This window comes from Stegodyphus dumicola, chromosome 5, assembly GCF_044657685.1.
Source record: "Stegodyphus dumicola isolate Sdum_Otavi_A_Nest chromosome 5, ASM4465768v1".
Taxonomy (NCBI): Eukaryota; Metazoa; Arthropoda; class Arachnida; order Araneae; family Eresidae; genus Stegodyphus; species Stegodyphus dumicola.
The window spans coordinates 165,550,542-165,611,613 of NC_140772.1; the positions used below are offsets into that span (position 1 = coordinate 165,550,542).

Below are 61,072 nucleotides of genomic sequence, written 5' to 3' on the forward strand. Positions count from 1 at the left end.
AAATTAAATATCAATAAAAAGTGATTTAACGATATGGAATGTTTTTAAATAGTCTATGTTTATCACAAGCAAAATTATAAGGCGCTATATTTTTTCAGCTTCTCTTTGCCCTTACTATATAGTTTCTCTTATATCCTTTGCTTTCCGTATCCTATAACAAAAAAGATGGAAGAAATTTTTCTTCGAATCTCAGGCAGATAATACGTTAATTCTCTAGTATAAGATCCGGCTGTGAATCCAGTGGAATTTATCTTCCTAAGGCATTTATACAGTTCATAAAAATGGTAGAGATGAAACTGATCTTTTGATTTGAACAGACAAAAAAGACAATCAAAAGTGGTAAATCTAAATTCTCATTGAAGCATACCATGTCATGAAGTAAATATTGAGAGGCATCCTTCTTCAATAGTGTTTAAAGTTTGACGGACGTTTGGCACTTTTTCTTCATTTTGCTTTTGCTGAGTAGTAATAAAATGAAAAAATTTTCTGGTGTGTAAAATCATGAAATTTTAAAAACCGTGTAAAGAAATTATTCACATTAGAAGCAGCATCATTAGTGCCAGAACTAATATATAGTTTATATGCTACATCAGTGCTAAGAGTTTTAAACTATGATGACAGTTTTCAGTGTTAACTTATTATACATTGAGATTTCAGCTATTTTCTCAACTATGAAAATAATCCATTCTGGAGATTGCCTCCAAAAATGCTCCGAGATTACTACTTGAAAGACGAGGAAATATTCTGACTTTTTTGGGGGGGAACTCGGTCTTTTGATAATGAATCTCATTTCCAAAATTTAAAACGAAGTTAAAAGGTCGTCTCTAATTCATGGCTGAAGGAAACTCACACCTGATAGATCAAAGTAGAAATATTTTGTCAATAGTAACAGCATCGATTCTCTTAAAAATTATTTCCATGGAGTTCAAAGGTTTAAAAATATAAGTAAAGCACTAAAGTTAACATTGAACTCAGGAAGGAAAAACGCGGTGAAGGGTACAGAATTTTATTTAACAAAAGTATTGATAGAATGATTCAAGTAAAGGCCAACAGGAGAACACGAAAAAGAAAAGGAAGGGGAAAAGTGAAACAGACAGAGCTTCTTAGTGTAAGTGAAGTATGTAGACAAGCCGTTGAAGTACGAAATTAAAAAGTAGTACCTTGCGGATAAACTGAGTTCATGTTTAATGACATCATAGCTTTGCACAATATTTTCCATATTGCTTAAAAGAATGTTTGTTTACATAGCTTCCATAGAAAGGAGTGGAACAGAATTTCTAAAAAGGTTTATCAGCCCAAAGAGGAATTTGCGCAGAAGGGCTATTAATTTGCGCAAAACAGCTATTAATTTGGCATTTTGCGTTGATTCACTATAAACGGCGAATCACGTTTTAAATTGCTGCCACCAAAAATAAGAGCTCTGTATTATGTTTAAAGAAATTAAATAATGAAAAATCTGCCTAAATATATGTATATTTTTCCCATTTTGATAAAACAACGGTACCATCAAATTTTGAATAATGTATGTCTCCACCCGAATATGGGCATCTGGAAGCCGAAATTTGGAGTTTGCTTTATAATCTATTTCATATTTTGTAAATCATTTATAAGTTTTTGATTAAGAAACTCAACGATTTCAAAGCGAGCAAGTTCAACACTGTACGGAAAAATAAATCATTTTTATTTCCAGCGCAAGAGACTGTGTATCGGAAATTCTAAAAATATGCTCTTTTAAATATTTTTCGATATTGCTGTTGAATTGAGTTTCATGGATTAAGTGCGAAGAACATGATATCTAATAAATAAAGGTAGCACAAAACGTTACACAAACGTTGACACAAAACGTTAAAAAAACGCCCCTTTGGGAGTAATATGAAATCTAAAAGCTTTCAGATTTTTTTTATAATTTGTGCATATCTTTATTATCTTAATTAAACTGGCTTTAAATAGTACATCGGATATAGTTCATTATAAATCTCTTCAGCTTTTCGGAAATTCATTTCAATAGCCGTGCATTCATGAGAATTTTAATGAGAATTTAGTCGAATTCATTATTTGAATTATTTTAGTTTTTTTGTTACTCATGCGTACATACATTGATTAATACGACTAGTCCGAAATTCAATGAAGATGCAGAACTGTTATTACTTATTTTGCTTCGTTCTTTCTCATTTCGTTTAATTATTACAAATTTTATTCGACCATCAAAGGAATTAGTTTTTTAAAAAATCTTGGATTAATGTTTCACTGACGCAGTTCTCTTTTGTATTTCGATGTTAGGTTTTCTTGAAAAATTCGTTTACCTTGTTATGGTTTAGAAAGTTAGCAGCTAGAACGTAAGTTTAGATTTTATAGTGGTTTAGGGGGTAAATTAATTTCTTACACTGATTGCTATACTGTTAAATTTCACATTTTTATTACTAGCATAACTAAGACTTACTAGCATAACTAAATATTTTGTCGTTGCATTTCTTTAAAATGCGTAAAAAGTAAAAATTAAAAGATGGTTATCAAAACGATTTCATTGTGCTTAGCATCAGTTAGAGAAAAAAAAAAACCTTGTAGGGATTTTGCCTGGAACTCCGTGTAACTTGTGGCAAATCCTCCAATAGACGTGACTTATCGCTATGTCTAGGTAAGAGACAGAAACGTACTAAAGGTGTAAAAGACACTTTTATTGAGAACTCAAATAAGTTGAACAAAAGGCACTCCTGGTGCTTACAAATTCAGTCATCATTTATGGCTATAAATCAAGAGAAAGGAATTCAAATTTAATCGAAATCTAAGTCTTATTTTGCCAAAGTATTTAACGCGTAGGTTAGCTCTTAACTTGCAATGACGTGACAGTAATTCTGCAAGAATGAACCAACACCGTAGACAAGAACGCTATCATAAAATTATCACTAGTAATGTGGCCTTCAGCAGGCACAAAACGCTCTGAGTAAACATTCTCAAACCCTCATTTAAATAAACGCGACTAAATTTTGTATTCTGGCAGGAAAACAGAAAGGAAAAAGTGACAGTAAAGATTCGTAACATAAACTGGCTTGTTAATTTACATAAAATACCTTACAACCTTTTAAATATAATATTAGTAAGAAAAAAGGAAATACTTTGTAGAGACATTAGGTATATTTTTGTAGGCCGGAGAGATGAAAATTTAGCAACGCCTTCTCCGGGAATCGAACTACGAACCTCTGAAATACCGGCTCAGTGGTTGACCAAGAAGGCATGCTAGTAAAGCGGGAGATATACCTTATATACTCCCCTTTTTAAAGGGCGACTGGGGCTTTTAAGGGACCCAATCACCAAATCCTGAGTGTGAAGAATCTTCATCCAACACCTTTTTAGTTCGGGCGCCACTGTAGAGACATTAGGCGGTTTTTTGGCAAAGCCGGAGAGATGAAAAATTAGCAACGCCTTCGCCGGGAATCTGAAATACCGGCTCAGTGTGCAAAGGCATGCTAGGAAAGCGGGAGGTATACCTTATATACTCTCCTTTTTAAAGGGCGACTGGGGTTTTTAGGAGACCCAATCCAAAAAAACCTGGGTGGGGAGAATCCTCATCCAACACCCTTTTAGTTCGAGGGCCACTGTAGAGACATTAGATTTTTTTTTTTTTTTTTTTTTTTTTTTCAAAACCGGAGAGATGAAAAATTAGCAACGCCTTCGCCGGGAATCGAACCACGGATCTCTGAAATACCGGCTCAGTGTGCTGACCACTACACCACGAAGGCACGCCAGGAAAGCGCGAGATATACCTTATAAAGATTAGAGTTTTATGTAGTACTATATCAAAGATATTAATAGAAAATATTTTTCACTAATTTTTCATGATTTGCTTATTTAACGAGTTTCACACATACCTCTGTTCACAAACGCTTGCTAATCCTTGGAAACACACTTTGCGTGTTCCTGCGACTTCACGTGGCTTCCTTTCAAAAACATAAAAATGGCTAAGGCATAAAAATGGCAGAGAACCTGCTAGCGAATTGCAAATCTTTGTATCTAAAATTTAACTGACCTAAAAATATTTATTGTTATAAAAATGTTACGAAGCTAAAAAGTCAAACTGCTAAGAAAGTGTACTTATGCTTGTGAAACCTGCAGCACCATCAAAGAATCCTTTATTATAAAATGAAATTTAAGTTATTTTTCTATAACGGTAATACAAGTAAAGAAGTAATGTTTTTAGGCCAGTATAACAATACTGTTGCATACAACCAGCATTTTGTGAAGACGTCACTAAAATAGAGATAAGGGTACTTCTGTACATCCTGATATCAAACAAAAATGCTTTGTATGTTCTCCTGGAGTGCTAGTACTACGTCCCAGCAGGTTCGATTCGAGTCCTGATTGTTGGAACAGGATAGGAATGTCACGAGTCAATACGTCCTATATTAAGGTCAGTCGGCGATGATTCTGTCAAACAGATAGAGGCTAGAGTAGAAGCGATAAAGATATGGGTCCAGCTCGACTCTGAGAACAAATCTAGCTCTGTGGTCATGCACAAGCTTCCCTCAACAACATTACAACAACAGTTTCCAACGCCCGGCCCATCGCTATCAGTTTTGTGACACCACTCTATATCTAACAATATTATATCATTCGTTAAAACTTGAGCTTAAATTCACCAAAAACCCAAGTCTCAAGCCCCGAGTTTCTAAAACAATTATTGAAATAAACAAAATAAAATTATAATAATATACATCCTCCCTCTAATCACACTTCACTCAATAGCTTTTTAAGGTTACTGGAAAGGATAACAAAACGGGAAAGAAGAAATCATAAAATAAATAACATGAGAAAGAGTATCTTACAGAAAGAGTAAGACAAATCATAAAATAAATAACAATCTACAAATAAGGGGGAAATGCACAGAATAAAAAAAATTAGCGAAAATAAAAATCAGCTTATAATTCAAAACTGCAATCATTTATGATTATCTTCATAATATCCCTTGCAGAGACTCTTCGATTATAAGCTCTCCCTACTTTAATAATTTTAACACATTTCTAGTTACAACTGTCTTTACACATTATTCGACAAAATTAATAATTAGTCTCAGTTTTCTGCGAGTACAGCGGTCTTCGTTTCTTTGTATCTTGAATCTATGAGAAAGCGACCACACCATTTTCAATTTGATTTGGTTCAATATCCCTCACGGTTTTCATATTTTTATCGAAATTAGGTAATCTTTCCTTTTATCAGAGGCGTTCTATCTGCTTTTCTAGTGCCTTATAACCTTTTGCCACATTTTTGGCTAGATTTTCGTCTACATCCTGGGGCATCTAGGAATTCTGTATCTTTATCCGCTGCGACTTCTTTGACAAATCCGTTCGTTTTGCTCATTTCCAATACGGCTTACATGTGTCTTAACATAAATAAGTATTAGATTTCTATGCTATTTTAGGAAGAAATACAGATTCCTTATTTCGTGTATTGTTGACTTAGTTTGATCCGGTAACGTGAGAGATTGTAAGTCAGACAGGATGCCTGGATAAATATAGTTTTTGTCCATATTATACACTTTATTTAGTCCATATTAAGGCTTTATAAATGGCTGGAAGCTCAGCTTGATAAACGGAATTAAATATCTCTAGATTGCATTTTTAGAACGAATTTCCGTGTCATAATAATAGATAATAAAACAAGTCTAATCCTCTTCCACTGCCGGGAATCATCACTAGGTACACTGTTCGACATTGAAAACGCAACACCAAGAAGAAGTGGTCAGAAAGTGATGAAATTTAGAAAAAAGACAGAGACAGCAAGCGTCAATAAGTGATCTTTATTTCAAAATGATAGTCAGAATACAGAGCGAAAACGGCGTCGGCTCAGTAGGATTTAGGATTTAGGAACGGGGAAGACGGGCACCACGCCTTTACCATTTGGTTAATTGGTTTAGCGCCGTCTCCCCACTACGTGATCCCAGTCGTTTATTGATATTAGCAAACAGATACATAATTTGAAATGAATACAAAATTTGCAATGACACATAATTGTAATGAATACATAATTTGAAATGATACACAGTTTGGAAGGTTAAAAAAAATGCATATGAACAGTAGGAGAGTACGGAACAAACAAACAAGTCATCTGTAAAAATACTAGGCTCAAATATGCAATAGTTAAACAAAAACATATACAAAGACAGAAAGTTGCATACAAAATAAAGAAGAATTTGCGGAAAAAGCTATACTTGCTGACTGAAACTATCCATATTGTCAACAATAACTATAGTACCGACAGAACTATATTACTGACTGAATGCGATATTTGCAGATCGACTAGAATTATTTACTGATAATGCTATACTTGCTGACTTAAGAATGAAACTAGCTAACATGAGACAAGAAACAATGATATTGAAATTGTGTACTAAATAAAAAGTAGATAGATTCTTACAACATGAGACAGATTTCAATGTAATTAGATTAACATGATGCCATCAAATAAACATTTACAATTTCTGTTATAGTACAAAGGCTCACTATACATTACAATACAACATACCAACATAATTTACTAATAATACTATACTGAATGAAGATACTTGTAAGCATGATACAATGATTGACTTATAGACAATCAACTTAATAAGAAAAGCATACTATCGATAGAAGAGTACAGTACAATCAAACCAACGTGAGAAATATGTAAAGGCATAGCTTAAATATATATATATATAAATAGATAAATAAAAATAAAAATAAAAATTTCTAACAAACCTGAAAAGGTGATAGATGGAGTTCGATACACACAAACTAACGTGATGCAGTCAAACTTATATTTCATTTGTTATTAACAGTCTAGCTACAAAAAGCAGATAGTACATGGTTAATATATTTCCTGAAAACCATTTAGATTAAACTTGACATAGGTCAAGCCCAATGCTGGAGACTTTCTCCATTACGCAATTTAGTTTGCGGATCAGGTGTCTTTGCTTAACTAAGAGTTTGCAAAATGCCTGACGATTTTGCGTAGGAAATCGTATGTGTAGGCCTTCTGTCAGGGGACAATTGGCTAAATAGTGCTCCGGAGAGCCGAGTTCACCACAACTGCAGACGTTGGTATCACTTATGCCAAAGCGTGCGAAGAATTCAGGAAAAGGTCCATGCCCCGAAATGTAACGGGAAAGATGGGTATTGCCACAGCAGCGATCTGTCGACACATATGAAAGATGGTAGAAAGTACGTCGACCGGTGAAGCTATTGTCCCATTCCTCTTGCCACTTACTAATTGCTCGAAGACGTAAAGTTCGCTTGAGAAAAGAATGTGGCCAAGGAATGGATATATTCTCATCAGCATCACCAGAAGCCGCCTCCTTGGCATAGGCATCTGCAAGTTCGTTACCATATTCTCCCACATACGCTTTAACCCAAGCAATATGAATAGTGAAAGACGGAGAAGCACGTAAGTCCTGTTGAATGTCTCGTATAATTGGAGAGGAATGCTCAGGATTGCCAATGGCGTGGATGACAGAAAGGCTATCAGAATGGATTGTCGCTTGTGTTATATTCTGAGTCAGCAAGTAGCGGATAGCGCGTGCTATCGCCACTGCTTCCCCTTGAAAAACACTATTCTGCAAAGATAAATGTCCCTTCCAGTGGGCTAGAGGAAGATTATCACGAAAAGCAACAAAAGCGCTTCCTACGTTATCATCTATCTTTGATCCATCAGTATATATCACGTGGCTTGAAGAATTACGAAACACTGATGGTGGAATATGGAGCCTAACTCCAACCCCATAGTCTGCTGGATGAATACTAAAAGGTTTCAGTTTTGCTTCATAGTCATCAGGCAAATAATGTTCTCCATCAAATGTGATAGGCCTGCGTAGTTTCACAAGTAACTGACGAACAGCCTCTTCCTCAGTTCTAATATGAAGAGGGAGTAGACCGGCTATAACATTTAGTGAGTCCGAAGAAGTTGTAATATATGCCCGAGTTATACTCAGGGCAAAAGGGCGTTGGATGGTTGAAAGATGTTTGACTTTTCTCCCCTGCATGGGGAGTGCCCAAACAGCAGCGGCGTAAGTAACAATCTTTTCTGTGACAGTAGTATATATAATTTTTTGGATATGGTGGTTTAATCCCCATCGATATCCCTGAAGATAACGAAGCTGTTTGGCAATCATCTGTGTTCGTTTTTTAATGGACAGAATATGTGGGATCCAGGTTAACTTATCATCAATGATAACTCCCAAATATTTGATTTCTCTAAGGATTTGCAACCTGTGGCTATTGAGGACAATTCTTGGTCGCCTGACCAAGGAACCTCCTTTCTTAGGTACAAGAAGTACCTTGGATTTGTTTTCAGCAATAATCAATTTCAGATCATCACAATGCTGTTGAAAGAGTTGAAGAGACTCATTGCAATTTTGCTGTAAAACTTCGCGAGAATGTCCCCGGATAACAAGAGCCACATCATCGGCATACGCATATATATGCGTATGATCAGGCCAGGGAGCTTGAAAGATCTTATTAAAAGTGAGGTTCCAGAGTTGAGGACCTGCGCAAGAACCTTGCGGGCATCCTCTTGTCTGTACTTTTTCGATAATTCCCGCTGGATGTACTGCAATAAGACGTCTGTCTTGCAAATAGTGTTCTAAAACTTTATAAATATTACTCGGACAATTGGAGTTTACCATAGCTTGCTTAATAGCTACCCACCACAAACTGTCGAATGCGCTTTTAAGATCTAAGCTGACTAATGCGGTGTGGTAGCCAGAGAATTTATTATTCAGGATGTCTTGTGTGATATCATGCAGTGCATGTAATGTAGATGAACCGGGCCGAAAGCCATATTGCCGAGAACTAATAATTTGGTGCTGATGTAGATGAAAACGCAGACGAGTCATCAGTATCTTCTCAAAAATTTTCCCAAGCGCTGGAAGTAGGCAAATGGGTCGAAATGAAGTAGCCTCAGTCGGGTTTCTATCCTTCTTTAAAAACAAGACAACTTGGCCTATTTTAAAAGACCTAGGAAAAGTACCAGTTGCTAATAACTTGTTGAAAAATATAACAAAAAATACTGGTGAGGCCAAGATAGCAGTTTTGACGATGGCATAGTCAATGCCATCCGGGCCTGGAGCTTTCCGTTTCGGCAAATGGGCAACAATGAATTTTAATTCTTTTAAAGTAATTTCTTTGTCCGGAGACGCAGTGGATGAGAGCTCTTCTTCAGATATCAATGAGTGATAGGAAGTACCCTCATAGAGATCAGACGGTCCAAAAACAGTATCCAAGATATGAGTCAGAGTATCTTTGGTAAAATCTTGTGAGGCTGTTGAGCCAAGAGGAAGAAATAATTGAGCAGGTTTGAATAATTTGCCTGTCATTATCTTATGATGAATCCCATATGTATCATGCGATTCGGTACAGAAGGCATGCCAGGAATTCAATTTCGCTTGTAAAATTGAACGTTTATATTTTGCTCTCTCCTGTTGATATAGAGGGAGCGAAGTTGGTGGTAGATGCATTCGTCGCTCATATTTGATTCGCCGTCGTAAAGCGCGGCATTTCTTCTGCTGGGAACGAAGTTCACTGTTCCACCATTGTATATTATTAAGCTTTTTGGCATGGCGTTGTGGTAAAAGATCATTACAGATTTGTTGAAGACCCTTCTGTAGAACAACCGTGAAATTCTCCAAATCAGCGCGAGTATTGGCTGAAGAAAGTTGACCATCGAGATCATTTACTAATGCTTTCACACGATCAGTAAAGGCACGTATCCGTTTCCCTGGCAGATTGTAGCGTCGAATAATTTGAATGGTTGTAGGCTGAGCTATTGTAAATGCAATATAGCGATGGTCGCTAAGACTTATTTCATCTTCAACTGTCCAGTTCTGGAGGAGAGAAGCCGCAGAAGTGGAACTAATAGTCAGATCCGGCCATCCACGTGAATGTATTCTGTCGAAGGTTGGAGGGGCATCAATTGAGTTATGCAGAATTAAATGATGTGCTGATAGAAAATCCTCCAAAGAATGGCCTTTTTCATCCGTTGAAGCATAACCCCAAGTTGTATTAAGGGCGTTATAATCACCCACAATAAACTGAAGAGGGATTTTAATGCGCTGTAGAGTAGTTGATAGAAAAGTCAATGAAGGAAGAATGGACTCGGATGGAGATGAATATTGTGAAATAAAAAGCATGGAGGTTTCCTGTACATCAAGAAGAATGGCTACATTATCCCTATTAGCTGCGACGACTGTCGGTTTCCAATCCTTGTTGCAATTGATAATGATGGCCCTGGGTGGTTTCTCCAAATCGCCTGCTTGAAAGATAGACCACTGAAGCGGGAAACCCACAGCAAGTCCGTCCTTAATATAAGGCTCCTGAACAAAGATGAGATCAGCCTCACGTTCTACTGCGTAATGCGTAAGTTGAGCAACAGCAGCCTTAGCGTGTTGAAGATTGATCTGTATACATTTAATTGAAAGTCCACTGCGGATAAAATCCATGTTTATAGTATCAGCCGATGCATTTCCAATAGAAGGCAAGGACTGATTATTAGTACTCATAGTTTGTCTTATCTCGGATGGATTGCACACGACGTTGGTACTGGATACAGGCTGAGTCGTAGGCAGGATGGTCGTAGTCGAAACCAGTTCCGAATCGAGCATTGGCATCACTGCAGTTGATACACAGTGGATTTTGCGCTGTACAGTCCCGAATGCCGTGCTCCTCAGCACAGTAGGAACAAAATTGTTTTCGACTCTTGCAGTTGGCTTGTAGATGACCGAACTGCTGGCATCGGAAGCATCTGCTAATTCCAATGTGTTCCGAGACTCTATGTGCCTGCCAGCCGAGGAAGATCTTGCGTTGTTGCATGAGTGCACAGAAGCCTCGGGGCTCGCACTCAAAGATCCACTTAACGTGCCCTTTACGGCGCTCTCTAAGTCGATGGAGAGGCTTGAAGATGTTACTGGGCATGCCAGTGGCACCACTGATTTCGGCAACGACATCCTCTGGCTTGATGGATTCGGGCAGGTCATGAACTGCGCATCGAGGTCTGTGCCGGCGGGGACGGCTAATCTCCGGTGGGATGTCCTGGTTTTGGATTTCTTTTTCAAGGACATTGGCGTCATCATTAGAGTTACACACGACCTCTAAACCACCTCGGCGGGTTTTAATAATTCTCTCAATGCCAACCTTAAGTTTTGAAAGAGGAACTTTAGCATTTAATTCAGCTTTGAGCTCAACTTCTGAGACATGCGCTTTGGGATTAATATATATACGAGGCTTGTTATGTTTTCTAGCAATCTCCGCAAAAGTAGGTATTGGAGGAACAGGCAAAGATGTAGACGCCGGTAAATCACTTAGCAAAGGAACAGAAGGAAGTGATGGCGAGGAATAAGCTAATTCGCAACAAAGTACTGTGGAGGTGTTAACACCAATATCAACCTTGGCGGGCTTTAATACACATTCAGGACCCGCTGAAGCAAGAGTTTGTAAAGCAGTAAGAGAATTTAAGAGTCTAGTGCGTAAATCCGTAGGCAGCGAAAATTTTGAACTTCGTTTAGTAGTTGCAATTCTTCGAATGTCGTCACATAGTGCAGTAATTTTATCAGTATGAGGTAAATCAGATGCCAATACTAATGTAGGATCAAGTCCATTTTCTGGATGTGCTGAATCACCGTCAATCGGGAGAACTGATTGACAGGACATATTTCAAGGAAGAATTCTGTAAATGCTTAAAGTACTCGATGACTGAACAATTGTAAAGGTGGCAGACTGTACTTAATAACCTAACAATGTTGGGTGCACTCCAAAACTTGTAATAAACTTGGTCGTTAAACTTCTCTGTTTTTCATCTGTTTTAAAACTTGCTGTAATCCAAAAGCTGTTATATTCAGGTGTTACACACTGAGCGCACACTATTTCAAATCGCAAGTGAGTCACAAAACACAATTTTCACTAAGTCCAAAAATTAGTGCAAAAATTTGTATCTCCGCTTCTAATTAACGGATCTGTTTCAAATTTGGAAACTTGAACCTTCCGTAATCTTATTGGAAGTATGGCACAGGTTACAAGTTGATACAATAATTAGCGGTCTAATTAGCAGTGTCCTGATTAAAAGCCTACTATGAAGAAATTCGCCGTTGGATTTGGCCTTGACAGCTTCCTCTGCTCACGGGGGGGTGGAATGCGACCGTTACGAAGCTTCAACGGTCAAATCGTCTTCCGAATCGAAATGCTGCTATGTAATTACAGTAATTTGTCCATAATTAATTTTGTAATTATCCAATTGTTTTCACACATATCTTGAATTGAAGAGGGAATTTATCTCTACAAGATAATGTAACTTTTAGGTCGCGACGGATAACAACAGCTCCCTCAGAGGACTTCAAAGGTGGTATATCCGCTGGGAATAACAAAGCTCAATGCTAATTTGTTGTAAAAATGATAATTAAAGAACAAATTGACCAACATATATAAATGGGGTATCAAATTGTTCCTGTTGATCTTAGGAACAGATAGCAACTACTACCAAGTCGATGCGAGTAAAATGTCCGTAGTTATTGAACAAATAGACGGAGCTCAAATAGTGCGACTTACCCTCACGGCGTCTCAAGCCAAACTCATCCGGCTCAGTAGGATAAGCGATAAGCGATAAGCAACGGAGGACGTGGGCACTGTCCCTTTACCAAAAGGTTAATCGGTATAGCACCACGTCCACCTATATCTAGAGCCTAAAGAGGAATCACAAGACGCCACGCACCGGGCTCCCAAACCCAAAGCCAAATTCAACCCGGGGGCAGTCCAACAGACCAAATGCCCACGAAAGACACTCCCAACAACCGCCCAGGCCCCACATTTATTAAATAAAATAACAAAAGCGTGCAGGGCCAAAAAGGGCGAGTTTTGACAATAAGCAAAAATTTTACAAAGGTGTAATACACACAAATATGGAATATACATAAGCTAAAGTACAGTCTGATGTTGAGCAGCCCAATAATATACAATGAGTAAAATATAGACAGTAGAATTAGACTTAATGACAATATAACATAAAAATAGAGAACATAGTGACATAATGAATGTAAATGATTACAGCAGTACACAGAGGATATACCAAAAGAAATAAAAATAAAATAATACAATAGCCATCAGTGTGTGGCTGGAAGTACTGATACATGGGAAATGCGTAAAGCATTCAGAATTCGACTTAATTCAGAAGACTAACAACTGGATCGGGATACATTGCATAGCCAAGTACATATATTTGACAAAGCAACATATTGAAAGTCAGTGTAATAAACTAGATATTCGCTATGACAAAGTCATGTTACAATACCGCAGGTAGTGATGTGATACAGAAGAAGTAGGTAGCGTACAATACAATTTGATCTCGGTACGCATTCAATCCCTATAGTACAACAATAGTTAGGAAAAAGGAATATGTTATACAAAATATATTTAGCATGCAACTGTGTTTAAGATATACAAAGGTCGATACATTGGTTACTACCAATTATGGTACAGGATTCGTACCAAACTTAGTAACTGAATGCAATAGCGGTACAATACAATTGATCTCGTGGTATTGTGGGAAAAACATGCGATAAGGCTAATTATACGATTATGAGGAATAAAAATAACATATTTAGCCTGCATAAAAGTTAACGAATATAAGATACCATACAATACTATACAATATTACAATACAATACAATACAAAAAAAATTAACATATTTAACCTGTACTAAAAGCCAACTGATATAAGATACTATACAATACTATACAATACCACAATACAATACGATACAGTAGATACAATACCACAATACAATACAGTAGATGCTATACAATACTATACAATGAAAATACAAAATACATTCAGTGTTGGTGACACAAAAATACATTTAAAATTGTCATGACACTAGTGATGAAAATACAAAATACATTCAGTGTTGGTGACACAAAAATACATTTAAAATTGTCATGACACCAGTGATCCTAATGCAGCAAATAAATTGATGCAGTTACCTGCATAAAAGATAACTAATATAAGTACTACTACTATACAATACTACAATACTATACAATACTACAATACAATACAATACAAAAGCTAATTAAACGATTATAATGAATAAAAATTAACATATTTAACCTGTATAAAGCCAACTGATATAAGATACTCTACAATACTAAACAATACCACAATACGATACGATACAGTAGATACTATACAATACTATACATAGTGTACCAGTCTCATGGATGTACATTGTTGATAGAAAATTTGTTAGAGGGGTATGAGATAATAATGTATCATAACATCACAACATAGATGTGAAAAAGAGGCCAAGTACAGGAGAAACGGCGTTCGGTGTAGTCAATGTCACCGACAAAAGAAACATAATGGACGGCAAGTTCCTTTAATCATAGCTGTAGGTATGTACAAATGAAATTAAAAAAACAATTTATTACTTTCTTTGGTAACGGATTTCTAGCTTGGCAAGTTTTAATTGTCAATAAATTACTTTCAAAAAATTTAACTCTCCAATTAAAAATTAACTTGCCAAGTTAGAAATCAATATCAAAGGAATTGCAGAACGTTGTACATTGCTATAGCTATGATTAAAGGAACTGCTATGAAACTTGCATCCGTTAGATCTCAACTCTTTTGTCAGTGACACCGACTACACAGAACGTCGTTTCTCCCGAATCTGTTTTAATTTTTCACATTTACGTTATTGTTATGATATAATTACATTTTGAAAAGCTAAATTAAAAGTTGGGTTCTTATTTAGACACTTAAATAAAAAATTCTCTAAGCAAACACGTGACCTTCAATTTTTTTTCTTGCGTTTACGCTGCACTGGTTTCTTTTATTAGCACTTTCTACATTTTCCATAACGACGGAAATGTTGGGTTTACGCCGTACAGGTTTCTTTTTATTAGCAATTTATCCATTCCCATAATGGCGGAAATGTTGAGTTCGCCCTATATATAACAAAATAAAAAAGAAACAGTTTTTCACAGACGATTGAGTATTTCTCATTTAATTAATTCAGTTCTCACTTCGCGAGAAGGCAAAAATACATAAAAACTCAAAATATCTGTATTAAAAATTACGAAGTAAATCTTAAACACTTACTTCCTCGAAAAAATTCCAGAAAGGATTAGGCATTGGTTTCTTTTTATTAGCAATTTCTTAATTATTAAATTATCGACATTCTCCGTGAGTATTATTTGGTTTAACCTTGGTAATATTCTTTTTTCTAAGTTTTAAATTTTTAGCGGTACGTAACAATGTAAACAATAAGTTTAAACAGCTATTTTTAATTATTAAACAATATGAACGTTCAAATCTTATTTTAAAGTATAGATTCACGTTTCCTTTCTTTTATTTCCTATTGTTTTATTTGCATCAAGCATCTGTTTCGTTACTTAAATTTGAGTTACTGAACGGCAACGCTTTTATCGTTTGAAAGCTGTTTATATTTTTTTAGCGATATTGCTGTAGTTAGGTCCGAACCCACTACCAAAATGAAGTGTACACCACATGACTTCCTTGTACAGAATATTAAATTATACGCATTTTTCCTTGCATTTCATTTAAACTTATTGGATTGAATTAAATCTGCTTCGCCGACAGCGCAGCAGATTTAATTAGCCACAATAGAATAAATGCAATAATAATTAATAAATGCAATTAAACCACAATAGAATAAATGCATTCTTTAAAATTCACTCTATTTGTTTACCATAGCGACACTCTGGCGCTAGGCTCACTGAACAGTATTATATTTCGTTCATATTATAACTCAGAATGCACAAAATTTATATCATTTAAAGAATTATCTAATCGCTGCCACATGTTCTATCAAATACTATAATAAAGCTAGAACGATGTATAAAAGAAATTAGCAAACAAAATAAAAAAGAAACAGTTTTTCACAGACAATTGAGTATTTCTCATTTAATTAATTCAGTTCTCACTTCGCGAGAAGGCAAAAATACATAAAAACTCAAAATATCTGTATTAAAAATTACGAAGTAAATCTTAAACACTTACTTCCTCGAAAAAATTCCAGAAAGGATTAGGCATGATTTAATTCGCAATAATAAATGAAGGCGTTATCTTTGTTGTTGCGAAGCTAAGTTTCTCTAGACTGGCAACAAATCCACTATTCTGCTGTTTCAAATGTAAACAAGCATTGGCAGCCATCAAAAAAAAAAAAATATTAGGCTTAGTGGCACTTAAACAACTTTAAAATTGTTGATAATTCTAAAAATATTGCATACAGGTTTAATAAAACCTTAACCGGAAGATAAGAACTACATAATTCAATTATTTTTAAAGCAAAATATGTGCAATTTGCAAACATATAAGAGTAAAAAAACTGAGATCACTGAGCAGGGTAACAGAGTGGATACATATATAAATATATTTATATACATTTGGTGCGGCCGATTGCAACCAAAATACGAGTCGCTCATCTACATGTTATAACAGTCCTATATACAAAATTTCAACGTTATGAGGCTACTCGTTTTTGAGTTATGCGAGATACGTACGTACATACGTTCCTACAGACGCCACGAAAAATTCTCTTCAGAATTCATTTTAAAGGAGTTTTATACTTTTTTTGGAGGAAAATAATCTTTTATTCTGTCCGTACGTAGTACAGATACCACGCAAAAACATCGTTAGATTGCATTCGATAGCGGTCAAAATGTATATTTTCGTTGAAATATACTGCTTGAAACTTTTCGCGATTACAATATGGCGCAGAAACCAGCGATCGGTGCAACGCCATGTATTATTGACGTGATTTATTGGTGCTCGTTATGAGTATTATTTGGTTAACTTCAAAATATTAGTTTTTTTTTTTTTTTTTTTTTTTTTTTTTGTGTGTGTGTGTGTGTGTGTGTGTGTATGCTTAATGATCTATCTTGATGCCAAATTTCAAGTATCTAAGTCATTTAGAAGTGTTCTAGGTTTCTGATGAGTGAGTCAGTCAGTGAGTGATAAAAATGATACTTTTCAGACCTTAATAATTCCTTAACTTTAAGAGATATTTAATGAAATTTGAGATTCTATGTGTTCAGGGGAGTCCTGTTAGATATACAAAACTGCAAGTTTGCACATCTGATAGCTTTTGAATAATGGAGAGTCGAAATTACCTCGAAATATTTCGTGTAAGTTACACATGTCCGGTGTCTCGCTGTTTTCTTTTCCATCTGTTCCGAATCTGCCGTGTATCACAATTCGTCGTAGTGAATAATATCCGCTCCCTTTGTCCTCAAATTTTCAGCAGTAGAACTCATAATGCACTGCGAGAGGCGGAACACCCGCCAAAACCTCTGTGGAGACCGTACGAAGGTTATTATCATGGCAAGCTACCAACATCTCTGTATTCTATTAAATTGTGATCTTGATCTCTGCAGTATTCCAAATCCTCATGCACCAATTCCATGAGTAAGAGTAAGTATTATAATTGATTTAAGAATTTTACCCCTCGGAGTGGTGCATTAAAAGCCAAAACCTCAGTTGAGAATCTCCTGCTTTTTCTTTTATATATATATATATATTTATTTAATATAATTTTATGATACAATATAATAAAATCGCAAATGTCCTAATGTGTATTTCATCGAAATGTTTAACGAAAATAATTTATTGTCTATATATAGACCTAGATATTTTATTTCATCAACTAATTTTATTTTGTATTTTTTGTATTTTAGTCTAGATTTTCAAATCAATTTCTACTTCTGGAAAGAAATGTGTATTTGTCTCCCGAAAGTTGAAATTCCAGGGTTAATCGGTACATCAGTCTTCTAGAACAGCGGTTCTTAATCTTTTTGAAAAATGTATCACACCCACTTTTCTCGTGGGATCCTGGTACGTTTCAATAGTATGTTTTGGTACTTTTCCGTTTTGCCGGCGAAGGCGATAAAGTCGGCAATAATGGTACAACTGATGCCAAACGGAATATCCTCGCTGGTAACCATTTACGCCTTATTTTCAAAACAAGTCGCAGCCATTTCTTATCAGATTGATTGGTTCTTTCAATACTATCATACAATTACATAGAAATTTGCCAGATAATACAATTTTATGCACTAAGTCCATTCGCAGTAATTAAGTCAATTAAAATGCAATCGCATCGCTCACACGAAAGCGAAAATAGAGAAAAGACAAAGGCAAGGGTTAAAGTCATCAATTTTAATGAGAATACACTAGAGAAATAAAGCACTGCGGTTTTTCATAATTTCTGAGTAATCTATTCCTACGAATTGAAAATATTCTTGAATTTAAACTTGTATTCCAAATTAAGATTTAACTTGACATTAATGTAGATAATTACTCAGAAAATTATATTTTTGTAGCGTAGTTTACGTGAGATGAGATTACTTGGGGTCACGTTATATGAACCGGCGAATCAGCTTGTTGAACTATAAAAGCATAATAAATTCTTAAATTAATGTCTTTTTACAAATTTATTGTCTTTATTTATTGGCTTTTTTACAAAATTTTAAATGATATTAAAATATATATCCTTCAAAATAAAAAAATTCTTAGAACTAACAATTGTTAAAATTTTTTATATGTATACTGTATGTTGTCGCCAATAAAGTCTGCTTGGCGAGATTTGCGCCGGCGAAACGGAAAAGTACCTATGTGGTAAAGTAGAGCTCTGTAAATGGATTATTTTGAACAAAAACGAAAATTTTTCAAATAATACTTATTTCCTTCAAAAACTAATTTCAAAATTAACCCAAAAGCGCTTAAAATAACGTACTCAAGCAGGACTTTTAAATTTTAATTTTAATGAGATGAGTGATGCTGCTTTTTGCTATCGCAGATATACTAACCATTAATTTTTATGACCTGAAAGTTGAACTCTCATGTCATCTTCCAAATTTTCGATATGATTTCTTTTGAAATTCCTTCAAACCTAGATTTTTGGCAACTTTTCTATTTATGGGTAAGCAGCTATTGGTTTTAGCTTTCCAGCAGTTAATTAGTCAGTTTGGTTAGTCTAAAGCAAGAGAGATGAAAAATGACCAGTGCCCTTCCCGGGACTCAACCCGCAGATCTCTCGAATATGCGCCGAGTGTGCTGACCACTACACCACCCTAATCGCTAAATCGTGGCGGTAGAGAATCATCATCCACCACCTTTTTATTTCGGGCGCAACTGTGAAGTTTTTATATTATTTTGATGCCAGAGACATGAAAATGAGAAATGCCCTCGCCAGGACTCGAACCTCGGACCTCTCAAATACGCGCTGAATATGCAGACCACTACACCATGAAGGCATGCTAAGAAGGCGGGAGAAATACCTTATAAGTTTTTATAATGATTCATCGCTTTGCCACAATATTTATGCTCCAAATTCAGAATATCCATAGATGGAATATAGGTACATAATCAAAGAGTACCGTAAATTCATTAACTGGGCGCTCTTTAATGCTTTCCCAATAATCTGTTACCTTAAAATAAAGGTCTACCTACCTTGAATTCTAGATCTGTCTGAAAAAAAATACGGCTGCTTCTGTATATAAAAACAAATGATAAAAAAAATTAATTTGTACCCTAAATAATGAAGCGAATATAAAATATATTTTAAAAAATCTGAAAGGGTTCAGATTTTAAATTACGTCCAAAGGGTCGTTTCTTTTTTTGCATGATTTCTTTTAGGAAACAAAGTTCTTAACTACCTTTATAGCATTTGAATTCTTAAGATTTTGCAACGAGAAGTTGCTTAATTTATTTATTAGGATAATCAATATTTGTATTTCAGTGTAAATTTTTATATATATATAATACAATTTTACTGATTTTTTTAATAAAGTTGTTCAACGGAGTAAAATTCTGAGTTTTCAAATTTAATGTTTGGTTTTCCCTTTAGGCATTTTCCCGGTACATTGCATCATCATCAGACGCATTGCATCATCATCAGACGAAGTCAGACGAAGGCTGGCGGCGTAGCGGCTGGTCGATCATAAATCAAATTCCAGATTTCAAATTTGGGCTTCCAGATGACCATATTCACAGGAAAATTACGTTATTCAAAATTGGATGGCTCTAGGTACCGTTGTTTTATTACAATGAGAGAAAGATACATTTATGCAGATTCTTCATTATTTAATTTCTTTAAATATAATACAGGGCGATAATATTTGGTGGCAACAATTTGAAAAGTGAAACAACGCTTTTAGTGAATCAACGCAAAATGCCAAAGCGAAATTAATAGCCCTTCTTCGCAAATTACTTCTTTATGTTAATTATTTGCTCGATACCTTCAGTTACTCAGGGGGGGGGAATTATTAAATATGAAGATTTTCACCGTCAAAGGTTAAATTTCTGATAAATTTTCACAGGATTTCGAAATTCGGAAATACCTTAGCACCGTATTGCATCATCATATATAATTAAATATAAAATAGAATGCATTTAAAAAGTTTACCAGTAAACCTTATAACGCTTTAAAGGTATCCACCTAAATAACTACTTTTGCTAAATACTCACCTATAGGAGTTACTTCGGTGTTGTATCAACGAGTTATCGCCTTTGTTTAATCTGAATGTGGTCATAAGATAACACAAAAAACGTAAAACATAAAACTTTATTTCTTCACCGATGGTGAACTAAATTTAAAATACTAAACTCAAAATTTAAGTCTGCTTGACTACAGCAGCTCACAAGTATTTTTATACTCGTTGAACTGGCTACATCACCAGAGATTCTTCGTGAAGTTACAATACCAACTAAATCTGACGATAAAGCTTAACTAATGTTCAACATTTACCAAATGCATTTAGGTGTTCACGTCTATTCCGATCAGCGGCATTTTTTGTCCACAAGTAAGCAGCAGCGTGAGTGCCATATGCAAATCGCTACTCCAAATCATACCGATTCCAATTCTTCTCAGTTTAAACTACCCTAAAATTTGTATAACTCCCTGGACGGGACTTTCTTTCAAAGCATTCAGAAACATTTTATTAATTGTGTATGTAATGTTAGAATTTCTAAACCGCTTGTTTCCTCTTCTAAAGTAGCCAAAACTCTTCGTTCTTCGCTTTAATTTTCAACCAAATTTTCATTATCTTATTCCTATATATTTTGCATAGATAAACTTCCGTATGACTGAATATTATTAAACACATTTAAAAATTTATTAAAAGTTGAATTGGAATTCATGTCATTTCGTAATGCCTTTAACATCAAACTCATATTCCTTGAATATGCTACCATCAGTAATTCTTGCTTTATTAGATCAGTTTCGTTGATGTTTGACCTATTCTGTTCTCAGTCTACCATTAAGATGAACAGCCTCTAACGCTAGCTTAGATATTTTTTCACATGTTTCTAATTTTGTTAAAACTAATATTTAAGTTGCTTGTGAAAAATAGTTTAAATACTCTGGTGATATATTGGTGGTTCATGTGTTGTAACACAGAACTAGAATTCAATAGCAAGGAAATTATCTTTTCCTTTCCTAAATAATTGAAAATATGGAAAATAGTGCCCTTTTTCCCATGCTAAAATTGTCTTTTGCTTGATATCTAGGTAAGAATCTAGAACAGTTTCTTCATATTTTGATTTTTCTCAACTAACATGTAAGAAATATTGCACTGCAGTTACAGAGTTCTACAAGGGAACAAAAGTTAACCGTATGAGCTGTAATCAGCAAATAGAAATATAATTTATGCAATCATTACCTCAATTCTCATTTATAAATCTTCACCCCTTTTAACTGAAATTCAAAGAAAGTTAAGCCGATATATCATAGGGAGTAATTAGCATTGTTGCTATCTCAGGAAGTTCACTTTAACTGCAAATGCCTGAAATTATAAAAATCTGACTCTTAAACTCTATGAATAATAACATAGTATATTAGAGAAGATACTTTTAATTAAAATTCTAATATATTCTGATATTTTTCTTGACATAAATAACGTCTCTTTTAACATCGGCCCCATTAAAAATTATGATATAAATTTAACTTATTTGCAATCTGAACCTGAGCTAAAAGGGAATTTTCATCCAAGTTTTTTAAAATTTCCAATTTTTGCTGAATAATCCAAGTTTTTCCTTCATTGCTTTTTAATGGCATCTTTTAAACAAATTTTTACTAGGAAAATCGGACATTTTGCAAATTGAAGAAAATGCTTAATAAAAAAGCATGTTTAGTTTTCTTAGAAGCGTGGTCTCGAATTTCTCAGAAATGGATTATACTCACTTGAAAAAGGATGGAAAAGGTGGATTAGTAGTTTTCTATTTTATTCTACAAGTCCTCATTTCCATGTTAAAAGAAATATTAAAAAAATAGACTGAAACTTGGCAGCCTTTCTATCATATTAAATAATACTTTATTCTTCTAGCATGTTTGGAATCATTATGATGACAGCGAGCGATTATGTGGCGAGATAAACAGCACTAGCAGCAATATAAAAAAAAACTTGTTTGGCTCCAAACGTAAAGCTGGATGATTTCAACTTCTAGTTTAAAATAGAGAAATAGCGCATTCAATAAGAATTCCTCTTAATATAAAAAAAAGAAGATAAAGAAAGTCTTTCTCAGTAGAATGAGAAACTTTCCCGTAATATTAGAGAGAAATGTTTTTAAGTCAGAAAAATCTTTCAAAGTATTTATTTTTAATAAATACTTTCAAAGTATTTATTCAAGTGAAACATTTTATGTGTAAAAGTTTAATATTATCGAAACAGGAAATTATTTGAAACTTTGTGGCATGAAATTCTTAAGCGGGAAAACTTTTGAAAATGGGTTTCTCCATGCAGATTTTCAGCTCTTAATTTACACTCATTTTGTTTTGAAGTTAATCTTTTTTTTTGAAATTATTTGTGCGTTACTTGCGTATTGATCCAATTTACAATATTCTAATTGATGTGAATGGTTTCTCTAGGTTATCAAATTCTCGTCCTCAGCGTTCACCCGATTTTCAGTTTACGTTTTGAATAAAAGTTATCAAACTGTATACGCTTTACTTTGTAGAGACATTAGGTTATTTGGAAGCATGAAAGATGAAAAATGAGCAACGCCTTCGCCGGGACTCAAACCGCGGACCTCTGGAGTACGCGCCCAGCGTGCAGACCACCACACCACGAAGGCACGCTAAGAAGGCGAGAGAAATACCTTATATACTCCCACTTTATAAAGGGCTACTGAGGTTTTAGGAGAGCCAATCGCCAAATTCTGGGTGTGGAGAATCATCATCCACCACCCGTTTAGTTCCGGCGCCACTGTAGAGACATTAGGTTACTTGGAAGCACGAAAGATGAAAAATGAGAAACACGTTCGCCGGGAATCGAACCGCGGACCTCTGGAATACGCGCCCAGCGTGCAGACCACTACACCACGAAGGCACGCTAAGAAGGCGGAAGAAATACCTTATAGCTTATATTAGTGATTACTAGTTAAATTACTTATACAAAGTGATTCAAATGTATCTGGCAGAAATGTAAAGGCGGGTACAGTGGGCCGAAGTGCGCAGATTTTGTATTGGAATATGCGTGCAGAAACGGTGTGTTTTGGTGGTAAGTATCAATGACAGCTGCTTGTTCGTGTAGCAATGCATACCGCTCGAAATTCGCACGAATGTCGATTTATGCCAGAAGAATATATATATGCAAACTCTATGAAAAAGGCTCAAAGTGCTATTTTCACGAGCACCATTATAAAAACCTATTTATTTATTTCGGTCGCTGTTTTTGCCGTTACATTCCCTTAAAATTGAATCATCTTGTATATGCTTATATATCAAAGCAAGTATTGCCGCGTTAGAATGGCGTTTTCTGTTCACCTTACTGTTATTTGTAATTCTTAGTCTGATACTTTTATTCAGTTTGGCATATATAACTGTTGTATACAATATTATTGCTTTATTTCTTCACTACACCTCATTTGTACTATATATTTAATCTATAATCAGAATATTGATTTTCACGTGAAATATACATCACATAACATACATACATACATCACATACTGTAGGGCGAACATGCAGTATGAATTACTTTTTATCAAAAATATAATTTTAAGAACTTATAACAAAAGAACGAATATTTTCTTGACTAAAATCTTGCAAAAGTGGAACAAGCACTGACCGAATGCAAGTACTTTGCTAACCATTAACTAACAAATAAAACATTTCTGAATGAACCTTATGCATGAATCAATGCTCATGAAGATTTAAATGTATCTATTTTCGTTGACTATTTAGTATTTTCATTCCGAAGAAAATTCATCCTCCTATGAGTCTCAGAAAACAGATTTGCAACTTCTTCAAAATCTCCAAATAACGCTGCATCATCAAATCTTGTTATAAATTGCGTATTTTTATTTCCCTATAGCTTCCTTGTAGGAAATAAAGGAAGTAATGTAATCGCGAACAATTTCGGATGTCGTATTTCAATGGAAATACCCATTTTGATTGTTCTCGAAAACATTTGAACCATTTTCGGCGTGACGTCTCTTACGGACAGAATAAAGGACTCTTTTTTTCAAAACGGATTGTAAAATAGATTCAAAAAGGACTTCTACCTGACGTCTGTTCGTGCATACGTACGTATGTATGTATCTCGCATAGCTCAAAAACAATTAGCCGTAAAATGTTGAAATTCTTACGGGACTGCTGCAACATTTAGCTATGCATCTTTCTTTTTCAGTTTCAATCGGCAGTTCAATATATATATATATATATACATAACCCACGCCCTTACCCTGCCTTTATTTCAGCAATTGTTGGTCGTTGTCATATACTTCCATTTGCAGAAGTATTTTAAACGACAAAAATATCTATGTTTTGACAATGTCAAATTTTAAAAAAGTAATAATAATTTTGAACAAATAAGAAATCTGACTTTTAATGCGATATCCTGTTTTTCTGCTATTTAAGAAAGCTTTATTTTGCTATGAAAAACTAAATTATAAGAAATTCGACTTCCGTACCACAAAAATTGACAGTATTTCAAAATTTGCAACTTTTGATGTCATTTTCAACTTGCCTTAAGGAATCAGTTAATTAAGTTGGAATAATTCAAGCAAGTAAGTTTAAATGAAGTAAAGTTAAAATATGTATAATTTCATAGGCTTTACAAGCAAGTCACGTGATGCCCACATCAGATATTTTTTTTCACAGTACGTTACCAGCTACTTCTTCATGACTACATATTTGAGACGAGCAGACTCATATAAATCTTTTTCAAAAGTATTGAATGTTCAAGGTTGGAAAACCTCCATTATTAGTGAAAAGAAAGTGTATAATATTCCCGTCATAAAATTTTATTTGGCTTAATTTAGCATTGCGTTTGGCGCAGTTACTTTCCTCACTTCACTATCATACTCATATCCATTGAAGGTTATTTCATACGTATCAGAAAATTATATTGCTTTCTTGATAAACAAAATCTACCATTTATATAAAAAAAACATTATATTTGCAAATAAAATGCAATAAATTGAATATTCTCGTATCCTTTTTTCCTCCTCTTTTTTACAGTATTCTGATTTTAATATCAAATTTAATTTTTCTTCAGACTTACTATTAATAATTTATATAGATTCAGTTATACATTTCCTAAATTTAAGTACGAATTCATGAATTCCATGAATTGCAATGGCTTTTCCGATTCGCTAAATTCCAATAATTAGGATTAATTAAAATATCATGACAAAGGACAAATTTTGGAGATACTAAAGAAACAAGAATGTATTTAAGTTACATAAATTTTCGGGATCAGTTTGGAAGATTTGATTCTTTGTCATTTTCACTCCTGGACCTGTAGAAGAAGTTTCTTTTTCTTCGAAACTAGTCCACTAAATTTATGCAACTTATGCTGATTCTTATTGTTTTAGTTCTCTAACAATTTGAATATTTTCCAAAACTAATTTTCTCTCATGCTTTTGTAGCTCTATATTCACAACGTGGAATAAAAGAAAATTAACGCTACTTTAATGTTAAAGGTTTTAAATCCTGAATAATTAATTAATTGGAAGTTTTTTATTGCTATGAGTATCGACTTGACTCATCATTAATACACGTCATTGGAATTTGAATACATGAAACAATTATAAACATCCTCTTCCTCAATCTCAATGTATTGCATCAATTAGGTTAAACTCACCAGACATTAGTGCAATAAAAATATGATTTAATAGCAATACATATACGATGCGTTTCCTTAGTAATCTAACAACCTTTCTGATTCTGAAATCAGAACATATACAAACAGTATGGATGGTGTACCCACGAACCTATAAAATGCCTAGACGTTTTCTAATAGAAGAGGAATGATGTTGGGAAAAGTGCATTGGATTTACGAGAACGAATTTTTCCTTGTGTGATATTCGGTAGGTTTGCTAAATCCACCAAATTTCGAATCTGGATCGAAATAGTACTGTTTAATGGCCTTGGCGGTATTATCCACTCGGCCTTGGCGGGCATGATATGAATACAGGAAAACTAATACATTGAAAAATAAAAATAGATAATATCAATCTATATAATAAATAATTTTGTTTCAGATTCGGAAATTTAAATATGGATATTGAGTTAATGATGTTTCAATTAATTTTCAATTGGGGATACAAGGATGGCTTTAGCAATAAGTGGAGATATTTATTTACACATTATTAATGGTGAGTATATCATTCTTTTCTGACCAACCTATCATAGCATTAATTATTGTCTATATAACTATCTCAGATAAAACTTTCGCTAAAAATTGCCACGCTTGTACCCTCCTGAAGGTTAACCGAGGTTTTTATCAATTAGGAAAAGATATTGCATTTAATCGTTTTTTATTTATTTCTAGTGGCTAGGCAAAACGTTACAAAGAAGTAAAATCTTACAAACAGAGGTTACAATAGAACAAAGAACAAAAAGACCTAAGTCAATGCCTAGGGAGCGTCTTGTCTCCCAGTATCTCGGCTCCTCTGTAAGACCATGAAGAGCCCCACCATCGAAGAAGGTGGTCTCTGTCCATTTCTTCTCCAGAATCACAAAGTGGGTAAATAGGATCCCTTTAAATGTCTATGCAATGCAGTTGCGCGGCAAGGCAATCATGTCTTGTAGACAGACGGAAAGCCGCAACTGCATTGCATCTTGGATTATCGGAAATAACAGAAAGACTTATCATTCATTCTCCAACTTTATAAGGCTGTACGAGTCTGAAGATCTCGAAAGATACTGGACGTAAATAAACTTTTTAAAAACAGTTTAATTCTCCAATAAGAAATGGCTGTATTGGGATGTCGTAGTAAGACGGCACCTCTTTTTGCAAGGAAGTCTTCTTGTTCATTGCCCTAAAGGCCACAATGGCCAGGCACCCACTAGAGAACAATTTGTTTCCCTTTAAAGTGAGAGTTGTCAGGAATTCTTGACACTGCAAAAGTTCAAGTATTAACGGGTGTTCAACAGAGCTAATTAATTGAATGGCTGCGTAGGAATCAGAAAAAAGGGTATGTAATGAATAGCTAATAATTGCTTCAGGGCTATACAGATAGCTACTTCTTCACCATCAAAGGAGGTACCAATGTATCCTGTAGGGGCGTAAATCGAAAAAAGATTCGAAAACAGACCAGCCTCAACTTTGAAATGACAGTCAAACTGAAAACCATCAGTAAAAATGTGCAGCCACTGAGTAGGTGGATATCTAGTCGCTATGGTCTCAAAAGCTAGACATTTCAAAATATTTGGTGCAACATTTATCTTTCTATGGATAGTTTCCACAAGGTCTACCCTTACTTTGACATTACTCAACTCCACAGGGCTTCTGGTTGTCAAGAAAGGTTGTATATTACCTGGAATCTCAAAATGTTTCTTAACGTCCAAGACTTTATAAATAAATCCATATTAGGTTTTTAATTTCCTAGGCTTGACTACGTAGTCCCTTCAGTAGGGACCCTCCATCTACAGTTGCTTTTCATAGAGAACCAAGGCCCTCATTTTCATAATATCTCGAAAGGGTTTATTTTCTGTCAACAAGAACATCGCATCGATAGGTGTGGATTTCACAACTCCTGTAATCAAGCGAAGAGCTTGGTTTTGCTTCAAGTTTATTAACCATCGATTGTGGGGCAATGATGAGAGCTTCACAACAATACGTCATTAAAAGCAGGATATAGGTATGAAATGTAATGTTAAGAGTTGATCGAGCGCAACCCCAGATACATCCTGCTAGACGCTTAAGAACACTAAGTGTTTCTGAAACACGTTAGGTAAACTGCTCAACATGAAGCTCTCAATTTATTATCAAAAGTCACTCCCAGATAAGTAAAGTTGTCTTTGTTGGTAATCAAAGTATCTTGGTACTTTTAACTCTAGACGAAAAATTTCATGGGTTAGAGAAAAATACTGTGAAACTGTCTTTTCCAAATTTACAGTCATATTATTTTCTTCACGTCAGTTCGACAGCACCTCCACGACTTTATTTAATCGGCTTTCAATAAGGTTTTTTTGCACCATATTTTGTAGCCTTGATCCAAATTACCAAATCATCAGCAAATAGTAGACAATTAATACCAGGTGTTGATTTAAGAGAAGAATCTAGATCATTGATATATATGTATATTAAACAAGGTGCAACTACTAACTGCTACCTGAGGAAGCTCAGTTTGTAAATTATAGCATTTGGAGAAAAAATCTTCAAACTTTACCCTGCCCTGCATATCCTTTGACTTGTGAAAGACCTAATCCAGTTAAATAATTTTCATGAAATACCAATACTCAGCTTCTGGTAGAGCTTTCCATCCAGATAGAATCATAAGCCCCCTTATAGTCAACATAAATAGCTGTCAAAATGTTTCTGTCATCCAAAGCATCCTTAATAAAGTGGCTGAATTTGTGTCACCTGGTCACACGTTGACCTATTCCTTCGGAAACAAGCCTGTTCTACACCTAAAATACTATATTCCTCTAGAACGGTTCAAACGGTTTATCACAAGTTTTTCTATAGTTTTAGCAAGAATACGCGTTAGCCAAATGGGCCTATAGCTTTTCAGCTGCCCGTGGTTCTTATTTTCCTTAGGACTTGAATAATAATCTTTCTTGTGCCAGAATCTGACCCGACTCCCATACTTGATTAAAGACATTCAATACTATTTTTCCTGCCTCACTCCCCAAATGGATAAAAAACTCTGTATGTATATAATCAATATCCAGGAGATTTCTTCAGTTTAAGACGCACTTAGAAAGTGCTAGTTTCAGTTCTTATGCACTAAAGGGAGCATCAAAGATAGCCTCTCACTTAAGTTCTTCCGTAGCATTCTGCATTTTGATTACCTTTTCAACATTAATCTTTCTTGACATTTCTCTTGCATATTTTCCCTTCCACTGTAACTGGGAATAGGATTGTCCAAAGGCCTTATCCGAAGATATTAATTTATTTCCAACGGAAAACGGGAATTTCCGCGGCATTTAATCTAAATACTATCATTTTTTCTCTTTTAACTTAATTAAATATCTGAGCTATAAAAACGCTATCTGCCGTCCCCCTCTACAGTATTTCAATTTTTTCAACTTACTTAAGCTAATTAATGGTTATAAAACAAAATTACAGCACCAATATTACTAAATATATCATACTAAAGAAATGAATGAATTTTTCTGCAGTAACTTGACCTGAAATATTTATGTATTGAGTTACATATAATCTTTTATCGCTTCTTATTTTCTATTAATTTCACTTAATTGAAAAGCATTAAGCTATTGATTAAATTAATTCTTTGATAATCTATAGTATCATATTTCTCCATATTTTCCCCTTAAAAATGCATTTTACCATGCTAATAAAATAGGTAAGCTTTAGCAATGAAATATTTATATAAAACAGAATCCCAGCTCTGAAGAAAAATATTAAAGTTGCTAAAAGTTGAGATATCTCAGGTTATACTTTATGCAAAATAACTCCAGAGTAAACAAATCTTAACAGGTTAAAGTAACACGGCGAATATCATTGAGCATCAGTTCTTTTACACTCCCGTCCCCTTTACAGCTTAAATTTCAGCTCCAAAATATGTAAAGGTCATGCAGATGATAAAGCTGAGCGAATAAGACAATTACGCGGGTCTTAACCTTTCAGTTAACGAGTATTTATGATTTAGTCAGTGAGTATTTATGATCAAAGTAACGATTACTGAAAGGCATATCATCTACAATGGCATGGTCAGAACACAGATTCATTATAATAAAGATTACACTTTAAAAACGTCATGACGAGAAAACATATACCGAAGCATGTAAAAAAATGCATTTTGTAACCTAGTGAACAAATGCATTGAAATTAAAGGTCAATTAACTTTTTATATATAGCATAACATACAATAATAAAACTTTTAATGCTTAGAAACATTTAATTCAAGCAGCCAGTTTTATTTCTGCTGCCATTTGCTCCATGTTTCCAGCTGATAGCACTTTAGAACTAAGCAATTTAGTATTCAAGAGAAAGTTCACACGATGGCTTGATAGTCACAATTATCATATCATATCGCTCACACCTGGAGAACAGAATGCAGATTAGGGAATATTAATTTACTTATGCGTTGAATATGTCTACAGGTCCTAGCTGTGAATAATGTTGCCTTCTTCTCTGTAACTAGTCGCTTCTTATACTATCTTAGAGTAAAGTTGAAAGATTAGAACATTTAGACAAAATCTTTACACCATTTTCCGTGACGTAGCAGGTCTAGATGCTTAACTATCGTGTGAACTTTCCCCACAAGGCGCACTGGATTTAACAATTAGTCGCCAAAACTTCCAGTCGGTGAGTACAAATACTCAGGAGCCGCTAATCGTGCACTCGCGATTTAGTCGGTTTAGTATTGTAAGCACTACTGTAAATTGTTTATTGTTATTAGACAAAATATCTATTGAGAAAATGGCAACAGCTAATTCCTGGATGTCGTTCTATTTATAATTTTTAAACATAGACATTGAAATAATGTACGCTTGAAATGTTTAATGGTACGATGCAGTAAGTACGTTTGTTATGTTATGTACGTTTACGAATACGTTACGTGTAAGTTATTAAGATTTATCTTTAAATAAATGTTTGTCTTTTACAACCATTTTACGAGTGATTAATTTAACTACAAAAGGAAGTTAACATAAATCAGAAGTGGGATTATTCTGAAACCTAAGCCTAAAGCTACAAGAATTTGCTTAAACGTAAATAAATTGAAACGAATTTGAATTTCAAGGTATGTGCATTGATTGATGTAACATATTTATTATATAATTTAATTTTGTTAGTTTTTTTTATCATTTTGGAAAGAGAGTTTATTTTTTTTTTTTCCATTTCTTTAAATTTTGAAATTTATTTAGAACGTCAAACAAACTTATAAAATATCAATAACTGTGTTCTACTAAGTTGTCTAATTGGAAGTTAATAATAATAGCATATATATATATATAATTTGCATTTTAATGAGTACGAAAATGTCTATTTTCGGTAAGGCAAAGAAATGCGATTTAAGAATATTAGCTGAAGAATTGGGAGAAGATGTAAATGAGAGTCATAAAATGAGCGATTTGAAAAAGATAATTTTGGCTAGCAAAGAGTACGATGAAGAATGCGCCAAAGAATGGTTAAACATTATAATAAATGAAAGAAAAGAAAAAGAAGAAATTCAAGAACGTAGACGAAAAGAAGAAATTGAAAAACGTAGGCAAAAAGAAGAAATTCAAGAACGAAAACGTCATGATGAAGAACGTAGGCGAAAAGAAGAATATGAAGAACGAAAACGAAAGTATGAAATGGAATTTGAACTGCAAAAACTACGTATTGAAGCAGAAAGTAGATCTAAAAATTCTCGCACCAATGAAAATGCTAGTGGTACGCATATGAATCCAAAGTTAGAGCTTCATCGTTTGATGCAAAAATTTAAACCTGAGGAGAATGATATCAGTTTATATTTAATCATGTTTGAACGTTTGGCTAAACAAGTTGAAATACCATAAAATACATGGGTTACTCATTTGTTTGGCTTATTGCCGTATGATATTGCTCAGTTAATCGCCAGAGAAACCGATGAGATTGCAAACGATTATAAAGAAGTTAAAAGGATCTTATTAAAACGGTACAAGATTACACCTGAAAAATTTCGCCAAAAATTTTTTACGCACAATAAGAGTGTAGGAAACACATGGAAGAATTTTGCGTATGAGTTAAGAAATTTTTTTAATGAATGGATAAGCGGAGTTAAAGTAGATACTTTTGAGAAACTTAGCGACCTTATTGTAGCGGATCAGATAAAACGTAAAGTGTCTCCAGAAGTAAGAGATCATTTTATTGACATATGGTCTGAGTTGATTTCACCAATTGATTTAGTTGAAAAACTAGATGATTATGATACCTTGAAGTCAACTTTCAACAATAAACAACCGCGTAAAGAAGGGTCTTACGACAAACGAAGCTCCTTTAAAGATAGTCCAGTTGCTACAATCAACGAAAAGAAAAAACTCTATAGTATCACACATAATGAAAAAGGTGAACCAAAATGCTTCAGCTGTAATAATTTTGGACACATCAAGGGACTGTCCGCTGCCCAAACCAGTAGTAACATGCCGAAAATGTAATAAAACAGGTCATAAAGCTAAAAATTGTGTTACTAAAGCTGAAAATAATCATTCAAATGATAAAAATTATTCTGTTGAGCAAGATGGCGAAAATTTAGAAGAGAGCAATTCATATTTGAAAAAAGCAAAACTGAATAATTCTGAAGAAGTACAGGCTTGAATTGATACGAGGAGTTCTTGTTGTCTCTTAAGGACTTCAGTTGCTCAGAAACTTAAAGTGAAACCAGAACCAGCTGTGAATGAATTGTACGGTTTTGGAAATCAAAGGGTGCCTGCAGTGACCTCTATAGGAATGATTAAAGTCCATATTAAAGTTGATAATGTAAAAGGCCAAGGCATAAATATATACCTTGTACCTGATAATGCACAACCAGTTGATCTAATCATCGGACGGACATGGCTTGATCTACCTCACATTGCTTATGTCAGAATAGGAAAAAGATTTCACTTCGGGTATAGGGAAGATGAACTATTTAGTAACCTCCAAATTGATGAAAAAATAAATCGAGTCTGCCTTAAAGCTCTTGAGGAAAATGAATTAAAGAAAAATACGATCAGTCTTGTCAGTTCTCAAACAGATTCTGTAGATAATGGATTAATTATGATAGAAAATCCTTCCGAAGGTATAAGCTGTTTATTAGAAATTAAAAATGGCGAAACTTGTATACCAGTGATTAACGTTAGCGATAGAAGTGTTCGGCTCCAAAAAGATCAATGCGTTGGGAGAGCAGAAGAAGTTGAACTATGTTTAAATACTGAAATTTCTGAATTGAGCTCGAACTTAGCAAAAACGGGAAATATTAACAACATAAAAGTTCCTATAAGTTTAAGCCAAGTTAAAATTGGCTCGGATCTCGACGTTGATCACCAACAAGAGTTATTGTGTCTTCTGAATGAATACAGAGATTGCTTTGCACTAAATATTTCAGAACTAGGGTGCACAGATCTCCTAAAAATGGACATTAAGGAAATCGAAGGTTCAAAGCCAGTATGTACGAAGCCTTATAGAACAAATGCCTCTGAAAGAGTTGCGATCAAAGAAATAGTTCAAGAATGGAAAGAAAATGGAATTGTAACAGAAACGCGATCCCCATATGCTAGTCCTGTCATACTAGTAAAGAAAAAGACCAGTGAATACAGATTAGTTGTTGATTACAGACGTCTCAACAGTCAAACTATAAAGGATAAATTTCCCCTGCCTAAAATAGATGATTTATTAGAACAATTGCATGAGTGTAGTCTGTTTACAACGCTAGATTTAGCACACGGATATTTACAGATTCCATTAACTGAAAGTGCAAAATTGAAAACTGCTTTCGTAACACCGGATGAAAGTGGACAATTTGAAAGAATGATTTTTGGCTTGACTAACGCTCCTGCGGAATTTCAACGATTGATGTATCATGCATTATTCTCATTATGTAATAAAGAAGTGTTGGGCTACCTTGACGATATACTTGTTCCAGCAAGGACTTGGGAAGAAATGATTCAGAAATTAATTAAAGTATTCGAAGCACTACGTGCAGCTAAACTAACCCTGAAGTTACCGAAATGTGAATTTGCCAAACAAGAAATAGAATATTTAGGCTTTATAATCAATAAAAACGGAATAAATCCGGGATCAAGAAAAGTTGAAGTAATATCAAAATTCCCAGAACCTAAAAACCTTCATGAAGTTCGACAATTTCTTGGTTTAACAAGTTTTTTTAGAAGGTTTATTCCAAATTATGCCATTAAAGCTGGACCATTGACTCAACTAACTAAGAAAAATCAAACATTCAGATGGGAAGAAAGTCAGCGGAATTCTTTTACAGTACTGAAAAATGAACTGACGAATCAACCAATTTTAGCTTTGTACAACCCTAAAGCTCAAACAGAAGTTCATACTGATTGCATGCTCAGAGGGTATTGCTGGCATGTTACTTCAACTCGGAAGTGACGGCAAATGGCATCTTGTCTACTGCGTGAGTAAAAAGACAACAGAAGCTGAAAAGAATTATCACTCGAGTAAACTTGAGCTAATGGCAATTGTCTGGACTCTAAATAGACTTCGACAATTCTTACTCGGAATTGAATTTGCCGTAGTTACCGACTGCCAAGCATTGGTTTACATGAATGCAAAGAAATCTAGCAATCCCCAAATTGCTCGTTGGAGTATCCTTATTCAAGAATATAATTTTGAAATACGCCACAAACCAGGAATTAAAATGTATCATATTGATGCAATCAGTAGAGCTCCTGTTATTAATTCATCAGACACCATGCATTCTTTGATAGAAGATAATTTAGAAGTTTGTCTGACCTTAAATTTAGACGAACAAATTCTTATGATACAGCATGCAGATGAAAAGTTAAGAGAATTAATAACAATTTTGAAGGAAGACCCAAGTGAAAGAACCAAAGAAGAAAATCAAAATGTGGAGAATTATATTTTGAAAAGGAATAGACTGTTCCGTATTGTGGAGGATGAAGAAAAGAAGAAGTTATTATACGTCGTAGCTAAAAGCATGAGAAAAAGCATAGTTGTGAAGTTTCATGACCTTATGGGACATTTTGCTATTGATAGGACTCTCAAAAATCAAAGAACTTTACTGGTTTCCTGCTATGAAGAGATATGTTCGTCGACATATATCAATGTGTTTCGAATGCCTCATCAACAATGTTCCAGGTGGAAAAAGACAGGGTCTTCTGCATCCTATACCCCCAGGCCGCAGACCTTTTGCAACAATACACATTGATCATCTTGGACCTTTCATCACAAGTTCTAAAAGAAACAAGGACTTGTTAGTCGTCATTGATAATATGACCAGATTCGTTCGATTGTATGCTCTGAAAAACACATCTTCAAAGAACGTACTGAAATCATTGATGAGTTTCATAGAAGAATTTGGATTACCAGATCGTATAATATCAGATCGAGGTTCTTGTTTTACTTCAAAGGAATTTCAAAATTTTTGCAAGGAAACGAGAATTCTTCATACATTAAATTCAACCTCCCACCCACAAGAGAATGGTATGGTCGAGAGATCGAACAGAACAATTTTATCAACGATAGTAACATCAATGAAAAGTAAAGATCAAAAGGATTGGGACAAAAGATTAAAGAAGTTGAGAGAAACTTGAATAACACAATCAATAAAACTATTGGGAAAACACCATCTGAAATACTTCATGGATATGTACCACGATTTCAAGATGGAGTTTTGAGATTACTTGCTGATGAAGAAGCAGAAGTTTGGAAGGAACCGGAAAAACTACAAAAAGAAGCTAGAGAAAAGATTGTTAGAGAACAAGGAAAAATGAAAACTTATTATGACAAGAAGAAATCGGGATCTCTATCATTTGAGCAAGGAGAAATAGTAGTAGTTAAAAGAAATTCAAAATTTACACCTGGAGAACCAACCAAAACTCAACCTAAGTATCGTGGTCCAATGGTTGTGACAGAAGTACTTCCGGGCAACACTTACAGAATATCACAACTAGAAGAAGCCTGCGGTGGTCGCTTGGTTGATCTTTACATTATGATAACTTGGCGATTTTTTGGCGAAAATTTGGCGACTTACTCTCCTACAGCAACCCTCTATTTTTTTTTCCCCGCCGCCATTTTGTCTTCACGAAGTAAAGACATGTTTCTTTTCTTTTTATCTCCTGAACACTTCTTCCAACAATCTACTAGCCGAATTACACTTATGCTAGAAATTTTATCAAACAAAACTGCTTAATCATGACAAATATTGACTGCAAAATTAGGAAAAACTGCACAATACCATCCTCCTTACGCATTTTTCAAAATAACACATACACATAAACCATGTACACGCCGACTTATTTTTACTTAAAAAAACATCCCAGAATTGCACAAAAATGGCATTGCGCACACTCTTCACTATATCCATGTACACTGCTTTTTTCTCATAAATTACAAAAATTTCACGAAAATACATGGCAATTTTCTTAATCTTTAAACCCGGTAAAAAGAACATATATGAAATTACCTGATCGCGAAAAAGTATTTACCCTTTACAAATATGAACATTTCCACATATAAAATAAATAAAATATCCAAAAACTTTTACCTCTAAATCATCTATTACATTATACACGTCACCAACGAATTCATACCGCAAGCATTACAAATACTTAGTATCAAATATTTAAATTATTTCCATGCACGTTTATTTCAACTTAAACGTATACCAAATTCCTACAAGCATAAAATTCACAAAATAACTATCATTTCTTTAAAATATCACTAAACCATGTACACGTCGACTTATTTTTACTTAAAAAAAATCCCAGAATTGCACAAAAATGGCATTGCGCACACTCTTCACTATATCCATGTACACTGCTTTTTTCTCATAAATTAAAAAAATTTCACGAAAATACATGACAATTTTCTCAATCTTTAAACCCGGTAAAAAGAACATATATGAAATTACATGATCGCGAAAAAGTATTTACCCTTTACAAATATCAACATTCCCACATATAAAATAAATAGAATATCCAAAAACTTTTACCTCTAAATCATCTATTACATTATACACGTCACCAACGAATTCATACCGCAAGCATTACAAATACTTAATATCAAATATTTAAATTATTTCCATGCACGTTTATTTCAACTTAAACGTATACCAAATTCCTACAAACATAAAATTCACAAAATAACTATCATTTCATTAAAATATAATTAAATTCAAAAACACTACTTAAAATATAAATGAGCACATACATTAAATTAATAAAAATTACCTTACAATCCTAATTACTTTAAACTAAATCATTGCTAATAACAATTTTCCCAATAATACAAAATTCCTTTCCACCTTACATTTACAACAATGCATAAAAATAATATCCTCAAATAATTAAAAATACTAACGTACCTAATCTTCTTCAGAATCTTGATTACGTGGCGGATACACTTTTCTTCCTTCTGTTTCAGAATCTTTAAAATCATACTTATCTTTCAAAGCAAGATATCAGGTAAAATAAATAACATAATAAAACATCTTTATTTCTCTCTCGCACAACCTTAAAAAACATTTATTACTATCCTTTTCAATACCACTAAATACCCATTTCGAATTCACTTTAGTTACGGCCATGGGATCCAAAAATTCACAAACCTTATTTCACACAACACAGAATAAAGCCAAATACAAAATTGCCAGATTTTTTCCCGATTAAAGAACAGTAATTCGTCCATTAATATCACATGACATATCCCATGATCTCTCATTTCCCTCACACAAAATAATGCGTAATCAGAACTGAATACTACTCACATTCTTAACAAAGTCTAACTAACCTAATCTTCTTCCGAATCTTCCTTACATGGTGGATACACTTTTATTATGGATTCAATAAAATTACTCAACGATTTTTTTTTCCGAATTTGATAAAAGAAAAATTCTCTTTATCACATCTACAATTCACTTTAGACAGCGCCATACAATCCCAAAATTATTCAACTCTACTTCACACAACACACAATGAAGCTTAATACAAAATAATATACATCCACAGATACTTGTCCAAATTCCCCCCCCCCTTTCCGATTAAAGAAACGTAATTCGTCCATTAATATCACATGACATATCCCATGATCTCTCATTTCCCCCACACAAAATAATGCGTAATCGGAACTGAGTACTGCTCACATTATTACCAAAGTCCCAGGTAGTAACCTTTATCGCCTCCAAAATGTCGCCAAACTACCAGTTACCATATTGTAAAGATCAACCGGTCGCTTTTATGCATCAACTGCTCATGTAAGTCAACTAAAATCTTGGAAAAATGCAGAAGCAAATGATGATGATGATAATGACGAAGACGGACAATTGAATAGTCAGGATGGTCGAATGTAAGCACGACTGTAAATTGTTTATTGTTATTAGACAAAATATCTATTGAGAAAATGGCAACAGCTAATTCCTGGATGTCGTTCTATTTATAATTTTTAAACATAGACATTGAAATAATGAACGCTTGAAATGTTTAATGGTACGATGCAGTAAGTACGTTTGTTATGTTATGTACGTTTACGAATACGTTACGTGTAAGTTATTAAGATTTATCTTTAAATAAATGTTTGTCTTTTACAACCATTTTACGAGTGATTAATTTAACTACAAAAGGAAGTTAACAGTATATAACAAAGGCTGGTGTAGAACTTAATATAGTGGTAAATTTATTTACTGTACTATTTGTAACAAAGAAGATTCAATAACAGCTTCTAGGCTTTTAGCTAACCTTATGAATGATATGCCCAAGTAGCACGGCAACGTCGTAACGACGTTTCAAACTGGTCCGAGGTTGCAAATTGGTCGGGGTAACTTTTACGACGTCTTTACAACGTTGCGAAGATGCAAAATATTTGCCGTTGCATCTTGGCAATTTGCCGACGTCGCTGAAACGTCATGATATGACCGCTTTTAAGCGTGGTCGTTTTAGCATCTTTTTCATAGTTCACCAGCGTTACTTTTAGAATGAAAAGAGACTAAATCTGCCCTTTCAAGAATCTGAAGTCCGCATAAGATTTATTTTGCAATGTTTCATTACTGTATTTAATCTAAATGTATTAATCTAAGGTCGATTCATCTAATGAAATATAAATTTAATATAAATACTTGAATTACTAAAAATACGTGCTAAAGTATTGTTAAAATTTTGTTAAAATAATTAATACTTAAAATATGTTTTTATAAATATTATAGCAAAATATTTTAAAATGAAACAAATCTATAAAGTAAGTTAATTATGCATTTTATATATTTTAAAAAATCATATTTTCAAAATCAATGAAAATCACATGTTAGCAATTATTTTACTGCTGAAATATGACTTTATTTACCCTACTTGGTACTTACGTATTATCGCAACCAGGTTGGCGCGATTTGTAAGTTTGAGTAAAAAAGTATGAATAGAAAGAAAATGTACATTTATTAATTACAGATAATTTTTAATACAGTTTTTTATATTATTTTGTTTTAAAATATAAAATAGCAATTAAACCCTTCCGGTTTCGAATTTGAATAAGTTGCAGAATTATTTTTTCGGCGGAAATCTTTTGGCTATTGCTTTTAGCACTGATTGAAACCGCTGTCACAAATGAAATTCGGCTACCTTCAAACCAATTTCCGGTTCTCACACCCAAATGTTGATTGCACTCTTCGACGTTACATTTCCAGAAGATTTGCTTTCCAAAATACAGTTTCATTTTATGAGAATTTTTACAAGTACGTTCGTTCGGTATAATTCCATAACCAGTAAGAAAAATAATTTCTTTACGAAAAACTACGTATAACACGTAGGGTTGCCGTAAGTAGGGTCTCCAAATTTGGCGATTTATGCGAATTTTGGCCTGGTTGCGTTAATACGTAAGTACCTATTATTTTTGCAGTAAGGACGGATTTATTTGAATTAATATGCTGACATAATATGAAACATTTTTACCGCATACAGAGCAAAAAGTACAATTTTCGCGAAGATATGATTGTGCGTGAAGATTTATTCACAATTATAAATGGGGCGATTTTAAGAATTCCGAGAAAACGTCCAATGTTAAAAGACGTTGCATATCCATGCATATTTAACGGCTGTCCAAAATATCTGATGGAAAATTAATGGAAAAGGAGAACGAAATATTAACACTTTTAATGGAAAATGACAAAATTAATGGCTTTGATAAATTTCTAATAAATGTTGACATCAAAATTAGAGAAACTGTGAACAAAAATATGAAATTCATTACCTATAAAAGTTCTGATGAACTGTTTGTTACGTTTTTCTCCTTGATCTCCATGTATTTAAAAATGCTTGGTTTAATCCTAGTATACGGTACACTAGGGATTTGGCGATATTGACATCACAAATGTTTTAGCGAGCCCGACAAATATTTTTTGTAAATATAACCTTGTGAGCATTGTTCGTAATTCTGTTCAGTTGAAATAATTCTTCTAAGCCATTTTAAAAAGATTCTATTAAATTATTAGAAGAACCGTCGAAAGGTTTAATGCAATCGTATAACTCGCTGAAAAGTTACACTGAAACGCTGTTCAACCGATTGACATTCCATGCATATAATTTACTGGATGATTATATAAACGAACATCTGAGCTCGAGGCTTGCGCGTTTTGGCTAGCTGCCAAATTCGAACACGTTAGTTAACTGCGCAATAAATTTCAGACTCCATCTTATTCTCCGGAATGTTTTCTTCGCGATTTTGTAATTCACCTTTGGAATTAAATACTGGAGAGCTTCAATACAGAAAGAGAACAATGCACAAGAATATAGTGATGGCAGTTTATTTTGAATTGAAGAGAAATCTTCGTGGTAATGCTGAATTTCTGCTTATTTTGTTTGTGAATAGCTGCTCTACAAGACCACACCCAAATTTTGAATTTTGGACGCATCGTTTAAAGAAAATATCGGTTGCAGCGTGCTAAAGTCGTCCATATACAGTGAAATAGTGTTCTGTTTTGGTGTTTTATGTGTTACCAGTGATTAAAATTATATGGGGGTTTTCTCCAATCTTCAGTGACTCCAGCGGTGCAATATTTGGATACACGGATTAGAGATTCGGTTATAACGTCGTAAATGCTATATCGTATATCATTCATATTAATCGATTATTGTGTTGGTGCTCAGAATTAATTCATATAAAACCAAAAACAACATACAACGTTAAGGCATTTTCTGATTTTCCTGAAAATGCAATTCATGCAGAAGCAACAACAATTCAAGCTGTTATGGTATGTTCATGAATTTCAAAATAGAAAGAAATTATTGGACTGATACTTAATATGACTGCTGAAGATGAATTAGATATATGTAATAACATTATAGAAAAATACAAGGAATACATTAAAATTAATAATAATTCACATTCTATATTATGTTGTCTTTTGTATAGTATGCAGAAAGACTTAATGATTTTAAAGTGTATGAAATGTATGATCGAAAAAATAGTGTTAAGGAAACATGGTACTTTTCTGTTTCGCCGGCGCAAATCTCGCCAAGCAGACTTTATTGGCGACAACACAGAGCATACACATATAAAATGTTAACAAATGTTGGTTCTAAGAATTTTTTATTTTGAGGGCATGAACATTTTAATATCGTTTAAATTTTATAAAAAGCCAATAAATAAAGACAATAAATTTGTAAAAAGTCATTAATTTAAGAATTTACTATGCTTTCATGGTACAACATCTTGATTCACATGACTCCAAGTGATCTCATCTCACGTAAACTACACTAAAAAAATCTAATTCTCTCAGTAATTATCTACATTATTTTCAAGTTAAATCGTAATTTGGAATACAAGTTTAAATGCAAGAATTATTTCAGGTCATATGAATAGCTTACTCAGAAATTATGTAAAACCGGAGTGCTTTATTTCGCTAGTGCATTCTCATTAGATTGACCTTAGGGCATAAAACTGGACTATCTGTTAAAAATTCTATGTAATTGTATGCCAGTATTGAAAGAAGAAATGAATTTGAAAGAATGAATTTGAAGAAAGAATTTGAAGAAACAATGAATCTGATAAGAAATGGCTGCGACTTGTTTTGAAAATGAGGCGTAAAATGCTACCAGCGAGGATATTCCGTTTGGCATCAGTTGTACCATTATTGGCGACTTTATCGCCTGCGCCGGCAAAACGGAAAAGTACCGGAAACATTAACATTACTATGAAATATTGTAATTTATAATTATGTGATATTTAATTGTGTAATATTAAAGAACACTAACCCATTTTGTCTAATCTTTGGAATATGGTAACAGGTAGTTTGGCGACATTTTGGTAAGGCGATAAAGGTTACTAGCTAGGACTTTAGCAGTGTACATGGATAAAGTGAAGAGTGTGCGCAATGCCATTTTTGTGCAATTCTGGGATGTTTTTTTAAGTGAAAATAGGTCGACGTGTACATGGATGATACCGTGTATGTGCAATTCTTAAAAACGCCGCAAGCAGTGGGCGATTCTGAACTTTCTCCCAATTTCGCACCTAATCTTCGTCATGATTAAGCACTTTTGTTCCATAAAAGTTCTAGCATAAGCGTAATTTGGCTAGCAGATTGTTGAAAAAAAAATGTTGATTTAAAAAAAAAAAAAAAAAAAATGCCTTTTTTTTTTTGTGAAAACAAAATGGCGTCCAAAAACAAACTAGCAGGTTGCTGTAGCAGGGCAGGTCGCCAAATTTTCGCCAAGTTACCATAATCCAAAGATTAACCAATATTTTTTATTGATTGCAAATTGCAGTTTTATTACTTTTCGTTTGGTCTCTATTCTTCCAAACACTGTGTAATTCGCGTTTTTTAAATATTGCCGTTATGTATGTTTATTAGACTATCTCAATAAATAAATGTTGGAAATTAGGTTTTATTTCTCATTAAATTTAAGTATATTCTATTTTCTTCGCTTACTGTTTATGTTCTTGTGATAGCAAAAAAATTCATAATAAATAGAAACAAAAAGTTTTATCGTGTGCTATTTAACGAGGAGCTTACTTTAACGTACTTAGCTTACTATCGTATACTATATTATTTAAATTATTTTTGTACAGTAACAAAAGGAAAAGTTATTGATTATAAAGTGCATGAAATAATTATTGTAATCTACCACTATTCTAAAATGTAGAAATTAAAAGTAAGTAAATGCATTAACGTATGATCGAAAATAATGGTGTTAAAAACATCAGCATTATTAGTAAGTACTGCAATCCAGAATTATTGCACTTTTAATTGCTTACTATATAAAAAACTGGAATAATTTTTTATTAATTAGAAATTTTAGTTCTGTTACCTTCCTTCTGCTTATTTATACTTTCAAACACTGCTAGTACATGTTGTTTCTTAAATAGTGCTGTCATGTATGTTGTTTGTTAGGTTATTATTTAAATTTAGATATGAATATGAGAAGTTTTTTTTAGTTATTAGATTTAGATATATTTTTGTATGAAATACTTTTGATCACATTTATTAACTACTTTATACAGTGTTTCATTTGGATATCTTGGAGATATAGAAGTTAATAGTTATATTTTTTACAATAAAACGCGAATAAATTTATACTTAAATTCAGGTAAAATACTGATTATGGTACCTTAAGAACCGCTTTCTAATTTATCATGACGGGGGCAATTTTCAATGTCTCTGAGATTTAACAGAAATAAATGTGATAATGCTGTTATAATCAGAAACGCCTTTTTTTTTTTTCCCATATATATATCTTTACTTTTATTTATGTCTGATTGAGTTTTATTTACTTAAAACCTACTATTAATGTTATATATTTATAATAACCACTTTCATAATTTTTCTCATTTACATACTAAAGGATTAAGGAAAAAAATGATGAAATCTTAAGTAATCGTGACGTGGAATTTAAGTTATTTTAAGGGGACTCATACACCGTAAAACCCATAAGATGTTCGAATAGGTGACTGCTGCGAGAATTGGGATAATACTTTTATAATTTAATCCGCTTTGTGATACTTTTATAATTTAATCCGCTTTGTGACAACATTTTTCGTCATGTTTCCAACTTGCGCGCACAGTTTAAAACATTCTGTTTCATAATTTGATTCCATATTTAATATATAGCTTTTATAACATTTGGAAACTACTGTGAACCTAAAATTCTAAAAATTTCATGTTAAATTTTTATTTTATTTTGTATTGAGTTTATAAAATGTATTTTATTAAAAAAATTTTTTAATGTTTTCGCCCGTAAAATTTTTCAATATTAAAATATTCATCATATAGAAAACAGTGCCCATATAAAGAATTCCATCAAATTTCAAGTATGTACCATTAGCCATTTTTAAAATATCATGCGCGCAAGGTGGAAACACGGCGAAATATTTTGTCAAAAAGAGGATTAAATTACAAAAATATTTGTGGCAACACAAACTTTCTGGTTACTAGTTTCCAAAGCAGATATGTCATATAGTCAGCTGTAAAAATTTGGAAGTAATTGCTTTTAAAATAAATAAAATATCCCAATTCTTGCAACAGTCACATATTCGAAGATCATGAGGGGTTTAAGGTGTATGAGTCCGCTTAAAAATATAGTTTAAAGTACTGAAAATAATTAAGGCTATTATTAATTATGCATATTTATTCTAAAGAGAAAAATTGTATTATCTTCTACTTTTTCAGGAAATGATAAAATATTTAAACTTTAGATAAATACAAGGAATACAAAATTTCAAAAAAGAAGAAAAATGTATTGATTATTAAGCTTATTTTTCTGTATAAATCAATATGTAACACAAGGACATAATAACGACATTTTCACAACTAGTGCAAAAAGGTGGAATTCGGCGAACATTTAGGCGTCTTTAAGACGTCGTGATACGATGCTTTCACAACCAAACTATCACCTGCGAAAGACGCAATAACGTCGTCTATGCGACAAAAACCTCATCTGAAAAGACGTCTTTGCAACGGTTGCAAAACAGTGGGTGTTCGAGGACATCTGGGCGTCTTAAAGACGACATATTGCAACGTTTTTGTAACGACATCCGCGACGAGTTTGCAACATCGTTACGACGTTGCTGTGCTACTCGGGTGTGTAAATGCGTTTAAACTGACAGCTCGATTTTCTTTTATTTAAATTGTAAATAGAATTCTAGTTTATGCAAGTGGCAGAAAACTTTTTTTTTTTTTTTTTTCCCCACAGTCTGAGATCTGTAAATTGTAATCAATGTCTTAGTTGGCTTTCTTTCTGGTGAATTATTACTGCATATTAAAAGTTAGTTATTTTCTGCCAGTGCAATAAATCGCCAACGAAAGTCATGTCTAATCAGACAGTTAATGTGATAACTGAGAAGCGATTTAGATTAACAGCATATTATATTTTATTTATTGGGCGCAGTTTAAAAAAATATGTTTCAAACTATTACATTCTAAAATACTTTTAAGCTTAAAGAAATAACATCTATCTAAAGAAAAAGATAGTCAACAACATCTTACCAGGACATTTTCAAAACTTCAACATAATTTTTATATCTATGAACAGAAATTACTTGTCACAGTGAAACCTTCACACACATCTATCATTACGTCTACAAGTTTCTCTTAGCATAGATCATGTCTCATTAAGCTTTTATGTCACAGTAGCATCCTAAGAACCAAGTAGTCTCATCTATCTACGAATAATTGCCACGACAAAAGTAAGTAAAAATTCCCATTCATTTAGTGAAAACTCATTCTGGAAGCGTTTTCCAGAGTAACTGTTTTCCCTGAGATCTATAATTAGGAATGCCATTGCTGTTTTCATTAAAAACACAGATGGGCTACTTGAATACTGAAAATACAACGCATGTTCAGAGGAGAGATACAAAGATGAAACTGATAAGAAATTTATGGAAGTGACCAGGGACTAGTTTCCTTACGCACTGAAACTTTCTTTCAGACAACAAAGAGATATTGAGTTCTTCAGAACTCTACACATGAAAGTTCCGTACTGATACTAGCAAGAATTTCAGAAAACAAATATGTGCATTACCTTAATCTCGAGTACCAAGTTACATAAAAGAAATCCCCAGGACTGCTGCTGTAAGCAGACAACTTTAATTTAGTAGACTTGCAAATTATGAAGCGCAGTAAAATAGCGCATGCGCTAGCAATAGATTTTAAAGTTCAAGCAATTGGTGTTGCTTCAGTCAAGATTCATTTTAACAAATTTGTAAGTAGCTGGAGGGTAAGTATCTTATTGTTTTAAAATAAAAATAAAGCATATGATTGAACTTGCTTGATTTTATAGAGTTATTAAGCACCTTAGTATTAAGAACGTGAAGAGAATATAATCATTTTGTTGTGAATAAAATTTAAGTGACAGAAATAATTTATTAAATAATAATATAACTCTAATATTTACTATATTAAATACGAGAGTTTAGGTTCAAGCTCTATGAAGCAATGATGATATTCATAATAAAAAATTCATGACAAGTTTGTAGCAATCGTTGGTCCTGTCCACATATCTCGAACTGAACTGAACTTAATGAAGTCTTTTGATGGAATCATTTACATTAAATCAAATTAAAAATACTTGTTATGCTCAGTATCAAAACGGGAATGCTTGTGTGAAAACAGTATTCTCATAGTTTAAATATGCACATTTAAAAACGAAACTTAAAATTTGTCCAAAAGTTCATTTTGGGCTATAATTTTTCAATAGACTGACAACAAAAGTGCCCTGATACTATTTTCGACAGGAAAATGTTATGGTTGTTTTGTCAGGCAAAGAGAAAGTTCAAGATTTGCTTAAAAGCTTTTGGCAGTTTACCATAAATAGTTTCTGTTATTTTTCTTATATTTATATTTCTTATTATCCTACAAAACTAATCCTGACGATGTCAAAAATAAGGCTCTATTTCTATTTCCTTGTACCTCCAATATTTTGAATTTTGTTAGCGAGTTTATGGGAAAGTTTCTAGGAAATTAGTAAAGCTATCTGAGAATTCTGCCCAGTACGTTTCTGAAATATTTATTACTCAATCTTTCAAGTGTTTCCAAATACATTATTGAAATGTTTATTTGGGATATTTTACGTTCTTTCAAACTTGAATACTTGTATACTTTCAAAGCAATTCGATGTTACTGCGTCTTTTAAAAATGTTTTTATTTCATCGATGCGATTTGCTGAAATAAAATACCGTCCGAGCAAAAGTATTATGTTGATGAAGTGAAAAAAAATTATATCCCGATAATCGGTGACAAAATCAGATCCACAGTATTTATAAATTTTGTGTAAGATGAATAATAGGATCTACATTTTGATATTTACTGTCATTTGCTTTCAATAGTAGAATACTTCAATAACTAAAGTAATTTCTTTCCAGAAGATCAACATTGTTTCAGTCTCATCAATGTTTCTTGCATCTTACTTTCCCCTTAAATAAACTGCAGATTATGCAATACTAATCAGTTTTTTACTGACTAGATGAAGGCCTCCAGTCTTTAAATAAAATTGTTAAGTGATATTTAATGTATACTTTAAGTGCGATTATTAAGGACTTAAGGTGTTATTTTTGTTGCAGCAATTATGAATGAAATCTCAACTGAAACTTCTGACACTTAAATTATATATTGCTTCTGCTTATTAATCGTAACATTTTATTAGCACATGATACCACTGATTACATTTCAGTGCAACGACTTAAACCATAACAAAAAAAAATGCATGCAAGTTTTCTTTTATTCGTTTCAAGTGTTTTAATGTGTATTTCGTTTTTCAAGCTTCTTAATGCTTATTTTTAATTAAATTGTGTTCTTCAGTTTATCTGACTGCAAGTTCAAAACATCTTTAATATTTAATGATATCCGTGAAGATTACAGCATTTCAGCCAGAAATGTTTTCGAAAACTAGCGAAGTAATTAATTCAGTCAACTTCAAATATAATCATTTACCTCATTATTGTAATTGTTTTCTTAAAATAGCCATATTTCGTTTTCTTGCCTTTCGCTTGCATTGCGCATTTCTGAAAGCTGACGACCAATTAAAAACCATTCTGTATCGCACTGCCTCACTTCTTGTCTATAGCATATAGACACTTCTCAGGATGCCTTTTCATTATTACAGATAAATTAAGCGGTAAAATCCTAGTATACGGTGCAGCCTTGGCGCGATTTTGAAAATTATCGCCAACACCAAACATGATCCAAAGAACGTCTATATATATACTATAGTGTATATACATTGTGTATACATAGTATATACTATGTATAACTATATATATTCTTCGAATGACCCGTTTACTACTCGTCGTATATGTCCAGTTTTTACTGCTCATCATCAAAGTCGCCAAAAGTAGCCAAATCCCGTGTGCACCGGATACTAGGATTAAACCAATTAAGCAAAATAATAGCCAGGCTGTCGCTAAGTGTTTAGCGACTACTATTGTTATTTAAAATCATGCTTTTATGTCTATCTTTTGAACTTATTCCTTCCCAAATTAAGTTTCTTAGTTGGCATACTTCATAAATGTGTAATGAACGAAATCTAGAAGCTGATAAACAACTGTTTCACTTCAAAATCAGGAAAATGATCTGCATAATATTGGGTAAGCCAAAAAATTGCCAAACAGCCGAGTGAGCGAGACCTGTTGACTGTCTGAAGGGTCCACTAGCGACTGAGCGGAAAAGTCGCTGAACGCAGGTAGTTTAGGATCTGGGTTCGATTCCAGTTAAATAGTCTGGTTGCATGAGTGTATTCGTGGTTTCCCCGTGGATGCGAATCAGTGTCCTCTTAGAAAGTTCTCCATGAAGGCATGCCTCCTTTTTAGGCAGATAGCCCTACCATGCTTTCTCGCAATCAAATAAACCAAACTTTGTCGGCTGAAGGAAAATTCTTGATGTTTCACTGACATTTTCTACAAGTACTAAATTAAACCTCTTTGCCACTTTGAAATTGTAACACGAAAGTACTACCATGTATGATATTGATTCCTCACTGAATATATAAAAGTTCTTGGGGCTAATTATGCTTTAGGTGCAAAGTAGACATTTTAGTGAACTTTAACAGTGGGAATTGTAAGCTACTAGTTATTGAAGTAGATAATATAACTAGAATTATCCCCTCACTACGTAGTCTCGAATTTTGCTTCAATGCATTGAAAGGGCTCGCTGCATAATTTTCATAGTTCCTCCAAGTTGTAGTCTAAAATTATAGTTTCTCTTGAAATGTCCTACTCGAAGACTTCTTTTCGAAGGTAAAAGAAAATCTCCCTCTACTTTGTCATGTATAACCAAACAATTAAATTTATCCCTAGTTCAATGAGTATGGCGCATCCTACTTTCTACTACTAAATCCTACTTTGAAATTTTCTTCTCTTAACATGAATAACTCTTTAAATGTAACGTTTACTCTATAACAGACTTCATAGTCATGAGACGAATATTTAAATTTTGTATTGGATGAAATCAGGTGACGTCAATTTGTTTTTTACAGATTTTGAAAAAAATCAAATTTCAAAATGCAATTTTTGACATCTGTACAAATATGCATTTTTAGCTTTCAGCAAGCAAATATTTTTAGATTCCGTTTTCTTTTGGGGGCAAAAAAATATTTGCATACAAAACATTAAGTTATCGGTTATTTCTATGCAATTTAATATATTAAAATGTATTCAAAAAATTGTACACCGTTTTTGTTTATTTTCGTAATGGGCTCATATTTTGGCGAGATAAGTTGAATTGTTTACGTAATTAATGTAACGTTAGTATTACATTGTGTAGTTAATCGGAAGCTTATGAATGCAGTATAATATTTAAACTTTTGCACTAGAATATTATAGTTGATGTTCCTAGAAAACACGCTATTGCCATTACTTAAAGTGTTTTTAAAACATTGCAAATTGAAGTTTCCTTAATAACATTTTTAATGAGTTAATTTCATTTTCTCTGTAAACATAAATCTCAAGATAATATGATGTTTTTACAATGTAAATTAGCTCCCTATTGGAACAATCTTGCTTTGATTGTAATAAAATGCGCTTTACTTTTATTGAAATCTACGCATTTTTGATCTCGTTCAAAATATATAATGCATATGGTAAGTTTCAGTTAAGACCATTTTTAATTTAACAAAGATAATCTGTCATGATTAGGTAAAGGAATCGTAAATGAGAACCGATCCTGAGACTGCGAAAAGAATCTCTTACATAATTCAAATGAAGCTAAAATTTTAAAACGGCAATGCTGGATGCGAGTACACTACCGCAAATTCAAAAATTCATTTCTTGAGATTTTGAAACGTTTTATCTCGTTAAAAAAAAAAAAAAAAAAAAAAAAAAAAACTTTCATTTTCTTGTATTCTAGTACTGTTAGTTGAATTCTCAATTTTTTAACGTCTTTTCTTTAAAACATTTGTGTTAATTACAGCAGATGCTTCAAGTTTCGTTTGCTTTATTCATTACAAAAAAAAAATTCTACAACCTTGAATTAAGTATTAGATTATGGCAAAGCACTCTAAAGTTATTTCCCTAAGGATGCCTTCGAAGAACACTTAAGGATTCATATTGCACATGCAAAGACTGCGAAAACAACTCGTATGGCGAATCCTTTCCCAGCATTTGAACCTGTATTGAACTATCGGTGTTCACGGATTTTACCGATTGGCTGCTAAAGTACACAGCCAACCTTAAAAGGAACACCCATCATAGAGGACTTTTGTAGGATATTGGCTCTTGCCTGTGTTTAATAATGGGAAGCAGGAATTGGAAAACCCCATACAGCTAGTATCTTTGACCAGATTCAGAGGCTTCAGATATTTAATACTGTATTGCAGATAAACAGAACCTCCTTGTAAAAGGCCCGCCAGTGGCCAAGCGGTAAAGTATCTGAACACCGGTAGTTCAGTCCGATATTCGAAACTCGCGAACGGGCTGGGTGCATGCGCGTTTTCGTGGCTTTCCCCATGTGGAATCCCAGCCAATTTTCTCCTAAAACGTCCTCCACGAAGCCATCCCTCCGCTTAGGCATGTGGCTGTAGTGTGCTTTGCCGTAATCTCGATAAACCAAACCTCCTTGTAAAAATCGCTAAGAATTTCAAAATCCTCAAATTCTATAAACCATGACTATATAACCACTCTCCATTTCAAAAACCGATATCGCGATTTTCGCATGTGTTTTGTTTCCTGCATATTCCAAGTTCATTTGTTTTTATAAACAAACCGTGGTATTTTTTAACTTCAATTCAATTCAATTTTAGGATAAATTTTTGTGGCATTTTCTCTGTAAGAGAAGAAATTGCGATAAAATATCTGCAGGAATACTTTTGCCACAAAAGTGCTAAAAAGAATTGCTTTAAATCTATTTTTAAAGCGATAGCCACGAAGTTTATAAAAAAGCATAATAATAAAGCAACTATATTTATTGATTATCGGGATAAATACCTAACTAAAGCGTGAAATATGTAATATTACAGATGTAATAAATAATTCTTTGTAATTAAGTCATCATCCTTTTTCAGTAAAGTCACTAATGCACCAAGGTGATAGCGCTAATACGTAGGTGCTTTTAATGATTTAGACCATTGTTTCTCAAAATGAATACTAGCACCATTCGCTTCATCAGACTGTTAAGCTTCAGAAGGTATAACAGGTTTAGAATATTTTTATTGTGAACTTTGATGTAATTTAGGCAACAACCATATGTATTATATACATAAATACTTTTTCTATTTATTCCCTCCGCCAAAAGATTCAACATGTTTGTTTAGTAAATAGATGCTTTATTAACGTTCCCCAATTTTAACAAAAGTTGCGTATAGACTGTTCAACGTGATTTACTTACGTTAATTTTTCTAAATAGGTAGTTATGTTTCGATAAAGCTAATCTATTAAATAGTAAAACATTACTATTGTTGCGATAGTAATAGTATGTCACTGCTGTAGTACCTGGTACTCATTCCCTCTCAATTTTCAAGGGGAAAGTTGACCTAATTTTATTTTGTAATTACATCAGTGTTTGGAAAGGAACAAGATAACTGCAGGCGTACATTTATTAGTAGTTAAATATATGCCAAAGGCTGTTCTCGGACAGGGATAAATAGAAGGACTAGGTCATTCCTTTGTTCGACTCCTCGCCGACGCGAGTCTCATAGAGGGGGGGGGGGGGGAACCGGGAATAATCTGACGTATCTCTGTTGCACCTGCTCTGATTTCGCGCCTTTAAAACTGTAGTTTCATTCAGTTGCGAGACGATTTTTTGGAGATCGCATATCCCAAATTCATTTTAATCATACATATTTGTTTTCTAATAATGCAAATATTTAAAATAATTTGTGTATATATAGTTTTAGTCAGTTTTCCTTTTAAATTCTATATTTAAAGTATCCTTTATGTAATATGGCTTCTTGTGCTGTAGCAACGTGCCGTAACACTTATAGAAATACGAAAGGAAGAGATATTGTATTTCATGCTTTCCCCAAGGACAATTTGCTTTTGACGAAAGAATGGATACATAAATGTCGAAGACAGGATTCTATTAATGTGAAAAAAGCAAGAATTTGCAGCGAACATTTTCTGTGCAGTGATTATGAAGATGACATGAGAAATCGCTTGCTTGGATTGCCGCAAAAGAAACTGTTGAAATGCAATGCTGTGCCGAAAGTAAATTTATCGTGTGCAGTAAACAAAATAACACCAAGAAATCGGAGAGATTTGAAAAAACTAATGCAGAGTGCTTTTGAAAGACTACAGGAATTAAGCCCAAAGAAAATTTATTTTGAGGCCGAGAACGAAATTGAAGCTGACAATAATAAATCAAATGTGAATGATTTTGAAATAAAACTCACAAGTGACAATGCCCTATGTGACAATATCCCTGAGTGCCCTAAGTGTAAAGATAAACAAGAATGTATTGATAATTTGAAGAACAAAATAATATCCTTAGAAAATTGTAATAAAATATTGACAAACAGAGAAAAGAAAGATTTTAGAATGTTTGCTCAGCGACAAAGAAGGTGGACGACATTTAGAAAGAAATTTGTATCGGAAATTCAGAAATTAAAATCCCAAACAGCGAAATTTAGGAAAAAACAGAACAGATCGGAGAATTTGGAAAAACGTCTAAAGCATATTTTTATAAAGACTCAGATTAACGCATTGCTAGAAAAGAAGGAAAAAATCCGGTGGACTAGTGAAGATATTACACGTTGCATTGTCATAAGAGCTCTGTCATCTAAAAGCTACGATTTTTGGAAAGAAAAAATGGGAATTCCTTTACCTAGCACTAGCACATTTATATGCGGATATTTAGGACTGCACTAAATTTTCATGTAGTCCAGGAATTCAGAGTGATGTTCTTGCTGTAATGAAGGAAAGATGCCAATATTTGAATTCTGTAGAAAAAATATGCGTTCTCAGTTTCGACGAAATGCACATAGATTCTAAACTCTGCTATGACTCTAAACTGGACCAAAATCGGTCCTTTTCAAAAAGTGCAGTTTGTTTTAATAAGAGGTCTCATTTCGCAGTGGAAACAACCAATATTTTTTTATTTTAACACTCCAATGAAGAAAAAACTTCTTTTTTCACTCATAAGACATATTCAATCATCTAGAGTAGAAGTGAAAGCAATAGTGTCTGATTTAGGAGGATCTACTACTTTGTGGAAAGAGTTACAGATTTCGATTAATAGTTCTCATTTTCCAAATCCAGTATTCCAAACGAAAAAAATATGGGTTTTTTTCAGATTTAGCGCACTGCCTCAAATTACTGAGTGTTGGTATATTTAATTATGACAAAGCACACTAGGGCTATCTGCCTAAGGGAAGGGATGCCTTCGTGGAGGACTTTCTAAGGGAAACTGGCTCGTATACACGTTACACATGGGGAAAACCACGAAAACGCCCATGCAGCCAGCCCGTTCGCGGGATTCGAAACTCGGACCGAACTACCAGTGTTCAGCGACTTTACCGCTCGCCTCTGGTGGGCTCAAATTACTGAGAAACCACTTTTTAGATAAAGGATTTGTTTTAGAAGATGGAACTGTTTTAAATGTTGATATTATTAAAGAGAATTAAATTGTGTCACAAACTAAAACCAAATTATTTAATGGTCAAGGGAAACGAGAGACAAAAAGTAAGTATATATAATATGTTTTGATTTGAAATATTTCTAGATTGCATTTTAGAAGTTAATAGCGTAAAGTATATTTCAAATGAGAACTAATTCTGTTAAGATATTGTTACAGTTATTTTTATTGTATCCTCTGTTATTATTGATTCAATTTTGTGCTAGCTTAGCATTCTAGATAAAATATATATAAAGTATAATATTAAAGTAATTGGCATAAGAAGACCTGCCCCCTTAACCCCCACTTTTGAAAAATTAAATAATTATTTTAGGTACTGTGAATAAAGTTGTTTTGTCTAAATTAAGATAACAATCTTACATGTATTTATTTAAATGAAATATTGATGTAAGCCTAAGTTACAAAATTATTTTTTAAAAAATATGTTATTATAATGAATCGGGAGAAAAATATGCTAATGTAAAATTTACAATTAGGCTGAAACTCAAACTTAGATTAGCAGAAATTTTGCCATATATAACCATACACGTTTAAAACTATGCCAATTTAAGGTTATTATTTTGATTAATTTTAAATAGCTGTTATTATAGTTATCTTAGCAGTAGTACAGTTCTTAGTTAACATGCAGATAAAGAAATGATTAGAAACAAACAGGCATTTAAAGAAAAAAAAAATCCCTGCAAATAAAAAAAGGAACTTTATGCAAAGAGTAGCGCATTTTATCTATTATTTTAAAATTGAGTAAGTACTATTAAATTTTGTAATGTTCAGTGTAAAATGCATACTGCAGTAACATTGTCTCTTCCAAATTATAGCTACCTTTCACACACAGCTCATTTTAAACGCTGATTCTTTAAATTTAAAACGCTAATTTCTATGTTGTCAATTGCATCTCCGCGCTCAGTGCCATCATTGCTACGTCATCACTCCTCACTGCCTGTTTCAGGGGGAAACGCTCTATGAGCTAGCCCTTCTCTTTAGTCCTGGTTCTCGGAAATGCAAGTGCCACTTTTTCTCTTGCAGACAGATTTCGAAGTTACCAGTATAATACTGTATACGCAGACAAATTTTTGATATTTAAATCCAAATAAAATTTAATATTCTGTTTAAACTCGAAAATTCCTCCTCCTGTGGATTACAAGACATCAAAGAAACTAAATACAACTGTATTAAATAACGATACTAAACTACATCCTTCTTCTAACAAAAAAATTTAAATACTGGATTAAATTTGTAATTTTTACAAGTGTTGAAATACTTTCATCATTGCCATAATTAATCAGAGCTAATAAATTATGTACTAAATAATAAGTTTTATGTATTTGTACTTATCAAGAAAGCGGGGAGTTGCAAAAATATGATTGAATAAAGGGTTGCGATGGCCTATAAAGTTTGAAGAACGCACTTTTAGAATTTAATGTCACGGAATTTATTTCGATAGATATTGTTCTTTATATAGCTTAAACTCCAAGGGAATAATGTTAAAGGCGCAAGGTAAGAGAATCATTTCGCCCAATCCACTGATTCAACGTTTAAAGTAAAACCCCAAAATTGCGACTTGCGAAGCCATCTGATTCAGACCATGAAATGATGAAAGTTAGAAAGAAGCCAATAGTAGTATTACGTGCTCTTGCAAGACCTAAATAGTCGCCAATTGTGATTAGTATTTTAGAGAAGTAAGTTCCAATAAATTTATCAATTTTGCTACATTCACTTCTGAAGTATCATGATTTTTAAGAGGTTTCTTCAAGCTTCGTATTTTCACAATTCTGTTTAGCAATTCAGAAAAGTGGAATTACGACACATTACTAACGGAAAAATTCAATGCAGATTTCTTTCGCGAGTTTACTTAATGGCATAAGAACTTTCGGTAAATGAGCTTCATATTCAAAAGTAAAATAATTGGTACTTTTCCGTTTTGCCGGCGCAAACGATAAAGTCGCCAATTATGGTACAACTGATGCCAAAAGGAATGTCTTCGCTGGTAACCTTTTACGCTTCATTTTCAAAACAAGTCGCAGCCATTTCTTATCAGATTGTTTCTTTCAATACTGGCATACAATTACATAGAAATTTTACAAAAGATAGTTAAATTTTATACCCTAAGACCATTTCCGATAATTAAGTCAATTAGGATGCAATCAGACCGCTCGCCCAAAGGCGAAAATATAGGAAAGGCAAAATTAAGAGTTCATCAATTTAATGAGAATTCATCAATTTAATGAGAATGCACTAGCGAAGTAAAGCACTGCGGTTTTGCATAATTTCTGAGTAACCTATTCGTACGAATTGAAATAATTCTTGCATTTAAACTTGTACTTCAAATAAAGATTTAACTTGAAATTAATGCAGATAATTACCGAGAGAATTATATTTTGTAGCGTAGTTTACGTGAGATGAGATCACTTTGGGTCACGTGATACGAACCGGCGAATCAGGATGATGAACCATGAAAGCATAGTAAATTCTTAAATTTGTCTTTACAAATTTGTCTTTTTTGTTGCCTTTTTACAAACTTTTAAGTCGTATTAATATGTTTATGCCTTCAAAATAAAAAATTTTAGTTCTAAGAATATTTTATGTGTATACTGTATGCTGTAAGTCTGCTTGGCGAGATTTGCGCCGGCGAAACGGAAAAGTACCAAATAATTGAATCGAAATTTGAAGTAATTTTTCTAATGAGGTTAATTGCATCAAAATACATAAAATACGTTAAACAAATTTTGGTGGCTCTTAACAAAGTCGTAGTCGTAATTTAAATGCACTGTACATGGAAGCAAGAGTTCTCAGACGTTTATTACTATACCGGTAAGCTTCAAAAGACAAACGTAAGACACAAGTGTTGCTAAATCACAGATAAATTGACACTCTACGCTTTCTTTCTAACCTAATAAGCACGGCTTTTTTAATCTGTTCGTGAAAGTTTATTTAAAGATTTTGTTAAATATATTGTGTAATTACTTCAGTCGGTTTTCATAGGCGTCCATTTTTACGCCATTAAAAACATTTAAACTATAAGCAAACCAAGTAATTTCTTTACCAAGCCTATACCAAGTAATAGAATATCTCATGATTGGGTAAAGGCGTTCATCCGCTCAGTAGGTTAAATTTTTCGTAATTTTAATCGTGGAAAAACGATTCATTGAACGTGGATATAAAACGATTATTGGAATTTCCCCATCGCTATTAAAGCATTGTCAATAAAAACCTTAACTAGTACTGGTCACACGAAAATCTCATCTGAGCATTACCGAATTCTTAATATCTGAAAAGGGCCACAGCAGGATCAGTTCAAATTTAAGCTTGTGCTAACTTGAAAGGTAACTTACTACACAACTTTATTTGTAACTACAATTCAGTTATTAAGGTATCCAGCCGTTTTACGAAAATCTAGTAGTTTGCGAAAGTTCCTTTACTTACTTTCAAGTTTATAAAAGACGCGCATTAATATGTTTTCGCTGGAGATCCGAAAGCTCATTTTACTTCTAGGACAAGCATAAAAATGTTACGTCTCTTTCGTTTCTTAGAATTACCGTAGATAAGACTCTTTAACTGTGAAATCGCGCATATGCGTAAGACGGTTTTGTAGGATGTTTTGACTACCTGTGACAAATTGGGATAAACAAAAGGCTGTCTTGACAATCAAGCACATCTTTGCATTTCAAATCCACCAGGAGACTGGCAGACGCTATATAAACGTGATGGATTCAAAACATGATTGTCTTCATTGTTCTAGAAGAGTTAACATTTATATGGTCTATATATTTAATGCATCATTCTTATTTCTAATACGTCCTGGTTTATTTTAAATTTCTCTTCATTTGATAAGTTATCTTTTTGGCCCTAATAACGCTTTTTTTTTTTTTTTTTCATTAAGTTAGAAGTTATTCGTTTCGCATCTTTTTCGTGAACGAGAAGTTTAACAATAATATGTTAACCCCCCACGGAAGAGAAAATAAACTTCAAAATTTTTATGAGCTCTAATATTAATCATTTGAACAAATTTTATTTCGCGGTTTTTAAGTTATCATATTCCAATTAAGCTCATCTTGTATATAAATCAGAAAACCAATTCGACTTGCAATTTAACTTTCGTATATGGCCCTTAACGCGATTTTTGCCTTTCTGTATATTTTAAACATTGTTGAAAATGTCGGTAAAACTACATAGAGTACATTCCAGACTTGCATGTATTATATACTTTTGCTAAAGCCTAGACATGTAATCATTGGATTAAATGTATAATAAACTAAAACATTTAAAATTATATTAATAATTATTAATTTCCATTCAATTATTCGCAAAAATGAAACTGGTTTTAACTGTAATCTACTAAAGCTTTTATTTTTATCAGACTCGGTTACGAATTAGAGATCAGTTCCTTATATTTAAATTAAAACGTGCTCTCATATTATATTACTGTTCACAAATTAATTTATAACTCAAATGACATTAAGGCTTTAAATTCGCGTTACAGAATTTATTTGGGGATCAATGGACTTAATTTTTAAAAATGAAACGGGGAATAAGTTTCAAGATGAACCTTTTTTTACCCCAAAGTTTTCTGATATATTCGCATTAATATTACTCAATTTAATGTAAACGCAACATGAACTTTCAGTGTTTTTTTTTATTCCTTCCAGGTACTTGTAATATGGCAAGCCAAGAAATTCCCATTGAAAACACTCCAGCAACATCTTCAAAAGGAAGCAACATAAAAAAAACTAAATCCATCAGAGTAGCACCTTCTGTTGCAGAAAAACTTGATATCCTCTATACAGAAGCAGAGTTTCATTTCAAGAAATTTGTGTTTACTACTATTCACAGGATGGAAATTCAAAACGAAGAAGCTAAAGATTATCTACAAAGCATTAAAGAAACTGTAATTAATGAATTTAAACTTCCAACGCAACAGTCTCTCTTAACTTTTCATGAGGAGTCTCAGGTACTATTAACATGGCTTGATGCCCTGAAAGTCTCCAACAACGATATATTAGAAAGTCAGCGAATACATGCTTTCCTAATTGTGGATAACTGGTTCAACGATATCGTGCATTTGATTAATTCTGATCCAAGGATATGTGCAGGCGTGGAAATTAAGGAACCTAAAGGCTCATCGGACATACCCTCATCTCCAAAATTTTCCGTTAAAGCAGAGAGCGAAAAACTAGAAATTCCCGAAAGTTTTGGTCTATCTCGATCTTCTCCAGGTCGAGGAGCTTGTCAGCTTATTAACGGCTTCTGCAGATGGTTTCATTTCGGGGAAGGCTCAAAAGGAAGAACCTTTCGTCCTGTAAAATTATATAAAATTTTTGCTATTTACATAGCTGTGTACGCCTTAAGTAATTACACATGCTTAGACGATTGTGTAAACTGGCTGTTAAATTATACGTAAAACAAATTAACAATTAAGCTTTTACTATATTTCTTAATCCCAGCATTCCTTTTTGTTACTTTTAAATTTAAATGTCTAGCATTCCTAATTGTCTTTTATTGCTGCAAATAAATATTTGAAATTTCAGCAAGTTTTTAAAGGTTTCTTTCTGGGATAATACGGCTGTTTGATTTCTTACTATTAACAGTGAAGAGGGGCGACGTTAGAGCCAGTGCAATCTCTGCGCCTGCACCAGGCGGCACTTTTAGGGGTGGCAAAATTTTTAGAATTTAGACAAGGATTGGGCGGCATAATTTACAAGCCACGGATATTGTATCGTGTAGCAAAACGTCTAGCGCCAGCCCTGATGTAATTCCCATTGCATTAGTAAGCATCCTTGTAGTATTAAGTTTAAGCAAGAATGCATTTTTTCAACACTGTGTGCTGCGGTCTAAATAGTTACTATGATATGCAATTGGACTATAGCCTCATTACTTATGGTTAAACATTAGGTGTCCACTGCACTTCGACCTGACCTAACACAACATTTAAAACTTGATTCAGTAATACTTCAAAGGATAGTAAGAAATTGGATATTTTATGAGTCTTTTGATAGAAGCCATCATAATAATTTTATTTCTTCTATACGAAACTGCAAGGTTTAAATTTTAACCTCTACTGTTTATAAAAAATATTTTATTTATAATCGGTTTTTTATATCAAGAAAGTAAATGAAAGGTAGAACAGAAAGAAAAGAACATTCAACATTATAGAAACTGAACTAACTTTTCGATTTTAAGAAAAATTAAAAGTACATCTCAATCTATTGTACAGTGTCAAATATATTGGATCACGTACAAAATCTGATGTTGAGTTTCTACAATCCATAATCGATTTAAGGTAATTTGAACTGCCTTTCTGAATAGGAGAAAGACTCGTTTGAAGTCCTCGGTGAATCAGAATTCCTTTTGTCATAATTTTAGATAAAAATTTGAAATGTTCTACAGTTTTTTCACAATTTTGCTAGTTATTGTATAAACATGGATTTTTTTTTTTTTTTTTTTTTTTTTTTTTTTTTTTTTTTTTTTCGATAAAATCTACATTTAGTTGCCGAGTATGACCAATGAATACTCGTAATACGACCCCAAATGAAATCCGAGTGTGCACGCCATGTGCGTATGCTTTTTCTCCGGTGACCAGACAAAAGCCCACTGGACGAAAGCGTAAACTGTAACATAAATCGGGTTGGTTTCTCTTCGAAAAGTTTCTTTGAAAGCACAGCTTCTTTACGCAAATAAACTTGAGGTTTTAATTTCAACTTTCTGTCGAATCAACCAATCTATTTTTTACAAACCCAGATTTGAGTCAAAAACTTCAATCGCTTATGTTAAGTTAAAAAACAACCTTCCAGAGTTTTAACCTCAAATCGAAAACCTCGTTATGAAGCAAATTTCAATGCAGAACAAAGCATTTACAAAAATTTTGCTTCATGAATTACCCCAACAGATGCTGAATATCTACACCAGGGCTCTCAAACTCGCGGCTCCGAAGCAATTTTAGGCG

The 61,072-nt window shown here is 33.4% G+C and overlaps 1 protein-coding gene across 2 annotated transcripts; it reads left to right on the top strand.

Annotated features, from left to right (window-relative positions):
• The first annotated feature begins 20,034 nt into the window (after positions 1-20,034).
• On the top strand, positions 20,035-59,656 carry LOC118181396 (uncharacterized). 2 transcript variants are annotated; one of them, XM_085817337.1, is made up of 2 exons: positions 20,035-20,059; positions 58,779-59,656. In XM_085817337.1, exons 1-2 carry the CDS (start codon positions 20,050-20,052, stop codon positions 59,528-59,530), a joined length of 762 nt encoding a protein of 253 aa, XP_085673463.1. In that variant the 5' UTR covers positions 20,035-20,049; the 3' UTR covers positions 59,531-59,656. The 2 variants fall into 2 exon arrangements, with proteins under 2 accessions (XP_085673463.1, XP_035206416.1); XM_035350525.2 differs by lacking the exon at positions 20,035-20,059 and adding an exon at positions 46,154-46,294.
• The last annotated feature ends 1,416 nt before the right edge of the window (positions 59,657-61,072 follow it).